Source organism: Notamacropus eugenii, chromosome 7 (assembly GCF_028372415.1).
Source record: "Notamacropus eugenii isolate mMacEug1 chromosome 7, mMacEug1.pri_v2, whole genome shotgun sequence".
Lineage (NCBI taxonomy): Eukaryota > Metazoa > Chordata > Mammalia > Diprotodontia > Macropodidae > Notamacropus > Notamacropus eugenii.
In genome coordinates this window covers 142,052,401-142,116,463 of record NC_092878.1, presented here as the reverse complement: position 1 = coordinate 142,116,463, position 64,063 = coordinate 142,052,401, and the positions used below count along the sequence as shown (strand labels likewise).

Sequence of the window (64,063 nt, the reverse complement as noted above, 5' to 3'; positions counted from 1 at the left end):
CCAAACTTCACAAGACAAATACCCTTAAAAGGATTTTTTTCTGTAAAACTTGGACTTAGTCAAAAGGTCACACCCAAGATTTTTATTGATATATTTTGTTTTCATATAAGTAACATTTCCCTCTATGCTTTTTCCTCTCCATTTCCTAGCCAATTTTTATAACTTTTTTTTTTACGAAGAAGAGGGGGAAAACAGTGAAAAATCAATGCATCAAAATATATTAAAATGCACAAAAATACATTAAAAATCTGTTATAAACAATATTTCACTGTCATGGACTCGGTATAAAGGAACAGGAGTGGGGTTGGGAAGGGAGGTATCCTATTCTCTTCCTAGCAGTCAAGCTTAGTCTTTGGATTGTTTTGTGGTGGCTGTTCTTTTCCTTTATGTTGTAATCATTTTCCTGGTTCTGTTTACTTTATATCTGTTCATGGAAGTCTTCCCAGATTTTTCTGCATTACTATGTTCATCATTACAAGTACAGAAATATTCCATTACGTTTCTATAGAATTTGTTTTGTCATTCATAACCATTCCCCAATTGATGGACATCTTCTTTGTTTCTAGTTCTTTAATTGACAATGCTATCCCATTCCTCATTGCTGCTGTACTTATCCATCCTATTTCTTTTGAATAAGGTATTTCCATCCAGATCGAGAATAATTATGAATTTTGCTTCCACAAGCTGACTTGGTTCAGGATCTCCCACTTAGGGATATACGTAGTCATTTTCTCCCTTTCCAATACTTTTTAGTTTCAAGTTCTTTTGATCAGACTTGCAGGATGCCTGGCAAATACATTCTTATCAGCCTTTATTAGATGGATTACGTCACTGGCCAGGAATCAGCCTGACCTGTATTTTAAGTTATGATCCAGAAATCCAAACCCAGTTCCCAGACCATACCTTTTTAGCCATCTCTTCATTTCCCTAATTAATTATCTTTTACCTCCTGCTCAAATGGAGAGGAAAATAAAATTTGTTCCTCCATGGCCTTTAATTTCTTGGCCAAGGATCCTTCTGGCAAGTAATGCCACAGTCTTTGCCTTCAAGGAGTTTATATCCTCCTGAGAGACAGTTTTTTTCTAAATTACATCCCTTTTGAAAGGTTCATAACAACCCTGTAAAACATATGCTCCATTTATTACCTCTATTTTACAGATGAGGAAACTTGAGACTGATGGAGGTTAAGTGACTTGCTCAAGATGATACAACTTGGGTCAGAGATAGTATTTACATCCATCTTCAGGTCCTTTCTGATGCATACCATACTGCTTTTCATGTTGTTTTCCCCAGTAGGTTATATACTTCTTGCTTTTCATCCCAGGGAGGAGTTCTTTTTTTTCCCCTTATACCTAACACATAAAAATAAATTCTTGTTAATTATTGATAGACAAGCCACTAATGCTAAGGTGCTCTAAATAATCCAAATCATGTATCTAAAAACTCAAGAAACCTTTATTTGTTGACACAAGTATTGTCATATCAGATAGTATGAATTTCTGATCAAATGGAGGCTGGGCATTCATTTTCCATGCTCCTTTTCTCAGAACCCTTTTCTCTGGTCAGTTGCTCCATGCTGAAGTCTGCGTCCTAGCATGACCTCAGGTGATTACAATGTGTGCTTTGTGGTTGCCTTTCAGGAAATTACTCAAGTTCCACTTTCCCTAGCTTCGTCTGACATGCATGAACTTGGGACAACTAGAAACAAACTCCTAAAGACATCTGGCTATAGTCCCTGTTCCTCTGAGACCAAGAAGCTACTTTACAAACATAGCTGTCAACAAATGTGTGGAGTACTAATATTCCAACCAATCTGGTCTTTTTTTGTATTTTCCTGATCTGAACTTTTGGTTGCTGCCTCTCATCAACTTTTTGCTTTTGTGACCTTGGGCAAGTCACTTAACCTTTGTGGGTCTCATTTTCCTTACCTGAAGAATGGCTCTTTTGGCAGCTAAATCCTTTGTGATTTTGTGTGTGTGTGTATGTGTTTGTGTGTGTGTGTGTGTGTGTGTGTGTGTGTGTGTGTGTATAATTCAACTGGAGATAGTTCTGAACATTTTTTTCTTGGCATTTTCATCACCACTTTACTGCTAAACATTTGAGAAAATTCTCCAAAAACTTCTTTGATTCACAGTCTACTTAGGGGAAAAAGGAAACTGGAGGTAGTTTTGTTAATATGTAATTAAATACAGAGAAAGAAAAATACTATTTTCCCAGATGAAAATTTTTTAAGTTTAGCTCCTTTTCTGACTTGTTATACATAGATACACAATGTTCATGTGGAGGAAGAGGAATGGAAGGTTGCTATTGAAAATGAAATAAGAGAAGGCTGGAGAGAGAAAAAAAAACGCTTGAGTACCTTTGCCATCTGGTGCTGTTGAAAGGAAAATTCTTCATTTGGGCTTTGACCTTCATTAAATGAGGCAAACTCAGGATAAAGGGAATTAAAAGGAGTTTATTATAAGTACATCAATGCAGTGACACATAATGGACTGATCACTGGAGATCAGAGATGACTTCAAGGTGGGGCTAGCTTTAATAGGTAAATTTTGTAAGAAGGTAAAGACAACAAAAGAGGTTAGGCCCTTCACCTTCCATTTCAGTTCCTCCCAGGGAGGCGAGTATATGACAATTTCCAGGTACAGACAGGTAGGGGGTGATGACTCTGTGACCAATATCAGGGGACTGAGTGCTTCCTCTTACCAATGCTGATAGACAAGCAGGTCTGGGACAAATGGGTCACTGGGTCAACATAACTTTGAAGATTTCCCCCATTTGATGCTAAATCATATATATGGGAATGACTAAACAACAGAACACATGCCATGCAGTAGTCCCCAGAGTGTACTGCCTCCAGGAAGCACATGGCATCCCCTTTGAATAGTGGACTGTTGACCACACAGCAATGCAATCATACTTGAAATCAAACTCAAAATAATATCAGATTACAGTCTCATGAGATTTTTACCTCAACTAGCAAGTTTCACTAAATATACCTTAGGGGTAATTTATTATTTCTCTCATGGTGTTGCAATAATAAAAGTGTGCCAGGCCTTAAAAAATTTTCTCAGTATCCTTTTCTTCCTTTTCTTTGTCTTCTAGAGCCTAAACTCATCTTGGCATAAACATCTACCTTTAGAAATCAAGAATATAATTATGTTCTGGAATCCCACATAGATAATGAATATATAATAGTTGCTCTGACCAATTGCTGCAGATCTTCAGATTAACATATATCCATCTTTTAAGGTATCAAATATTCACCCTTTAAAGGAAAAATAAATCTTTAAGAACTGAAGTCTATTAAGACTAAGTTGGTTCAAGATATAACTTTAATGTATACTATTCCAGGCATAACTTCATAACCTTTACAAGTAATAGGCAAATAAACCTTAGATGAAACTCACTCTATGTTATAAGCAGGCTTGAAAATTTCACCACCATTTTGTGCAAGGAGTGTGTGTGGAAATTCCACAACAGAGCAAGCTCTTGCACAGTTCAAGACCAGATGGTAAGATAAGATTGATAAGAGTTTATGACCAGATGGCCCCCAGAAACCTTGTAAGTTTACAAATAAGGAGATACCTTCTCTGCACAGTAATCAATGATCAATTTCCCCTTTTAAAAATATTTAAAATGTAAAATATATAAATAAATGACATTATGACAATAGCACCAAATAACTTAAGTAACAATCTCATAATTCTCATAAGTGATAGCCAAATATTTTTTAGGTGAAACTTCCACTTATCTACAGGCAAACCTGGAAATTTCTAGTTTCATAAATGACAGTACTTCAGAATATTACAATATGTGGTCAGCAGGGCTGATTAAAATAACAACAGTTTTCAAACATTTTTTCTCTGTCTTTTAACAGGTCAGCTCGTAATCTAACAACATTCAGTTTATTGATTCAAAATGTCTGACAACATTAACAGCATTCAGTCCTGTGATCCTCATAGCAGTCCTTGGAAGTGAGTGCTATTATTTTCTTTTTCCCCTTTAAAGAGAGAAGTCAAACAGCTAATAAATTTCTCAGACTGGATTTTAACTCGGGTTTTTCTGATCTATGCGTTTCCCAGAAGTTTCGTGCTTTAATGCCAAATTGCAAATGCATTTTTGCACTTTTTGCTTTACCACAATTGTCCTAATGGGGAGCACACTTAGATCACATTTTAATTTATTTTGAAATTAATTTGAAATCAGGACAGATTTCAACCAAATAAAATCCAGATTTATAATCACTCATGGTTAACATTTTAAATCAATTTATCTATGGGCCATTTACTATTAGCACATCAAAAAAGGAGAACCTGTTATTATCAATAAACTTTTTTTTAAAAAAAGACACATGGTCCAGCATTGCCAGCTTCCTAGAGCCTTTCCATCATTTTCTTAAAGAAGTGAATAGAGTGTTAGTCCCCAGACTCATTTACGGTCTCCCAAAGCTTTCCAGATAAGGATAAGCAGCAGCTTCTCATTCTCATCTCCCAGCACAGGAGCCCAGGAATTTCAAGTGTTATATCACAAAGAATATCCACATAGTTTTCTCTATCCTCAGCTGAAGGAGATCAAAACCCTTCCTCACTTCTCTCTTTCCAAATCTCCAAAACCCTTTCTTCAGACGATACAACTTTTCCTTAACTTTCTACTCATTTCCTCCTCTCTCTAACACCCTTAAATCTCTCTTGCTTTCTTTTAAACTTAGGTAAGTCCCCTTCCCCCAAAAATAAATATCCATGTCCATCTTGTTTCTTTCATGCCCTTACCAATCACATTTTAGACTATCCCTCACTCCACTGAATTTCTCACACTTCTTAGTTAGCTTCCCTCCTTCCTCATACCCCTATTATCCCCAAAGGGGGCTTAGACCTAGGCAATGGTGGGGGTGAGAGAGGTTGGTTCTTCCTCTTAGTGGACCCCCAGGGAACTTCAAATCTCCATTCTCATTTCTTCTGGATTTTGCTCTGTTCAATACTGGAGAACCTTAGGGGTTGAGGGAGATGTAGCATAACTCACCATCAGGCAAATGGGGTGGGGGAGGGTTTAAGGTAGTCACTCTTACATTTGTATTTCCAGACTTTAGCACAATATATAGCTTGTGGTTGTTATTCAGTCATTTTTGACTTTTCATAACCCCAAGGATAAGAGCAAACTCTTCCTGTTCAAATTCATGCTCATTGCTTCCAGGACATCATCTATCCATCTCATCCTCTGCCATCTCCTTTAATCTTTCTCAGCATCAGGGTCTGTTCCAATAAGTCCTATCTTCTCATGTGGCTAAATTATTTAAGCTTCAGCTTCAATATTTGACCTCTCAGTGAATGGCCTGAATTAACTTCTTTAGGTGGTTTGTCCTTTGTTCTTGAAGAGGGCCAATGATATCAGGAGGGTGATGTCTTGACTGGCAAGTGAATTGGATTTAAGTGAGGCAGAGCTGTTTAAAGTTATCAGCCTCACTGTGTCCTCCAGAGTCATCAGGGTCCAGTGGAAAGACATAAGTCAAGACAACTGGTGATGATCCCAATTTCTTTAAGTATTGACTGATTTGAGCTCTTTGCTGTCCAAGAAACTCTGAAAAGTCTTCTCCAATACAATTCAAAAGCATTGATTCTGCAACACTTAGCTTTCCTTATAACCCAGTTCTCACAGTCATACGTTGCTAATGCAAAAGCCATAGTTTTGATTATATAGACTTTTGATGGCAAAGTGATATCTGCTTTTTAGCAACCACAGATTTCCTTCTGAGGATTAATTTAATTTCATTAAAAGTAAACTGTTGTTCAGTCATGTTCAGCTCTTTGAGACCCAGTGGATCATATTGTCCATGGAATTTTCTTGGCAAAGATAATGGAGGAGTTTGCCATTTCCTTCTCCAGTAGATTAAGGCAAACAGAAATTAAGTGACTTGCTCAGGGTCACACAGTTAGTAAGTATCTGAAGTCTGATTTGAATTTGTCTTCCTCACTCCAGGCCTAGCACTCTGTCCACTGAACCATCTAGCTGCCCCTGCGTACCCCATTAGTAAGAGCTTAATAAACATTTATTGACTTAATAACAATGAAAGACTAAACTGCTAATTTTCTTTTTAAGTTTTTCCTCCATAGCTCTTATTTATTTTCCAATTCTTTCTTTTAGCACTATCATTTAATGTATACTAGCATTTAAACTCTTAAACTACTCCTGGGATTCTAACTTTTGTTATGACTATGTTGGGACTTTGCTTATATGTGTTTTGGAGTTATTCTCTTCTGGGTTTGTGTTTTGGGAATCCCTGGTATTATAATGGAAAGTGTTTTTGTTTATTCATTCTTCAGTCTAACTGGAAGATTGTGATTTTGTGTTAGGGCGAGACTCTGAGCATTTGGTTGAACTCTAAGTGATCTTGTATTGTCCTGGTCTGTCTTAGCTGGTTTCTGGCTTCTGGGGTCAGGGTGATGGTGCCACACAGCTCGTTCCTGCTCCTTGGTTCTGTTTCCAAAATCTCTTCTCCTGGTTTAGAGTGTCCGTTCCTAGTCTCCTATTTTCAGGATCTGGCTCCATAATCTCTGCCACCCTTGCTTCTTTATGCAGAAGAATAAATACAGCAGGGCAAGGTAGGGGTACAAAAACATGGGGAAAGAATCATATCAGTAATGTGAACACTCAGACTGAGGTGAGACTAGAGAAAAAATCCAAGGACCAAAAAAAGGGTTCTTTTTTTCCTCCCCTAAGCTATATTGGGGGGAAAAGGAAGGATCAAAAAGAGAGGGTTAGGGTAGATGGGCTGATAAAAGAGGACAACATAAAGAAGACAGAGAACTGCTTACTTCTTAATTTGCTTTGTATTCTCTGCAAAGAGGAATGACTTTAGGATACGAAAGGACAAAACAAAAATGGCTAATGGTGAATTAATATTGGGATAAGTAAAGAAATAGGAGGGAGAGTGTAGCTGCCCTTTGAGGAATTCAGGTGAATTACATCCTTACTTATTTTACTACAAAAACTGTCACATGAGATTGCTGAAATGCCCGTAATGAAATGTGGAGGGATTGCAGTAGATACATGTATATGTTGTTAGTGGAATTGTGAATTAGTTCAACTATTTTGGAAAACAGCTTGAAATTATGAAAGCCAAATCACTAACCATGTTTTGATCCAAAGATCGAAATGCTGACTTTATACTCTAAGGAAATAATATTCAGAATATATACTAATATATTCATATAAATAATTTTTGGGATAACAAGAACTGTAAAACCAAAGGGTCTTCCATCAATTGGGGAATGACTAAACAAATTTTAGTATGTAAGTGAAATGGAATATTATTGTGCTCTAAGAAATGATAAATATAAAGAATTTAAGGAAACATGGGATGATTCACATGAGCTGATTCAAAGTAAATCAAGACAAGTCAATAAAATAATAAGTAAAATGAATTCAAAAATGCAAATGAAAAATAAAATGAAGCTGAATGCAGTGCGAGTATTTTGACTTTTCTTTCTGGGACCCAGGACTGTATTTCACCTCCTTTGATTAAGTGAACAAATTTGTGACACAGAAGGAGTTTGGGAAGATGTGTTATTTTTCTATTTTTTGCAAGCAATTTACACATTATTGAGTGTTTCTTGTTCTAAGATAGGGTCGTTTATGTATTCTATTTTCTTTTCTGTTAATGTGGGTAGTTTATATTTTTGTAAATATCCATTCTTTTCATTTAGATTGGACTTTAGGTTAATGACACATAATTGGGCAAAACAGCTTCTAATAATTGCTTTAATTTCATCTTCATCATCCATGCATTTACCTTTTTCAGTTTTGATAATGTTACTTTGATTTTCTGTTTTTTAAAAAAAATCAGATTTACTAATAGTTTATTTTACTATTTAAAAAAATAAAACCAGCTCCAAGTTTTATTTATTAGTTTAATGGTTTTTCCCTCTTTCAATTTTATTAATTTCTCCTTTTGTTTTTAGGATTTATATTTTGGTGTTTAATTGGCAACTTTTAATTTGTTCTTGTATTTTTTTGGTTGTATGCCCAATTCCTTGTTCTGCTTTTTCTTCTCTTTTATATATATGAGTTTTTAGAGGTATAAAATTTCCCTTAAGTGCTGCTTAAAAAGTGAGATTGGTGACTTTGCACAACACTCCCTCCTTTAAAAAAGTCTGCAGCCCACAAAATTTGGTATGTTCCCTCATTGTTCTCATTATTTTTAATGAAATTATTGATTGTTTCTATGATTTTTCTTTGATACATTCATTCTTTAGAATTAATTTCCAATTAATTTTGAATCTATGCTTCCAAAATTCTTTATTGAATGCAATTTTTATTGAATTATGATCTGAAAAGATTGTACTTAATATTTTGGCTTTTCTGCATTTGTTTGTGAGGTCTTTATGTCATAATACACACTTAATTTTCAAAAAAGTACCATGCATAGCTGATGGCTCTGGAGAAGAAAGTGAGGCTGGTGATTTTGTACAGCCTCAATTAAATCCAATTCACTTGCAAGTCATGACATCATCTTGATGTCACGGTTCTCTTTGAGAATGAAGGACAAATGACAACAATAAAGTATGTCAGCGGAAAAAGTACTAATTCTGGAATCAGAATTCAAATCTCGTGCTCTGCACTTCCCCAGTCCACTCTTCATTCAGCTGTTACAGCAGTCTTCTGAAAGTGACCATGTAACATCCCTTATTCAGTAAATGCCAGTGGCTTCCTATTACCTCCTAGATCAAAATGGGAGGACAGAATATGGAGAACCTGTGGGATGCTGGGGAATGATGTCAAAGTCCTTAGAGTCAGAAGCAAATCCAGGAGGGGAATGAAACCTGGCCAGCCTGGGTCTGCATCCAAAATGGAGGTTTCCAAAAGAACTTACCAGTGAGAGGAGGGAGTCTATATGGCAGAAGGACATTGCAGGGGCACTGAGGGAAGCTCCAAGGTAATTGAGCATCTGAGTCATGGTGGCAAAGTCCATGGAGTCTGAAGCTCAGCCCAAAGGATAATGAAAGATGGCTGCCCTCCAAAACACTAGATCAAAAAGAAATCCTTGCTTCTGCAGTGGATGACTTTCTAAATAATTATCATTGTCACAATATGAATAGGACTTGGGACCTATCCATTCACTCCTATATATTCAATCCTGTGTTTATAATTTGTTTAATTAAATGATTGCTTTAGTTTTGATGTAATTATAAAATGGTGTCCCATGAACAGTATATAGGATGACCTCTTTAAGGTTAGTCCCTCAGCTGGACAGAGAGATGACTTTTCTATGGATAACAAAGTCCTTCATCCTATTTTGCTTCCTTATTTAATTATTTGACTGCCATTACACATTTTTTTTTTTATATTTTGAAGTTACTTCTGAAGTTCATTCATTTTTATATTCTTGTGAGGACAATCAGCATTGTGATAGTAGGAATGGAATGTTTTGGGAAAGAGGGGCTACCATGTTTGTGTTTCATGCCTTATTGTTCCTTTAGAACAGAAAGGCTTCTCCACCTAACTATTTATAGATCTTCTAAGGTCCCTTAGGGAGAGTCAGTGCCACTGATTGAATTATAGCACTGTAACTTAAACATCCACCTCAGGAATGATAGGGGTCTTAAATAGACAGTCATATTTACTTAGGAAACCTAGAGTTTTCTTAGATTGCCAACCCTAACAGGAAAAGAAATGTCGGGGTGACAGAACTTAAGTAGTGCTCTGGGTACTGAGCCATGCTACTTCTCTATACTTAAGATACTAAACCAGCCTGGCAGGAGCTATTTAATTAAGTAAAAGTTAGTCTAGTCACTTTGCAACCAAGGATTTCAGGGAGCAAACATATAGCAGTATGTGGGAAGTTAATATGAGCTTCATGATCACAACCACACCTCACAACCTCATATCAGGTGGGCTTCCAGATGGTGATTGGTGGACATGATTATCAAATCGAGTTTAAATTTCAGTAGCTACACAACAGTCATACAAAACTACAGTACAACATCTCATTACCACTGTTCTTCAAAGAAAAAGAGCAATTCTGGATTTTCAAAGTTCCTTTGAAAATTGTCAAGGTAAGATCAGTTTCTGATATTGAACTGTAGCATGTCAAAGATAATTTGCATTTCAGTCAAAGGGCAAATTTGAAGTTTAGACATTTTTAAATCTTTGGATTGTTTTTTCCCCCATTATGAAATCAAGAGAAAGTAATGGGGGAAAATCATGACAAACTCTGAGAGAATGAATGCTAAATTAATCTAGATACCTAAAAAACACTGGTATCTTGACTAAGCATAGTCAGAAATGAATCTGGGACAGATCAATAAATATCACAGTTTGTTGCCATGTGATGCTTCTGGAAATCTGAGAAAGAAATCCTTCACTGTTCAGTAGATTGGTGTTCTCATGCAGATGAACCTAGGGTATCAGGTATATGTTGGTATGGCAAATAGATTTTCTAGCATCTTTTATGTGATTAAAATTTGAGTTCAATAAGCTTAAAAATGTATATGATATGAAACAAATGTTTAAAACCCTTTTGGTGCTGATAATAAAAAGATGAGATAAATGCTTAACTATATAATTTACTGATCCTATCACTATTAGATACAAGCAAACTCATAGAGGAGTCGTTACTACAATGTGATTGAATTTTGTTATTTTGGAGGTGGAGTATGAGGAATTCCAGAATCTCCTTTTCCTTCTTCTGTCCATAGTAATATTTGTAGGACCTTGCTCTCTACACATCACATTGGAAATGTGCCATAGGGTTATACAGTACAAAGATACTTTGTATCTTTTTCTCCTTCATTACTTTGTGAGATCCTTGAGGGTAGGCAGGGAATATTTTTTGCATTTTTTTGGCATGTCCAGTGCTTAATAAAGATTATTGATGGACTTACTGACAGACTGGAACTAGATGTCGAAAGAACTGAGTTCAAATACCATCTCAGTCACTTAACTACATGTGTGTCCTTGGGAAAACCATGGTTTCTTTAGCCTTCTTTTCCATATCTTTTAAATGAAAGGGTTAGAATAGATGGTCTTTAATCAACCAACATACATTTAAATACTTACTGTATTTCATAATCACATTAGGGTCTAGACTTCTCTAGAAATCTGTTTGACATATTTCATTAAAGCCACTGTTAATCTGTTAGTAGAAGCAAACAGATGGGTATTTTGGTGCTAAGTTTGGTGCAGAATATGCCACCATTTTCCCTTGACTTTATGACCATATTTAAGATGCAACTAGATTAGTGTGAAGTTGGGTTTGTACCCATTGCCTAGAAACAAGACACATTTTTAAATAAATGAAAACATCAAATTATGACTAATGTTTATTCTGCTTAACAATTAAAATTGTACTATAATCTTTTTTTTTTGTTAAATAGCTTATTACTGCCACCAGAGAAGATGAAGACTTTCTTATTTTTCTTCATATTGGCAACTGCAGACGCCATTCCGGTAAGCATTTTGGTCGCTCTCAAACCCTACCTGTACCAGGAAGCTTCCTTAGAATGTTCTTTACCTTAGAATTTTTGTTAAAAGTTTCATTAAGATGTTCAACTCCTTAAAAAATAAAATAAAGATATTCAACTCCTTTTGCAGGGGAAAAATAATATCTAAACCTTTACAATTTTAAAGCATTTAGCACAGTACTTGGCAAATAGCAAGTGCTACACAAATGTTTGTTCTTATTATGATTGCTAGTCAAGATATCGTGAAATATTTTGAACTACCTTCTGAATATTTGGGGATTCAGAATCATGGAATCTTAGAACTCAGATGCTATGCCTGAAAAAAAGGCCTCTACAAGTGGACTTCCACTTTGTAGGTATTGATTATATCATGTCTCTGTGCCATTCTTGTGATCTGTTTCCTGAACTTCTCATCCATTTTCTCTTTCTGTACAGGTGTTATGTAAAATGTCCAAAAGGTAACATCACATCTGTTTCTGCCTCCACTGAGCTATATCCAAATGCCCAACTACACTATGATCTCCTTGGCATGAATTTATTTTACTATCCTTTCCTTTTCAAATAATAGATACATTTTCATGTTCAGACCTGAGTCCCATCCTATCAAATCTTACAGATTGTCAAATTTACCCTCTTGCGTTAGGACCTCTGGTTCATTTTACTTGTTAGCCTTACTTGAGTGATTTGTGTATGGACATTTAGGGTACGGATTTTAGTAAGGATTCTCTTCTTATAGTTTATCTTCTGCAAACTTATGTGAATCTCTCCTACATAATGTGTCTCTTTTCTGTGATATACAGCTTAGAATTTATGCATGTAGTTTGTACTTTAAGACATGATCCAGAAATCTCATTTTCAGGCACCATCTTCTTAACCTATTGTTCACTATCCAAATCTGCTTTTTTTGTTCTGAATCTCTTATTTTTGATTGACAGGGGTGATGAAAATAACACAGATACTCTCAAGATCCTTGGTTTCTTTCTCAAGACTTAACAATTGTTGGGAGTGATTTCTTTAAAAAATTATACTCAAATTGTAACATTCATTTTTAAATTTAATATTTCCCCCATTACATGTAAAAACAGTTTTTCTTTTTTTAAATTTAAATTTTCACATTCTCTCCCTTCTTCCTTTCCCCTTACATGGAGAAAGCAAGCAAATTGACATAGATTGTACACATAAAGTCATGCAAAACATTGACATGTAAGACATGCTGTGAAACAAAACACAGACCAAAAAACATGAGAAAAATAAAGAAAGTTTTTAAAAAAGCATCTTTGATCTGCATTTAGATTCCACCAGTTCTTTCTCTGGGGATGGACAGCATTTTTTATTATAAGTCCTTCAGAATTGTCTTGAATCACTCTATTGCTGAGAATAGCTAAGATATTCACAATAGATCAGTTATACAATATTGCTATCACTGTGTATACTTTCTGGTTCTGCTCATTTCACTTTGCCTCAGTTAATGGAAGGCTTTCCAGGTTTTTCTGAGAGCATCCTGCTCATCATTTCTTATAGCACAGTAGTGTTTCATCACAGTCAAATACAGCAACTTGTTCAGCCACTCCCTAGTTGATGGAGATCCCCATAATTTCTAATTCTTTGTCACCACTAGAACAGTTGCTACAAATATTTTTGTACATGTAAGTCCTTCTCTTTTTTGTTTTTGTCTCTCTGGGATATAGATCTAATAATGGTATTGCTTGGCCAAAGGGTGTGCATTTTGGTCATACTGTATCATTCACTTTTTAAAAATTTAAACTTCTGATCCTTGCCTTGCTCCACCCATTAAGAAGGCAAGAAGCATGCTATCAATTACATATGTGAAGTTATTGGAAATGATTTCTAAGTTTTCTCTGGAAGCAACATTTATGCCTATGTGAATTAAAGAAAGTGAGTAATAGTTATTCGTTTTAATAAGTCCTGGATAGTTTTCTGTCACACTTTAGATAAATGCTCTGAGAAGAGACAAATTGCCCTTTACTGTGATCAGTGAACAAAAGAATGTCTTAAAATTTCTCATCTGGGAGTCACCAACATTAGTATTTGTTTCTGCTTCCTCTGACTTTTGCTGGATGGCTTCTCACCTGGAGTCCCCTGTGCAATTACTTCATCTTTTATTTGGAGTTCCAAAAGATATTTCTTTAGTGTTGTGTGTCCTTTTCTTTGGAAAGAACTTCTTATCCTTCTTATTCCCTTTTTCCACCTTGTGATATCATCCTACCCTCCAGCCTCTTGACACAGGTCATGATTCTCCTTTCTCTCAACAGATCCAGTGCACGTGTGTGTGTGTGTGTGTGTGTGTGTGTGTGTGTGTGTGTGAAGGAATATTTCATCATCAGTTTTCCTTGAGAAGCCTCTTCTCTTTCAGCAGGGAAACCAGCCTGCTTTTTTGAGCCAACTGACATTTAATTGTGACAAAAACATAAATACTACACATTCTAATGAAGAGATAATGGTAAACATCTTTTAGTTGCTCCCCTAAATTTAAACTAGGTCCTTTCTTTCCTACCTTTGCTTGCATTTGTAGCTTTCTGCATTCTTAGAAGTTCTGTCAAAATGATTCATTCCTATTCATTTGTTTGCCACTCAAGAACTATGTTCAGTTCTTGTGCCTATTCCTTATTTTATGCTCTATAATCCTGATTTTAAAATTAATTAAAATACTTACACTTGTAGCAAGCATGGGAGGTGGTAATAGTGACAACTGCATTTTTCCCATCATCTCTTATGAAAGAAAAACAATTGTTCTAGCTATTGAAAAGGAAAAATTCCAGAGAAACTTGAAGTGGTTGACTCACAAGATTATGGAATATAGGTTTAGAGTTGGAAAAGGGGGTAGAGGTCAACTTCCACATTTTATAGATGACAAAAACCAAAGCAAGGTGACAAGTTCAAGGTCCCGCAGGGGCTAAGTGGCAGAGACTTTGGACTTATTTTCAGATATTTGAATATTTTAACACAGGTCCTAGGACTCCATAGTATTCTAAGATGTCTTGGATTCATGTCTTACTCTGTCCCTGGCTATACCTTTTTGAGTCAGTATGCTTTGTCTCTGTGCTATGTCATGAGGCTCCGCTGGCAACCAAAGCCTTCCTTCATCTCTTTATAATAGCTTATTTGCCACTCAACCATTCTGTCCCAATTAGGATGTTTGTGTAACCTCTAAGTGTTTTTTGGGGAAGGGACTTTTTGTTTCTTGTGGATGTGCTAAATTTGCATCATATGCCTAAGGCCGTGAAATGAGGGCCATTTTGTGTGGTCTGGTTTGTCTGGTCCCTGACAAAATATAGGGACATATGTGGGTCCCAGTGTAGACATTGTATAAACCATGAAGCTGGCTAATCCTTCTCTTAACTGTGTTGGTCTGTCCATCTGAAAGTGATCAAATACTCTTGGGGGCACCAGGATATGCTCAGGACCCCTCAAAAACTCTAAACTAGAAAACAGGTAATAAGAGGCTACAAGTGGCTTGGTAGATAGAACCTTGGTTTGTATCAGGAAGACCTGATCTGACTCAGACACTTACTAAGGGACCTTGGGCAAATCACTTAACCTCTGTTTGCTTCGATTTCCTCAACTGTACAATGGGGATAATAAAAGCACCTAACTCCCAGGGTTGTCATGAGGCTCACATGAGATAATATTTATAAAGCACTTAGCACAATGCCTAGTATGTAGTAAGTGTTATATAAATGCTAGTTACTATTATTTTTACCTCTTACTAAGACTGGAGAAAATTCTAAAAGCAATGAAGAGGATAGCAAAGGGGGCAGTAACATTAGAGAGCACAGATAATCTCTTTCCCCAACTACCCATTTGCTCCTTCCCACCCTTGATTACCATCAGGATAAGGGTATGATCTACAGCAGTGGTGTCTAACTCAAATAGAAACAGGGGCCACTAATCCCTACTTTGGGATCCCTGGGAGACTTGATTTTAAAATCTATGTTTTATTACTGATTTTGTTAAATATTTCCCAATTATGTTTTAATTTAGTTTGGGCAGCACTCTGGAGTGTTAGGAACCACATGGCCAAATATCACATATCTGACATTTCTGCTCTAGAGAATAGCTTTGGAGGAGATGATGGGTGCATTTTTTTAAAAAATTATTTTAGACTCAAACATCAGAACACAAATATGAGAAAAAAAGATATTATACACTTAAATATTGGAACTTAAATAAAAGAAAAAAAAGCATATCACGTGCATGCCAGAATAAAAGAAAGGATTCAAAAGATGTAATGATAAGTTTTCATTTCAAGAAAGCCTGTATATAAATACTGCCAGTTGTGTTGGGAGCTGTACATCTTTTCTTTCCTTGTAAGTTTTCTTTTGTTCTCTCCTGTACGCTTTTTACTTTGTTCTTTTTTCATCTTTTCTCTCTGCCTCCCCGAAGGCTACAATTAAGTGCAAATGTATTTCTATATAGATATGTAATACACATACACATATATAGATATATACTTTCCCTAACACATTCTCCTCTTGATGAGATCCTCGTGATCTCATCCTTTATGTTTGTACATATGTTCGTACATATCTTGTTTCCTATACCTCCTGATTCCTCTACTTTACTTCTACCTGCTCCCTTGTCCTCCTATTCCTTAGCCTACCCCTTTCCAAGGATCCCACCCCTACCCTCCCATTCCCAGAAATATAAACACCCTTCTACAATCCCCTATAATCTAGTCCTTCACTCTCCCTCCCTTATCCTCCCATTCCTGTTGATCTAAAAAACCTTCTATAACCTACTTTAACCTATTGCTTCACCCTCCCCTCTAGAAATCCCTCCCTTGTCCTCTCCCCCTCCCTATCTTGTTACAGTTTTATTTTTTTAATTTAGAAGACTTTTATGTTCATATATATATATTTATGCACATACATATATGTATATATACATATGTATGTGTGTACGTATGCATTGTTCCCTCTTAAACCTTAAAATTTTTTACAAATTCTAAAAAATTATTTTATTTGTTTCAATTTTCTATAATCACTTCCATATATCTTAGATTTTCCCCCCTCCCTCTCCTTCCTTCCCTCTTCCCTTCCCATTCCCTCCCCGAGATGGCATGCAGTCTTATATAGTTAAACACATTTCTGATGAAAGTAGGTTACTAGAATTACCAGCCCTCCTCCCCCACTTAATTCCTTTGTATCAATTATTCATCTTGCACCTCATTTGTATAAAATAACTACTTTTTAGCTATTCTCAAATGGTTTTACTTTTTAAAGTCATGTCATATTCAGATCTATACCAATCTTTCTTATGAACCACCCAATTACTAATTACAGTCTTAGACATACATTTTACATATATGAAAGATAAACAGTCTGTCCTTATTGAATCCCTTGTAATCAGTCCTTGGTATATACTTAATGTTTCTCTTGGCTCTTGTATGTCAAGTCTTCCATCAAGTTCATGTTTGTTGTTGTTTTTTTTTTAACAAAGTCTGACAGTTGATCAAATGCCCATTTTTTTTCCATTCAGAATTATGTTTAACTTTGCAGGGTTTATATTTGCATAATATAAAATATTATGTTTAATATTTTCAGCCAGAGCCCCAGTTCTTTTGCTCTTCAATATATATATAGTGTTCCAAGACCTGTGGTCCTTTAGTGTCTCTGCTGCTAGGTCTTGTGTGATTCTAATTGTGGCACCATCGTATTTAAATTGTTTTTTTTCTTGTTGCTTTTAATATCTTATCCTTGATCTGAGGTTTCAGAGTTTGACTGTAATATTCCTATGAATTTTCCTCATAGGATCTCTTTCAAGTAGTGATTAATGGATTTTTTTTCCTATTTTTACATTACTCCCTTGTTCTAATGCTTCAGGACAATTTTCTTTAATTATTTCTTGTATTATTGTATCAAGATTCTATTTTTTATTATAGCTTTCAAGTAGTCCAATTATTCTTATATTTTCTCTTCTTGATCTGTTCTCCACATCATTTATTTTTCTTGTAAGATGTTTGATTTTCTCTTCTATATTCTCTTTTCTTTTATTCTGCTTTCTCCTCTATATTTCATTCTTCATATTTTAATTATTTCTTTATCTCTTATTACTTCACTGGCTTCGCCTTGTCCAATTCTAATTTTCAAGGTGTCATTTTTTTCCTTAAGATTCTGGATCTCCTTTTCAAATTATTGACTTTGTAATCTTGTTTTTCTTGAATTATTCTTCCCCCCCCCCCCCAATCTCTCTCATTTGATTTTTAAAGGTTTGTTTTTTTTTTAAGTTCTATGAATTCTTTTGGGGCAGGTGACCATTTGACATTACTCTTTGGGGTAGAAGAGGGTTTCGTTGCTTCAATATTCTTTTCTGAAGATGAACCCTGGTCTTCTCTATTCCCATAATAACTTTCTCTAGTTGGATTCTTTCTCCTTTGCCTGTGCATTTTTTTTATAGTAACAGATTAATTTTTGTAACAACCTCTAGCCCTGGGGTATGGGGGATGGTGCCTCTTGCCCCTGATCTTCAGTTCTCTCCTCTAACCCAGAACCAAAGCCAAATCTGCAGCCTCCTGTAAGTGTCCACAGCCAGGTCCATTCTGCCCACTGCTTCTGCATTCACTGGGTGTGTGCTGGTTCTTTCTTGCCCCAGCTGCTCTCTGCAGCACAGCTGGGTCTGGCGTTCCTTGTCAGCAGAGGTTCGTTCCTTCAATCCTTCCAGGTTCAGATGATCAACTCCCCTCACTATCAGGGTTAAAAGTTCCTGTGGCTGGTGCCAAGGCAGCCTCCTAACCCAGCTAGCTCCAGGGTTTCCTGCTTATTGTTAAAGCAGACCCTAGCCTGGAGGTGTTTACTCTTCACCCAGACCAAATCTCATCCTGGAATTTTTCTTCTGATCTCGAATTATCCCAGGAAGACCCCTCTTATGCCCCTATTCTTACTTAGTTTTACCCTTCACTTTTTTTGCTCTAAGGTGCTGTTTTGTCTCATTTGTGGGGAAAAACCTTAAAATTTTCTGACCTATCCATCCTCCCAGAATCCTCCTGGTGGTTGCAGTTTTTAAGGAAGATATCATAGGGCTTCTCCTGTCTGTAGCCTTCTGCATTTCTATGGTGTGTGAGTCTGAAAATAGCAAATCATAATAAGAAGACAACGAGTAATAACATGCAGAAGATTAGGGAGAGAGAAAAATGCACAGGCAACTTGGGTAATGAACATCACTTTACCTGAGAACATCAGAGATGTCCCAGAGACATCTATGGGATATGATAAAGTATTATGTTAGAGGGGAAATAGGTCATTGGGAAGGTGTTCAGAAAACAGAGAGAGATACTTCTAATAGTAGATTCCTAGGTCTGAGTGACCTTAGCGGAATGGCTATGACAAATAAGGCCACCAACTGTGTTTTAGGATATTGAATGACTACGCTTATCCCTAGAGATGAGTGCTGAAAATGATTTCTTCTTTGTGGATGCAGGGAACTATGAGTATGGGGTATAACATGGACATGATTAATAAGTTATTTGGTCTTGGTGAAATGCTTTAAAAAATTCTTTGTAATAAAGGATGACTCAGTTGATAGGGAAAGGGGGAGGGAGATATTCAGAAATGAAGTTACATGAAAATATATCAATAAAATATTTTTAAACTCTTTATTAAAATATTTGTTAAATTTGGATAACCAGAAGATATTTCCCACTGAGTATGTGTGTGTGCGTGCGTGCATGCGTGTGTGTGCGTGTGTGTGTGTGTTTGGGGGTGGCGGTAGAAGCACTTTCCAAGAAAAGGTAAATCCCCAGAAAACAACTCAGGCCCTTTTTGTCATGCCCAACACAAAGATTTCACTTAGTCTGATCCATATATCAACATAATTTAGAGCTGTATAAAATTGTTTAAAACTTTTATAGCTACTTCAAACTTTTTATGTTTTCTAATCTAAGATAAAAAATAGTTTGCTTGTCTTCTACGAGTTGACTGTTTTTCTAATGTTTTTCACAAAATCATTGTGAGATTAAAAATATTTCAAACATAATTTCTTTAATATTATTTTCATTTTGATAGGTTTCTCAGATCAAACTCCAAGAGAGATATGATTTTGATAAATCAAAGGATTTAAATTGTCCAGGAAAACCAGAAGTGACCAAACAGGTATCATATGTTTAGAATGTGTTTTCTTTTTATTCTTTAGTTCTATGTATATTCCATTTGAAAATTATTATTTCACTTGAAAATTCCTCTTAAAAAACCTCTCCAATCCTTTTGCTACTCTCTATTCCCACCACACCGCCACAGTATGGACCAGAGCTATAACTAGCAATTGTTTTCCCTGGGGCAAGTGGTACCATAGAAGCTGTGTGTCTCCACATTAAAGGACAGGATCATGTGGGCTGTGCCTGTTTGGGAGAAGAAGTACACCTTGGGAAACTGTTAGGTTTCTAAATGGCTGAAAAGAACATGCTATGAGGTGGGAAAAGAAAGGGAAGGAATGAATCCTGGGACAGGGCTGTTGACATCCTTTAAATTTTCCACCTTGTTGCAAAGCCCTGTTGGACCTGCTTCCCAAGTGAAATGTTAATGCTTTTTTATCTCATCTTCAAGGCTCTCTGCAACCTGGCATCAACCAATGGTATCTGTATTTCATTATCTCTTTGTCTTTGCTCATACTATTCACTGTGCCTGGAATGTTCTCTTTTCTCTTGAAATCCTACTCATCTTTTAAAACCCAGCTCCCAGGCTGCTCGCTCCAGGAAGACTTGCTGATTCTTTGTATTGGAAGCAATCCTCCATCTTAGACTTCACATAACCTTTTATTGTATATTTCTTTTGGGTTCCCATGGGTTATTGTTCATTGCATTTGTCCTTCATTTTCAAAGAGGACCATCACATCAGGGAAGTGATGACATAACTTGCAGTTGACTTTGATTTGAGTGAGGGAGGGCTGACACAACCAGTGAGTAGACTGAGCTGCCTGAATAGGGACCCAGCTCATTGGGTAACTCAACTCCTCCTTTCCCTCTCCAAAGGAAGGTAAATTTTGTGTTTACTGGTGGAGCTTTCTTTCTTTCTTTCTTTCTTTCTTTCTTTCTTTCTTTCTTTCTTTCTTTCTTTCTTTCTTTCTTTCTTTCTTTCTTTCTTTCTTCCTTCCTTCCTTCCTTCCTTCCTTCCTTCCTTCCTTCCTTCCTTCCTTCCTTCCTTCTTTTCTTTCCCTCCTGGCTTACAGTGAATCTCTATGGTAACTGTTTCTCTTTGGAGCAGCAACCCTGAGGGTCTTCCCCTCACAGGGTAATTTTTTTTCTATTTAAAGGGGCCACCCCTTGACTCATTTCTTAAAGAGATCTATTCACTGAATGGGTGTTACCACTCTAAGTGAGTACCTGAGAAGACCTGAACCTAAAAGGACCAGGGTCTCCCATTGCATCCTGGGCAATCTCCAGTCATCCTGATGAATATCTGGTCACTGGATCCAGATGACTCTGGAGGAGAAAGTGAGGCTGGTGACCTTACACAGCCCTCCTTCACTCAAATCAAAGTCAACTGCAAGTCATGTCATCTCTTCCCTGATGCCATGGTCCTCTTAGAAAATGAAGGGCAAACACAATTATTGTTCATTATAATTTTTATTTGTGACATTGTCTTACCTCCAGAGCTGAGTGCAATGCTTTTTATCCAATAAGTTATTAATAAAAGTTGAATTAATTGAATTATGGTCAAATTGTTATCTGTATCTTGAGCTTATGCTAGTAGGTATTTGACATAACTGTTCTACAGTGAGGTATTTTCCTGCCTTGCTATCTAAACATGAGTAGAAGAAAGGAAATAGGGTTTAGTTGACATCCTTGACATTTCCCATAAACTAGGTCTGCTTGCAAATGAATGTAATCAACCATATCTAATCTGCTTCCATTGGGGTATGTTGTTTTAGATAGTCATATTCTGCTTCTTAGCCCAATATAGTGCTTAATATAATAGATGTATAATATATCTTTTGCAACTGGTTGGTTGAGCTTTGAAGCATGTCTTTGCTTAATGAACAATGAGTCAGTCGGTGGCAGTCAAGAACAAATTTTTATTCATAAAAATTTTAAAAGCTAATAGAAAAGTTGTATAAAATCTTAAAAGACATTTTGAAGTGAGAACAGTTTATTTGCTCAATTATCAAAAATCCGCAAGATTGTTAGGGTTATTCTACATGAGGGAATCAGAGGACTCTTAGTTTGAATCTAGACTCTGCTTCTAACTACCTGTATGACCCTGGGCTTCACTTCTCTGGCCCTTACTTTCATCAACCATAAAATGAGGAGGTTGGACTTGATGATCTATAAGGTGTCTTCCTGAGCTACAATCCTATGACCTTGGTCAAATCATTCCTTCTCTCTGGATCTCATTTTCCTCATCTACAAAATTAGGAATATGGCTGAAACTCGTATTCTAAATAACCAGAAACATGGCATGAGCACACTGCTCAAAGGAGCATTCAAAGCACTTGCCTTCTACAAAGGTAAAGGTAATATCTCATAAGTATATATACACATACACATGTATATATGTGTGTATATATATATATATATGATATATATTCTAAGTATATTTGCCGTAAGGAATTTGTATCCATAAAGCATTCTTTAGATGTTATTATGTAGTCTGTAGATAATATATTTATATTATTTTGTTATCATAAAGAAGTCTATAAATGTTATTATTATTTGTAGTAATTCAGTAAAAAAATAATTTATTTTCTGAATAGAGCACTGACCCTGGAGTCAGGAGGACCTGAGTTTGAATCCAGCCTCAGATGCTTGACACCTACTAGCTGTGGGGTCTTGGGCAAATCACTTAACCCTGATTGCCTAGCCTCCCCCCTTCAAAAAAGAAATTATTTCTGATTGGCACATTTAAATTATCTTTTAAAAGTAATTTTTTATTCCTTTGAGAAATATGCCCTTTAAATTTTTTTCAATAGCTGATTTGCCTACTTCAAAAACTATTTTAAGATTCTCTGTAACTTTAGTGTTGGCTTTTGATTTTAAATGAAATTGATAAAAACAACAAAAAATTATAAATGTGTATATATGAGTGTATATACACATATATGTATATAAATGTGTATGTGTGTACACCTACTCACACACAAGGATGATAACCTCCTTTCCTCATGCTACCTCTATTATATTAGAAGATAAGTGCTTTGAGAGTGCTTCTTTGAGAAGTGTATTCACATTACATATTTCTGATGATTTTGAATAATAGAAATTTAATGTAGACTAAAATCTTAGAGATAATTTCAACCAGATTTCAAATTTTACAGATGAAGAAAATGAAGTCCAGGGAGAAGAAGGAATTTGACCAAGGTTTTAGGATTATAGAATGTAGAGCTAGGAGGGACCTTAGAAATCATTTAGTCCAAACCTTTCATTTTACGGCTCTTATAGCCTTCAAGGTTAAACACAAATTCCTCTGTTTGGCCTTCAAGGACCATCATAGCTGAGCTCCCTCCTTTCCAGTATTCTCATACTTTATTCCCCAACATATACTCTTTTACCCAGTGACACTGGCTTCCTGGCTGTGCCATGAGCAAGACTCTCACTTTTTTTTTTGGCACCAGGCATTTTATCTTGTTATCCCCCATGCTTGGAATACTCTCTCTCCTCACCTCTGCCCATTGGCTTCTCTGATTTCCTTTAAGTCCCAGATAAAATCCAGTTCTCTTCAGGAGGCTTTTCTCAGCACCTCTTAATTGGAGTGCCTTCCCTCTTTTAATTTTTTCCAATTTGTCCTGCATGTAGTTGGTATATATATTAGTTTGATTATTTTCTCTCCTATTAAATTTTGAATTTCTGGATGGCAGGGACTGTCTTTTACCTCCTTTTGTATCTTCACTGTTTAGCACAGTGCCTGACACAAAATAGGTGCTTTAAAATTTTTATTGACTGACTTAAAAATGGTGAAACTGAGGCCAGAGAATTAAGTAACTTGCCAATGTTACACAGGTAGGAAGTGGTAGAGCCAGCATTAGAACGAAGATGCTTCTGACTTTGAAGTCAGTCCTCTTTCCAATGCCCTACACTGCCCCCTTCATTTAAATGAATCACTGAACAAAAAATATTTTTTATTAGATTTAGGATTATTACTTACTACCTAGGCAGGATGGCATAGCTTTTATTCAAATATCTGTTGTTTATGACCAAGATTTAAAATTATTTGTCTTATTTATTTTGCCCCCTTTTAGGATCAGATAATTATCGATGGCACTGTCAAAGAATATAATGAAACAAATAAAAACTTCACATATCAAGATGAGAAGGGTGCACAACTACATAAAAATGGTAGTAGCAAAGGAGAAGGGGATGCTGTTGAGAATGCAAAGACAGGAGAACAGGGGTCTTATTCTATTCCTATGTTAGCCAAAGGAGAGAGAGATGCTGGCGATGGGCATGGGGAAATAATGTATCCAGAAACATTAGTCAGAGATAGAAATGGAGAAAATGACACAGCAAATGGTTTTGAAGATGTCATTTACAAGGAAGGAAATGTAATGGATAATAATAATGAAACCACCAGTGGAAATGTTGAAGAAGAGAATGTTACCAACACAAATCAAACTGAAATGACAAACATTCAGCAAGAGAACGTAAATGGAAATAGAAGCCATGAATATGAAGGAAATGGAAACACTGATAAAAATAGGGGTGGTCTAAATGAAGAAACTCCTTACAGAGGAGATGAAAATGGGAGTACTCAAACTGAGGCTCCAACAGAAAAAAGTGGAGTTACCAATGGCAATGGAGAAGATGAAAGCTGGAATGACATTGATGGTGGTGCTAGTGGCAATGGAGCTGATACCTTTGAAGGCAATGGTTCTGGTGATGATGAGGGAGAAAAAGCAGAGGAGAGAAATGAAAGCACTGTTGATCATGGGGGTTCAAGCATTCCTAGTAATGAGGTTGAGGAAAATGGAGATGAAGATGACAGTGATAATAACTTAAGCAAAAATTCAAGTAATGCCAATGAAGATGACACTGAAGATAGAGATGATTTCCTCAATGGAGAAAATGCTTCAAAGAGTGATGAAGATCATGGTAATACAGTGGAAGCTACTGTGGAGCTGACTTTACCTGTTAAAGGTGGTAAAAATGGATTAAATGAAGAATCAGGTCCCAATGACACTGGCAGAGACCAAGAAAAGGTAAGTTTTAGAATCTTTTGTTGTCTAGTCAGCTTTAACAGAAATAATTCTTTCTCCAAATTTTTTCCTTCAAACAAATTTTAAAACTGCATTCTTCTACATTAGCTTTCTATACTACTTGAATAAAAAGATATAGAATTCTTACTGCATTGGCATGGCACAACTTTGAGAATTAAGATTTCTACAAGTTTGTTGAAAATCTTTTTAAAACTGTGCATTGATCAATGAATTTATAAGTCATTGCTTGCAGAATTGCATAGAATTCAGAACACAGAATAATTTAGTCCAGTGGCATCAGATTTTACAAATGAAGAAATGCAGGGAGATGGATAGCAAGGGAGCTTAGGTAGCTTGTCCACGATTACCAAGGTAGGAGTCATGGGCCTAGAATTCACATCTGACTACATAATAATCTGGCTCTCTTCCTACTCTGCCAAAGCCCCCAGAGTTCCTCCAGGTCAGAGAATTTGAGGGGACTGTTGAAAAGTCCCAAGAGTGAAGATCTTGCAAGATCAAAGTAAAAATGCCACAAAAATATAAATATAATAGATGAAATATAAATATAATATTTTAAAATGTAAGTTCATATTGTATCAAATTAATTGATACAGTCCAGTTTTCACAATTTTATGGTGGTATTTTATTTATACTCTTTTCCCTCTGCCATTTCATAGCAGGTAGAAAACAATGTGACCGACAATGGCAATGGTATGGAAACTACTAAAGAAGCTGAGAAAGTAAATGATGCTCTTAAGAGTAAAGGAGATGACATTATTTCTGATAAAGGAGCCCGTGATGTGGCAGGGAAGGTCGACAATGAACCTATTGGAAACAACCCGAAAACAAAAGTTGGTGGCAAAGCTGGACACAGCAACACCGGCAGTGAAAGCAATAGTGACGGATATGATGAGAGCTATGATTTTGACAATGAATCTATGCAAGGAGATGAACCTAATAGCAGCAACGGTGATGCCAAGTCTGAAAGTGAGGCTATCAGTAATAGTGAGGGCAATGGTTCTGATGAGCCTGATGAATCACATGGTGATAGCAATGGTAGTGACTCACCAGAAGGAGAGGATGAGGATAGTGAGAACGTATCAGACTCTAATGAGGATGATGGTGACAGCTCTCAGAATGGCAGTGATAGTGGCAACAACAGTGATGGAAGCATAGAGAATGGCAGTAGTGACAGCAATGACAGTGACAATAAATCTGATAATGATGGTGGTGATAGTGACAGCAAATCTGACAGCAGTGACAGCAGTGATAGTGATGACAAATCTGATGAGAGCAGTGACAGCAGTGACAGCAGTGACAGCAGTGACAGCAGTGATAGCAGTGACAGCAGTGACAGCAGTGACAGCAGTGATAGCAGTGATAGTAGTGACAGTGATAGCAAATCTGATGACAGCAGTGACAGCAGTGATAGTGACAAATCTGATGATAGCAGTGACAGCAGTGATAGTGAGGACAAATCTGACAGCAGTGACAGTGATGACAAACCTGATGAGAGCAGTGACAGCAGTGATAGTGATGACAAATCTGACAGCAGTGATAGCAGTGACAGCAGTGACAGCAGTGACAGCAGTGATAGCAGTGACAGCAGTGATAGTGATGACAAATCTGATAGCAGTGACAGCAGTGACAGCAGTGATAGTGACAAATCTGATGATAGCAGTGACAGCAGTGATAGTGATGACAAATCTGACAGCAGTGACAGTGATGACAAATCTGATGAGAGCAGTGACAGCAGTGATAGTGATGACAAATCTGACAGCAGTGATAGCAGTGACAGCAGTGACAGCAGTGACAGCAGTGATAGCAGTGACAGCAGTGATAGTGATGACAAATCTGATAGCAGTGACAGCAGTGACAGTAGTGATAGTGACAAATCTGATGAGAGTAGTGACAGCAGTGACAGTGATGACAAATCTGATGAGAGCAGTGACAGCAGTGACAGTGATGACAAATCTGATGACAGCAGTGACAGTGATGACAAATCTGATGAGAGCAGTGACAGCAGTGACAGTGATGACAAATCTGATGAGAGCAGTGACAGCAGTGACAGTGATGACAAATCTGATGAGAGCAGTGACAGCAGTGACAGTGATGACAAATCTGATGACAGCAGTGACAGTGATGACAAATCTGATGAGAGCAGTGACAGTGATGACAAATCTGATGAGAGCAGTGACAGCAGTGACAGTGATGACAAATCTGATGAGAGCAGTGACAGCAGTGACAGTGATGACAAATCTGATGAGAGCAGTGACAGCAGTGATAGCAGTGACAGTGATGACAAATCTGATGAGAGCAGTGACAGCAGTGATAGTGATGACAAATCTGATGAGAGCAGTGACAGCAGTGATAGCAGTGACAGTGACAGTAATGGAAACAACCATCAAGAAAAGACTAAAACCAAAACTAACAATGGAAGTGACAGTGACAGTGACAGTGACAGTGAAGGCAGTGATAGTAACCATGTAACAAGCGATGATTAGAACAAAGACCGACAAGTAGAAAGTTCCTCCTGTGAAAAGTCCCAGTAATTTCTAAGAAGTAAAAGTATCTATAACAGTGTAACCAGCGAGAGAGAATGAAATGAAAGTCAGCTGTCTCCTCAGACACAACGGTAAAAACTGTCAAGCTGTCAGATTTGGAGCCAAAGAAAAACTAACTCAGATATATTTTGAATGGTTGATTTGTATGTGTTCTAAGTTAGTAGGTGAAAATGTTACATAAATATAGATGTGCTTCAATGTATTGAAATTTCTTTGTGCTTTAACTTAAGTTCAAATGCAAAGTGAAATGTGAAACAACAGTGGGAAAATACTAGTTAGGCTGACCATGCCTAAAAGTTTGAATCTTGTCTGGCTCGCCAAACAGCATTTTAAATTTCATGAATTAAATGATCCAAAGAGTTCTATAGAATGCTTCCCATAAGCAATAACAGATAGTTACAAACAAGTATGTGGCATTGTCATGTTCCAGAAAGTAGGACTTCTGGGAGGCTGCACTCAGAGTGAAGGAAGAGGGATTGTTTGATGATATCTGGCTCCGCTATTGACATCATTATTTGACATAAGACAGAAATTTGACATAAATCATAAGGCATAAATTTGATATATTTGACAGAAATCAAAGTGGAGGAATGATTAATTTCTGTAAAGGATATATTCACTGTTGCCTAAAGAGAATTCATTTAACAGGTACGTCTGATTCTAAATACTGACAAAAACTAAACAACAATAACATTTTGGTGATGGTTTTAAAGTCTTCTGAAAGATAAAAGTGTATCTGCAAGCTACCAGGAATTTAGCATAATGTTCCTGAAGCAGACTTGATCAAGTACATTCTAGGATGCCTTGCTCATGGAGCTCAGTACTGGGTTGGACTCAGGGACACTCACATTCTAAATCTAGTGCTGTGATCTCATGTATAACTTTTTAAATTAGCCACACTATATTATGGACTTGATTGTCGTAATGATAAAACCAGCTGTGTGTGTAAACATGGGCTGATTTAGGATAAATTTATCTTTTTAAGCACTAAACCTCACTCAAAAATTGCATCAACTTTTTAGAAGTTTCCTTAGTTTCGACATAGTCTTTAAACCAGTAGCAGCTTAATAATTACCTGGAGATTTTCCTTTTTTCCTTCTTGGGCCCTGTTTGCAACCAAAGGTCTCAGAAGATCCTTTAACTGGTTTTATATGAATACCAGTAATTTTCAGAGGCAAAGATGTATCCCCAAACCCATCCAATCAGAGAAACATTGCAGCCTAAATAGTATTTTAGAGGAGATATAAACTGGCAGATATATTAAAAGATTTAATTATGTTCTACAAAATGAAATATAGGGAGAATTCCTTTCTTTCTCCTTTATTTTATTTTAGATTTGGACTTGAGATTTCATCTGGGTAGAGAACTTTCAATGTAGAAAATCCCTTCACTATTGCTGATCATCAACTTATTACAGACTTAGAGAGTTGCCAAATTAGACTTGCTGATGATCACCTAACTGTGTCAGAGGTGAGACATGAATCCAGGCCTTCCTGACTTCAAGTGTAGTAGTCCACCAACTCTACCACGCTGCCTCCCTTGTACAATAGTTGATCTCTTTAATTTATTGTTCTAATGCAGGTATCTAGGAATCGTCCATAACTTCTTTGTACCTGGGCTTGGTTGTTTCTATAAATGAGAAAGGTAGTCTTAAGGCATAGAGCATCTTATCAGTTGCATTCATTGAAGCTTTGGAGTGTGGAGCCAATATTCTTAGCTCCATCTTACAGATGAAGGAATTGAGGCTTAGGGGAAATTCTTCAATGGTGTCATGAGTACTACACTTCACATTTGAATTAGACTGGTGAAATTCATTGCCCTTGTCAGTAAGCCAGGCTACCGTAGAGATGCATTTTGTTTTGTTTGTTGCATTAATTTCATTTGTGTTTTAAATCTAACAAAATCTTACTCTGATGCCTTCAAGGGGTGTGGAGGTAGTCCCAATTTTTCAAAGGCTATGCCAGTGAACATAAGTCCTTGCTGGTTTGACGAAGCTGGAAAAGTTACAAATATAGACTAGTATTTGAGTGTGAAACACTGTTGGGATACTCAGTGGACAATATGGCCTCTTCTTTGAGGGAAGGGCTCAATATGAGACAAGAAATTAGTTTTGACTAGAGGGAGTGGGTGCTTCTTGAGACCTTGTTCTTTAAAGAAGAATAATATTTCTTGGAACTGCTTCCTACCCAAGCAGAGGTAGGTAGTATCAGGGTCCTAGGGAAAGAAGTATTATAGTCCTTAGGCAGTCAATCTGAGACAATGAGAGATAGGATATTAATTAAATTAAATTCAAGGAATAAGGGACTAGGCAGGGCAGCCTGAGTAGGGGAAAATGGGATAGAGACTGTGAGAGTAGGATACAACCATCAGATTATTGCAAGTAATATAAATTACAGGGACTGTGTTGATTTAATTGAAAAAAGCATAAACTTAACAGTTATATACCTAAATGATCATGGATTAATTCCCTTATAAAAAAAAAAGAGAATGAATTAATGGGGAAAAAACTCATCCCCCCAATATACTGTTGTATACAAGAAACACTTGTAAAACACATAGACAGGCATTTATATATATTTTGTCTCATCATTATCATTGTCTTTTACGTAGTTATTGTTTCCTTGATTTGTTTTTGGTCATCCATAAATCTCCATTTAGATTTGTATCTTTTGCTTATGCTCCCTATATTAATTAAGAATTTTATTGCATTATGGTCTTTAAAGGATATGGCTAATATTTTTGCTTTTTAGCATAAATTTATAATTTCTCTATGCTCCACTTTGTGCCATATAATTTCTATGTGCCTTGTTTTCTGTTTCTATTTTTTAAAGTGTCATGTGGTGCTGAGAAATATATATATGTAATATATATGCACATATATACATATATGTTCTTTAATATTCCCATTCAGAAAATTCTGTCTTTCAGTCTGTACAGTTTCCCAACTGTGTGTTATCTTCTATTTCTATATTTTACTTTTTGTTGATCTTTCTGGTATATTTATTCTTGTCTGGGAGAGGAAGATTAAAGTCTCTTGCTATTATGCTTCTCTTTTTTTGAATGTACACATTTTCATTGATTAGGGTGAGTTTTGTAGGGTATGCATCTGGAGTATCAGTTAGAGTTCCTTTGGGCTTTTATTTTTTGTAATATACCATCCCATTTCCTTTTGAGATTTTTCTTGGCTGTGGAAAAAGTCTCTTGTTATTCAAGTATCTTGTCCTTTATATTTGAAAATCTTTTCCCTAGTCATTTAAAAATTTGTTGCTTAATATTGAAATTGTGAAATTTACCCACTATGCATTTTGAATGCAGTTGAAGTCTTCCTCAGAGGAAAAAATGTATACCTCAATGACATAAACCAACAAATTAAATAATTATGCAATTATAATTTAGAAAATGAACAAATAAATCCAGAGTAAAAACAAAAGAAATCTTGAAAATTAGAGGAAAGTAAGGTGGAAAATAAGAGACCTATAGAAATGATTTAAAAAAAAATAAAAGTTGGTTCTTTGAAAAGATTTGCAAATGAAACAAACCTTTAGTCAACCTGATTTAAAAGAACAGGGAGTATAATTGTTAGTAAAAAATTTAAAAACAATACAGTGAAAAAAAGATAAAAATGAAAAGAATTAATCAGAACCTAATCTGAACTTAGAACACACCTACAATATGCCAGCAAAATTGGGGATTCAAAAGGAACAGAAGATTATCTACAAAAATATAAAATTCTCAAATTAACAAAGCATCAAGTGTAGATCTTAAATAATTTCAGAAATGCAATTGAACTACTTGTAAATGAACTATCATAGAACCCCCAAAACAACCCTACTGCAGGCTCCAGATGGATTTACAGGACAACTGTATAAAATTTTTTAAAAAGAATAATTAATATCTATCCCTCACAAATCGTTCTCTAAATTTGAGAAAGAAAACTCAAACTCTACCAAACTCTTTTCAAGAGACAAATAGAATAGTAAGACCTGATCCACACAAGGCTAAAGCACAAATAGAGAATTTTAGACCACTTGTCATTAATTTATAGAGATTCCTCCTTCCCTCCAAAAAAAATCCTGGTCAAAAAGACTACAGCGATTTATGCCAAATTTTTTTTTCTCCTCTAATTATGGTAAAGTTAGATTTATGCCAGATAGTCAACAATGGTTGAATATTAGGAAAACAATTATGATAATTAATCATTGAAAACAAGAACACCTTAAACAAAGATTATATACAAATGAATATATTATTATATAAGCATATATAATGAATTATATAATATGATATATATTATATATAGATAGGTACAGAGAAAAGCCTTGGACAAACTATAGCACTTTGAGAAAGTGTAACACTAGCTTTTGGACAAAGTACAGCACTCATTTATGCTAAAATCCTTAGAAAACAAATTTAGAAAAGATTTTCTTAATATAATGAAACTATCTATCTAAAACACAAGCTCCTATTCCATGCAATGAGGAAACACCAAAAGTTTTCTCAGTATATTCTGGAGTAAAGCAAGAATGTCGCTTCTCCTCTCCTTTCTCCCCGTATTTGCCACAGTTCTAGAAATGCTGGCAATAGCAATGACAGAAATAAATTTAAAGCAAAGATGAGACAAAACATGATAGCTTACTTAGAAAACCCTAAAGAATCAACAAAGAAACCAGTTGAAACATAGCTTCAGTAAAATAGAAGGAAACAGAATAAACCAATAAAAAATAAACAGCAATTCTATGTGTAATTAACAAAATATAAGAGAACATAATATCAGAGGGAGTGCCATTCAAAATAACTATAATATAATCAAATACACAAATCAATCTACCAGAGTATACTCAAGATCTTCATATATACAATTACAAAATGTTCCTTAAATAAAGTTACTTACATGTCTGGAAAGTTTTTCATTGTTCATGGATGGGTCATGCCAATATAATAAAAATGTCATTGCTAACTAAATGAATTTAGAGTTTCTATTCTATGACAATAAAACTCAACTAGATTGTAGAACAAGTGGAGAAAGATGAAATCCAACTATTTGGATTCAGAACTGGTAGAATAAATGAAGTCAAAGGGTATATATTCTAATAATAATAGCTAACACTGTGTTGTTTAACATTTTTTATCTACGATTTCGATAATGGTGCAGATATAATACTCATCAAATTTTCAGACACTACAAAACAGGGAGGGATATCTAACACTCTGAATAACAGATAGGGGGCCCAAAAAGATCTTGGTAGGTCAAGACATTGGATTGGATCAAATAAAATGAAAGTCAATAGGGATAAATGTAAAGTCTTAACATTGACCAAAAAACTCCAACAATCTCAAGTATGGTTGTTCTGAAAAAGATTTGAGGAAGAATGAAGAAGCACCTGATAAAATCATTAGTATCCACACATTGTCAAGAGCTCTAGAGGTAGGCCTTGAGCATGTGAAGTAGATAGATCCTCTGTGATATACTTACAGGAGGTCAACCAGAATCCAAACACGATAAGGAGACATGTATTGACTGGGATCTGCATCACTGGAGAGAGCATCTATATCAGAGTATTGAAGTCTAAGATTAGAATGATCCTAAGTATACCAATCAGTCAGTAGATTAATCAATTTGTATGAATTTAATCTTTATATATAATCATATTTTGGTGTATACATACATACATACATACATATATATATATATATACATATAGTTCAGATTTCACATTGATTCTTGAGACTGGTTAAGCAAAATGACTAGATTTTATAGATGCTATAACATTCCAATATTTCCTCTTCCTCTTCCTGGGTGCCTCATAGCTGTAATGTACATGATATATGTCAGTGCCAGTAAGATACAAGTTGCTCCCATGACATGCAGTTTCCTAAAGAATGTGGCTACTACCAATGGCCTGGATGCTATCAGACTTTTATAATAATCTCTTGCTCATTATACCCTTTTTTTAGAGCTCTGGGGGAAATCTTTTTAAAACTAGTTTGAAAATCTTTTTTAACAACACTACTTTTATTCTGAACTTAAACACTACAAAAAGATCACTGCCATGTGCATAACAGATCACAAAAGAGAACTCCGTATGAAACCATGAAACTCCATTTCATGTCACTTGCTTTTATTTTCAAAAGTATACATAAATTCTACACATCACTTTGAAAATTATACTACTGATTTGTGTTTCCATCTGAATTTCCTTCTATGTGTCTAAAAAATGTTTTAATAGCACCCTTTTATGAGGAATATTATTATTAATTCCCCTTCCACTAACACTGATTCCTCCACTTCTTCATTAAAAACCTAAAGAAAAGTGGCGGGGGGGGCAGTGGGAGGAATCCCTTGTAATAATTAAGCAAAATCAAGAAAAGAAATCCACACCAACTCCAAAAATGTGTCTCTTTTCCTTATAACTATCTCGAGAGGTAAGATGCTTCATTGTATGTTCTTTGGAAGCATTATGCTTCACTTGAATTGGTCAGAGTTGTCTTTCAAAACTGATTTTTTAAAAAGTTGTCCTTGAATAAATTATTCTCTTGGTTTCACTCTCTTTCCTCTGCATCATTTCATACTATCCCTGATCTCTGAAATAATCTCTTTCATCATTTCCTTTCCAGGACTTTTTTTTTCTCTCCAGGAATGTGCTTTTGCATTTGTACTTCAAAGTCCCTGCTCAGCTCTGCTCATTTAATCAGAAATCCCTGAAAGTCCTCTATTCCATTAACAATCCTTTTCCCTCCCATCCCCAATAGGATTATATTCAGCTTTTCAGGATAAGTTATTTCTGATTGTAAGCATATAATGTCTTTTAAAATGCACGTATTCCAAGATCTATTGTAGGAACTGACAAATGTGTCCATGACTGGTTGTTATGTGCTTGAAATAATTTCTTTTGAGACCGATGCATTATTTTTCTTGATGTCAGAAATTTGGATTTTGAAGTTTTGCATTGATCTTCATATTCCAGGAAAGGGAAGTATATGTTTTCTGCAACTCTCATAATCTATTGAGGAGGTGACTCCTTCTGGCTCAGCTGCCAAGCATTTTCAACAAACTCCCAGTCAGAGGATATATCCAGGTCAATCAGGAGCCTGTGGGTCATATGTATTTTTTAGTAAGGAGTCAGAGCACAGACCTAATTCCATGCATGCTCCATGGGATGCTTCCTGGGTCCTGGGATTGTTCACGACAGATATGAGTAACTCTTGAATTTCTTAGGTGATTTTCTTTTAAGCTCTCCGTGTGTATTAGAAACTTCAGTAGAAGTCCCAGAACCTCATTGTTCCAGACCAACTTGATTCCAAATAGATTTTCCCCTCCTCCTTTCATTTCCTTTTCCCATTGCTTTCTTGTATCAGCCTCAAGTAATTCTTGTAGTCTCCCTTGGCTTGACCCCCAGTTCATGTCACTGTCTCCATAATGAAGTTAAGCATTCCAGAAGTCCCTATTGGACAGGTCTTTGGAGTGTGATATTTTATTATCCATTAGGTTGAATTGGTATCTTTTGTTTTTACATTTCCTAGATTTTCCTCATTATCTTTCTCTCTCCAAAAAGAGTTATTTCTTATAACAGATTTTTTTTTTTAAAAAAGCAAAAGAACACAAAAAAAATCTAGCAAAACTGATCAATACCTTGGGGGAAAAAATCTAATATTATATGAAGTGTTCCACATCTATCAACCCTTTCTCTCCACAATGAGTGGGAGGGAAGTTTTCTTGGGGGCTAATTCTTTATGATTTTGCAATATTTATCTTCCCTTGTTTTGTGGTGGTTGTCATTTCCATTTCCATTCTTATAATAATTGTGTATTTTTTTTCTTGCTATGCCAACCATTCTGTTCAAGTAAAACCAATTTATTTTCCTAAAAGTCCTTTGGGGCCATAGGGAGGCAACACAGAGGCAGAGACAAGAACTTTCAGCTTAATGTTGAGTCCTGTTACATGGGTTTGAGTATGTGATCTTGGGCAAGATATTTAACCTTTTGGAGCCTCAGTTCCTATATCTATAAAACTGGAATAATAATATTCTTCTATCTCATAGCATTGTGAAGATTAAATGTTATTAAGCAGATAAAACTTATAACTGTAATGTGTTATTAGACCTCTGATCTATTATTATTCTGTGGCCATAACCCTAGTTTTGGGAATGATGCCATGTCAGACAAATTCTTTCTGATAGTACCTAAAGTGAGTGGATGGTCAGTAGGAGACCATCAGGAGTGAATTATCCATGAAATCTCCAGTTACTTCCAAATGCTCGACATAAGGAAGAATCAATAAAGGCTAGGCATTCTCAGCACTGATAGTTGAAAAAATGCCTACTATTTTCAAAGCCCAAACATAGAGCTTCCTTCATGTACAACCTGGAAATGTACATTAACAGGAAACCTACCCTCCTACCCTCCCTCATGTCTGACAGGATCTGTCAGTGTGTGGGTGACACTGCCACTGCTCATAATGCTCCCAAGCCTTCTTGGATGTGAATGACATATATTTAGAAATCAAAACAAAGCTTGGGGAAGATATTCAATTTAATGGAAACTAGTCTAGTCATTTGGGAACCACAAGAGCTTTTTAGGGAAAATCTGCCCCTGCAGGATGAAGGAAGTGTGGGTGTACTGGAGTCCCGGTGACACTTTGTGACATCAGATATCCCAAAGGGAAGGTTGATTGGCTACCAAAGAGCTAGAGCAGGGTTTAAATTCTTGTGCTATCAGCGTCATTTTCAAAAATCAGCTAAAACACATCTTCATTGGCCCCACCTTTCTCCAGTGAGATCTGCAACCCAGTATTTGGTGAATTTTCTGGAGAAAGAATTTTTGAGCTGAAGAAGGGACAAAGGTAGGGGGTTCATATGTTCTTTTAACATTTATTTCATATTTGCTAAAATAATAAAATGAATGTACTTGTGCACTGAAACTTTAATTTGTGCTTTGTGACAAATGACAGACAGGAGGAAGGAAAGAAAACGTAAAGATGTAATGACTGATGGAGTTACTTTGCTGTGAAAACATGTCCATACGTCATCTCTGTGGCTCTTATTCTGGATATATCAATTTAACAAGAGCATATTTGGGGATAGATGCACATGTTTCTTTCTCTGATACATTTATCTAATCTCAACAGAATACTTGAATGTGGAGTCCAACATCTTCAAGGAGTCAGGGCCTTCTAACTAAGTTCTTTGGTATTTAGAAGGAAGGCCTACTGAAAATGAGGCCAGAGGGAGTAAGATTGTGATTTGGTTTGAATTAACTCAAGCAAAGGAAACTTCAAATTCAGGTTTTACATTCTCGGATAATGGACATTCGTTGTCAGATATTGAAAATCTTGTACTAGAATGATTAAGGATGACTTGACCTTCAAAGAACGTTCTTTAATTAGAAGTTATGCATCCAAAGGACATTCAATAACTATTCATTATAGAATGAGTAATACCCTAGGACCCTAGGAAAAAAGAGAAAAACTAATAAAATTGTTGTTGCTGTTTAGTTGAATATTAGAAGAAAAAAAGACTTGTCTATTGACAAAAATAGAAATGCTCTGTTTTCCACTTATGTTTTGGTTTAAAATTATTTGTTCCTGTCTTTCAGAACCAGGAGAAAGGGAGCTAAGAGGGAAAAGGCAGTGTGCTATAGGGATAGAAAGGAGATATTGTTTCAAATCTCATCTTTGACACACACTAAGTGATCATGAGCAGAACCCTTGACCTCTCAGTGTATGAGGCAGATTTCTAAGGCCTTAAATTATAAATGAATTGCCAATATGTATCAGTGAAGTTCCCTACAATTGATGTAATCACAGGTCCAGAATATCCACCATTCCGTTTTTCTTCTGAATGTCATGTAACAATTCCTAACCTTAGAGATAAGCTAGATGAGGTAATAGAGGCCCAGAGAGGTTGAGACTCATCCAGGTACATCTATGTTAGAATTATAGGCACAATGAAGAAAAGCCTGAATTTTCATGGAGTTTTATGTTCTGATTAACTGGATTTTCTTGTTAACTGAGGGATAATTAGAAACCCCTTTCTTCAACTTTTATCAGTTTTTAAAAGTTTAGTATAAATGTTCAGCATACTTCCTGACAAATACTGAACACAATTGAATCTACAGACCCTCAGAGATCATCAGTCCAAAAATAGCAAACATTCAGAGGTAGAAAGAACAGGAGACTGGGTTGATTTAGAGTAAATGCCTGATGTGACTCTGTACGACTGTAACTTATTGCCTTCAAGTAGAGAACAGAAACCTGTTCCAAGAACCTTAGAGTCTACCAGTTGCTTGTGTCCTTCCAAATGTAGATTTTATTTTTATCTTTTTTAAAAAAAAAAATCAAAGATCCATGATTACATGAGTGTAAGTTCTTGCCCTAGGGATGCAGAGTCAAACTCCTCTATGGCTTAGTACATGGCCTTTTAAATTCAATTCAGCAAACATTTATTAAGTGTCTACTATGTGCTGGTCCTCGAGAATTGGATGTGGTAAAACAATTCATCATCTGATCTGATGAAAAGTCTCTCTGAATATGGCTAGGCTGCTTCCTGAACAATGTACCAGAGACCATCTGCTCAGGACCCAGACCTTTCAGCCTAGGAGCATCTGCTAGAGTTTGTACTCCCCTAACATAGTCTTTGACAGCCCAGGCTCATGGCTTAGCACTTGAGTAGAGATTGGAGGATGACATTAAAAAAACATTTCTGTTCAAGTGTGCTTCCAGATACTAAATTTGCATATAAGATTACAAATTGAATTCATATCAACCTTTTTTTAAAAAATGAAAAGAACTTAACTTCTTCTTTCCTTTTATTTTCTCTTTTTGGGTTATTTCTTCCCTTATAAATAAACATGGGAGGAACATTGTATAGTAGATATGTAACGAGAGACAGGAAGACCTTGGTTTGACTCTTGCCACAAACAGTTCTCTGAGCCGTTCTTAACTTCTCTGAGCCGGTTTCCTTATCTGTCACAAGGAATGATAATTATCTTCATTATGAAGATCAAATGAGACGAGAGTAAGTCTTATATGTAAAACCATATAAATGCCACATGTTCTCTTCTTGCAAGTGAATCTGGATTTTGCAGTTTCTGGCACAAATTTGGACACCTAAGTATCAGAGGTGGGATAGCAGGGCAAAGTGGATAGAGAAAAAACCTTGGAATCAGGAAGACCTGAGTTCAAGTTGCACCCCTGACGTACTGGGCAAGTCACTTAACCTTTCAGTGCCCCATGCAAACCTCTAAAGCAGAGCAGATGGCAATCTGGATTATGAGAAAGTTTCTTTAGGGAATTTCTCCATAACAACTAAATCACATATCTAGTCCAAAATAGAATCTAATGATATTTTACCATTTGAAATGCTTTTCTTGCCCAGAACCTCTTAAAGTTTTTTTTTTTTTAGTTCTGTAAAATATTTCCAAATTGCAATCTTAACTATTATATATCACTTTACGTATGTCTATCTAGCATAGTGCTTTCAAGAAACATTTGTTTCTTTGACAACACTATAAAATGGAACTATCTGCTGATGGCAAAGATCTGGCAGACAGGTCTCCCCTTTGTGCCTTAGTGACTTTACCAGTGTCCATGACTTACTCTGCCCAGGGACAGAATAAAGGTCTTTGCCTGTTTTGATTCTATTTCATTAAGATTGTTAATGTTTACTCTTATTTTTCATTTAGAAATCTGTAACTCTAGAAAAGTGAAATTCTTCCATAAAAAACACTGATGTTAAAACATAACTTAAGATGGTCCTGCCAGTGCTTGCCAAGGTTACCACAGTCTTAGCAAAGTATTGCTTTAGTATATTAAATATCCCTAGTGGTTGAAGGGAGTAAATGAATAGTCTTGAAATGACCAAGTAGTAGCTTATAAAGGAGTAAGATTTAACTTTGGGAGACCATGTCATTTCCCACCCACCCCCTCCCCCACTTCAAATTTATTCAACCATGTCCCCTTTTCTTTATGGATAAGGAAGTGGAGGAGGGCAAGCTGAAACCCACATTTTTGGTGACCGTTAGCTTGTACTATAACAGTTACTGGTTTCCAGTTTCACTAACATAATTTCACCAATGATCTCTCTCTTCTTTTAGAGTCACCAGAGCCCTATTTAAACTCTGGGGTGGAAACCATTTGCATTTGAAATTTTGAGAAATTTTCCCCTAAATTTTATCATTGTTTTTGTTCTCCAGACATTGCTAAACCATAAGGCGGTATTGGGAATACTTGAATTTCCATGTGCATATGTGAATGCTGGGCATTTGACTTTCCTGGGTCTTGATTTCCTCACATTTAAAAAAGAAAGGATTAGACTAGATGACCTCTAAAGTTGCCGCCAGCTGTTAGTTAATGATCCTACTATACAACATGGAGGAGTTTCTGGGGGAAACCCCAGGGCCCGCAATTCCACTCATTCCCTCTCCCTAAATGGCACTTCTACTCTGGAGTCAGGCTGCTTTCTGGAAGGGCACTATCAGTACTAAAGAAGCCTGAGCTCTAAGGAGATGAGGCTAGGTTTGTTTTTGTCATGTAATTTGGCTTGTTAAATCTCCAAGACAAATTGCTTAAGGCTTAGCTTTAGGCTTAAGACTAGGTTTTCCTCGAAAGGGAAACACCAACAACTCTCCTAAGTGAAAGGGAAGGCTTAAAACAGGACTCAACATCTTAACTTATAATTACAGTTATACTTTCAGAAGAATGATTCTTAACCCTTATCAGAACAAGAAGCAGTATGCAGGACCACTCATTTGGCATGTTACATTTCATCTTGGTCCTGAACATCTAAACCACTCCGCAAACCAGGCTTGGTCCTACCTTTTTGTTGCAGAAACTTTTCCCCACAAGAGCCAGATCCATTCACTGGACCTAGGATCTATGGACCTCTTGAACTTCACCTCCAAGCCTGGACTCTTTCACCTTAAGGTTACTGTTTGGTCATCTGGAGTCTAGGCACAAGCTCACCAAGTTGAATCTATCCTCCATGTGGTAATACTGGTCTGATGTGAACAGAGAGCACAGATGATCCCTTCACCTTTGTCATGGGCATAGCTGAGACATAAAATCGCCATATGAAACAAAGCAAGATACTAAATTATAAGTTATCTTTCCTTCTAAAGGTCCACTGACTCATCATCATCTTCCTCCCCTCTGTCTTCTCCCCTTCTCCTTCCCCTCCCCTCCTTTCCTTTTTCTTTCTTCATCCCCTCCCTTTTCCTCCTCTTTCCCCTTTTCCCTCCCCTTCTCTTTCGTTCCCTTCTCTTCCCTTCCTTTCCCATAATTCAACTCCCATGAACTGAATGAACATACCAACGTAGATGGCTTCCAAATTTCTATTTACATTGTTTTAATATTTTTATCTTAATTTATTTTGAACAAGCAAATTTTAGGCCATGAATTTATTTTTCATGTCCTTTAATATCTTGAATTGTTAGTGAAGTCATCTTGAAGGAGAAAAAAATGTCATATCTGACTATATTTCTGATGTGTATTTCCAATACATGGGAAACCAATAATGATTCTCAGATTTTTCAGTAATCTGGAAGATATTTACAAGTAATTAGTATAGTGTGATTTCCACACTAAACCAGACATTAAAACTTGCTAGATCTGGAATACTTTATATAAGTCAACTTAGCAGACATATAAATTTGTAACAACATATAGTTTATAATAACAAAGTACACGGAGCATCCGCTTCCAAATTAAAATAGAAACCTACCCACTTTTGTCTGTAAATTATCTCTGTGGTTCTAAAATTGGAGTCTGGAGTACTAGTGGCTTTTATGTGAAGAATAACGTTCATGAGCATATGCTTAGATTACATTAATGGGGCTAGAATGAATTTGTTAAGAACTTCAAATAGTTTTCCTATATTGCATAATCCTTATGCAAGTGAAGAGTCTTCAATTTCTCCTTTCCCATTTATTTATCTGGAAGAAAATGACAACAGTAAGTGGTGGCTCCTATTTCAAAGCATTCAGACTTTGAAACATAGAATTTGTCACAAATGAGACTTAAAGAAGAAATGTTCCGAATGTTAATGACTTTTTCAGGATGACTTATCTTATTATCCTAGAGAGTGTATTTGACATACATTCTTCCTTATAGGTTGAAAGTGTCTTAATTATCAACTATGAAGACCACTCTCCTGCTAATTTTCTTCTGGGGGTTCTCCTGTGCTCTTCCTGTAAGTAGATGTTTTCTGACAATTTCTGAATTAAACCTTCCAAACACACAACCCTCAAATTTTCATCAGTCTGGACACAGACCATCAAACTTGCTCCATTTAGATAAAATCAAAGATGCTTAATGAAAAGCTTCCATGTGTGATGCATTCTGATTTTTAGGAGCCAGTGTGATATATAGCATCTGTGGTTTAGGAAAATGAGAGCTGGCCTCAGAATCACAAAAAAGTAGGTTCAGTCCTGCCTCTGATAGATTCTGGCTGTCTAATTCTGGGTAAATCTCCAAGAGAAGTCACAGACCTAATTTACATTGGTAGAAGTTCCCTCACTGAGTGCTTCCATTCCAATAAAATCATGGATCCAGTAACTATACGTATGAAGTATGACATTAAATGTATGCATCACATATATAATGATAAGTAATGTATTCAAAGTACCATGAATTTACATATATGTGTATATATGTATACTTATATACATATATGTGTATATACACATGCATGTGTGCGTGAGCATATAGCATTGTCTACCCAGGCTCTACTGCTTGAAGGCCAAATATATTACATTTCACCCTTTTCTCCAGGGTTTTTCAATCTCCTTAAAGGCATTTAGGCTCTCTGCCTTTGACTCCAGCTTCTACCCATGGTGTTCTCTCAATTGTAGGGGGATGAATCCCCTGTACACCAATTCCACTTACCCATTAACAGTCAAATAGCTTTCTTTGTAACTTTTACAAAGAAATATTTACTTCAAAGTTATGGTCACAAAGATATAGAATCACTCCCAGGTACATGGGGCTTAATTCCTTTTCTATATCACCTACTTATCTGGGGAAGGGGGAGGGATTAGGTTCTTAGCTTAGTTCACTTCTTATAGAGCACAGTCCTAAATTCCAAGTTCAAACCCCTTCTTGGGTTGAAGTCTTAGGCACACTGGCTTCTCTGCTGGCTTGACTGTAACTTCGCAACTGAATTCCTGGCCCCAAAGTCACTCACCATGGCTCAAACTCAGTTCTTGTGGGTATAACTACTTGCACCTGAAAATGAGACGGATAAATGAAACAGCAGAAACAGAAACACCCCAGGTTCATTTCTCTGAGCCATGAAGTAAAAGTAAAGAAGGGAAGAAGGTTTGCCTCCTTCCCAGTTCATTACTCCCATGCTACAGGTGAACTCTGTGTGATCATTATCTTTTGGACACATTAGGAAAGAGTACACAGGAAGTAAGCAAGACTGTCCCAGTCTGGCAGTTTTAAAGAAGTAACATCTTCCAACTACACAACCAATGGAAAGAGGCTTACTCTTCCCCATTTGGTAGGAAAACGCAGGGAAGTAGTGTGCCTTCATGTTGGGTGGTATGAGCATGCTGTATGTAAGTAGCTGCCTCCTTGAAAGCTGTTCTGAATGTTTAACTGTGTGGTTTCCATTGATCTAGGTAGCCAAATATCTAAATACAGATTCTGAGAGTTCTGAAGAATTGAAGGTGAGTTGAGCAGGGTATGTTTCTAAATAATGACAGTTGTAATAATGATAATTAGCATATCTATGGTACCTACTATGTGCCAGGCATAGTGCTAAGTGCTTTACAAATATTTCATTTGATCCTTACAACAACTCTGAGGGTAAGTACTATTATTATTTCTATTTTTACAGAAGAGAAAACTGAGGAAAATAGGTTGAGACTTTCCCAAGGTCACACAATTAGGAAGTCATTGAGACATTTGAATGTTATAACTGGTATGAAAACTATTCTTTAGATGGTGACCAAATTGATGGTTCAGTGACCATAAAGTATAGTAAGAGAAGCAAAATGGTTTGGTACATCAAGAGTCAGTCTTGAAGTCAGGAAGATCTGGGTTCTAGTAATGCCTTTGACATATAATGACTATATGACCTTGAGCAAGTCAACCTCTCAGCACCAGTGAAGGTGCTGATATTTACTTTTAGAGTAAGTTTTCTTAAAAATTATTCATACCTGTGGGCTTCAAAATAGAGTCCAGGAACCCCTGAGGGGTCATGACTTGACCCTCACAAGGGAAATGATTTAACCCCAAGGACTGTGTAATCACCCAATCAAAGAAAAGAATGATGAATCTCATCTCACCTTCTCAGTGATAGACAATCCTGGGATGCATCTCCAAAGAAATTCACCTTCCTAGCTTCCCAAAGACCCCACTACCTGCTCTGCTCTTCTACTATACAAGCTCCCTTCTCCCCCTTTCTGAATTGTGTGTAGCCCCTTTGAGGACATTATACCCTAACCAGGAACTCACAGCAGTAACTGGGCAAGTGCTATTGGGGAACATCTCTCCCCTTTCCCCAGCACACCCATCATCTTCTCCCCAGATCACCTGGTAGCTTTTGCAGGTACCCTTTGGAGACAAAGTCTATGATTGGAGCCCCAGTGGCCAGTGAGTGAGAATTCCATTCCTCATTTTCATCTGGGATGGTACCTCTCACTGGAGTCTCATAGGATAAATAGGCATAGATGGGTTCATCTCAGATTTAATTATATTATCTTTCTCTCCCAAGCCCACCCTTCTTTCAAACTTTATTTCTGTTGACACCATCATCCATCTGGTTTATAAGACTGATGTCATTTTCAGCTCCTTATTCTCACTCACCCCACATATCCAGTCAGTTGATAAATTCCTTTGTTTCCACCTCCAAAGCATACCTTGAATCTCTCCCCTAGTCTCTACTCACATAGCCACAGTCCTGTTTCAGGCTCTCATCCCCTTTAGCTTGAACAACTGCAATATCCTCCTGATTCGTCTCTCAACCTCTACACATGTCAAAATGATTTTTCCTAAAGGGCAGGTCTGACCACTTTACTTTGCTCCCCTATTCAGCAAAATCTAGTGTCTCCCTATGGAATATAGGGTCAAATATTATTTTTTCTTTTATCTCATCTTTTAAACATTATCTTTTGTGTAAATATTATAATGCTTATAGTTATTCATACAGGTACTAATTTAATAATTTATCATTATATTTTTAAAGATCATTTATGTATTTATTGTAAAACATTTTTTCCTCACCCCCCAATTTCATGTTAAAACAATTTAAAAAACTTTTTTTGGCAGTTGGGGTTAAGTGACTTGCCTAGGGTCACACAGCTAGTAAATGTCGAGTGTCTGGTCTGAGACCGAATTTGAACTCAGGTTCTTCTGACTTCAGGGCCTATCAGGGCTCTATCCACTGTATTGCCTAACTGCCTCCAAAATTTTTTATCTATCTTTCTTTCCCTCTCTTTGTCTCTCCCCAAGACAGTAAGCAATCCAATATAGTTTATACAGTATCTATAATCTCTAGGAGAGCCAAGTGAAGCAGGTATGACAGAAATATATAAAAAATAAATCCATGGTGATTCTTTGTGGGAAAGCTTTTGTGGAGAAGGTGGTGCTTTAGCTGAATTTTGAAAGAACTAGGGAGAAAGCATTCTAGATGTGGAGAAGAGCTAGTGCAAAGACCTGGACATGGATGAGAAAGTGCTTTGTGGGAAAAAATAGCAAAAAAACCCCAGAGTGCATGAAGGGCAGTAGCATATAATAAGGTTGGAAAAGTAGGTTGGAGTGGGTTGTGAAAAAAGATTTAAATGTCAAACAGAGTCTATATTTCATCCTAGAGGTAATAGGACGCCAAAAGAATTTTCTGAGTTAGATAGGTGATATGCTCACACCTTAATGTAAAACAGTTCCATATTAGTCGTTTTGTACACGATTCAAAAAAGAAAAAGGAAAGACAGAAGACTGATAGACAGAAAGAAAGAAAAAGAAAGGAAGAAAGAAAAAAGAACAAAAAATAGCATGTTTCAGTCCGTATTCAGATAGTATCAGTCCTTTCTCTGGAGGTGGATGTCATGCTTCATCACGAGTCCTTTCAGACCGTCTTGGATCGTTGTAGAGCTGAGAATAGCGGTCATTCACAGTTCATCATACAATATTGCTGTTACTGTGTACAACGTTTTTCTGGTTCTGTTCACTTCACTCAGCACCAGCTCATGCAAGTCCAGCTTTTTCAGAAATCATTCTGCTTGTCATTTTTTATAGCACAATAATATTCCATCACAATCATATACCACAGCTCGTTTTGACATTCCCAATTAATGGGCATCCTCTCTGCAGCCAATTCTTAGCAACCAAAAAAAGAGTTGCTATAAATATTTTTGTACTAATAGGTCCTTTTCCCTATAAAGATAATTTATCAGAAAAAATAACCACATTGGAACAACATAAGCAAAATAATTTAAAATATAAGTGTGTAACCAACATAGTTTGGAGATATCTTCCCTACACCAATGAAATCAATGATCCAGACCTTCAGCTCCCAAAGTACTATGTGCTAGTTATCAAGGACACAAAGATGAGGCAAGGAAATAATTTCCACTCTCAAAGAGGCTGCATTCTATTGGGAGATACAACATATGGCACCAGGGAAAGAGTGCTGAATTTGGAGTTAGAGGACCCTGGTTCACATTCCATTTCTTTCATTTACTATTTGTATGACCTTAGGCAATCACTTAACCCCTCTGGGTCTCAGTTTCTTCATATACAAAATGAAAGGTTGGCACTAGATGACCTTAAAGTTCTTTAAATCTGTGGTTCTATGGTCAAATAAAAATAAACACAAAGGACAAAGAATCAATCAACCATCAAGTATTTATTAACGTCTCTAGTATGTGCCCAGCACTGTGGCAAAAGTGAAATAGTTCTTAGCCTCAAGGGGTTTATATTTTATCAAGGAAGATAATCTACAAAGTTTTTTTGTTCAGTTGAGTCCAGCTCTTCATAACCCCACTTGGAGTTTTCTTGTCAACGATACTGGAGTGGTTTGCTGTTTCCTTCTCCAGCTCTTTTATAGATGAGGAAACCTAGGCAACCAGGGTTGAGTGACTTGCCTAGGGTCACTTAGCTAGTAAGTGTCTGAGGCCAGATTTGAACTCAGAAAGATGAGTCTTCCTGATTCCAGGCCTGGCACTCTATCCACTGTGCCACCTAGCTATCAAAACCTACAAAATAACAGTATCTATAATCTCTGGGAGAGCCAAGTGAAGCAGGTATGACAGAAATATATAAAAAATAAATCCATGGTGATTCTTTGTAGGAAAGCTTTTACGGAGAAGGTGGTGCTTTAGCTGAATTTTGAAAGAGCTAGGGAGAAAGCATTCTAGATATGGAGAAGAGCTAGTGCAAATGTCTGGAGATAGATGAGAAAGTGCTTTGTGGGAAAAAATAGCAAAAAAGCCAGAGTGCATGAAGGGCAGTAGCATATAATAAGGTTGGAAAAGTAGGTTGGGGTGGGTTGTGAAAAAAGATTTAAATGTCAAACAGAGTTTATATTTCATCCTAAAGGTAATAGGACGCCAAAAGAATTTTCTGAGTTAGATAGGTGATATGCTCACACCTTCCCTCTAGGAAAATAACTTTGGCTGCTGTATGGAGGATTGATTGGAAAGGAGAGAGATGAGGCAGGGAGATCAATGAGGAGGTTATTGTCCAAATGAGAGATGAGGCAGACCGAGATTCATCTGGAGATGTATGTTTACATATATGCAGATATTGCTGAATCCTTCCTGTCATTGCCATTCGAAAATCAGTAAGTGCAGAATAACCCTAGTCATAAATAAATATGTGATTCTTTATTCTTCCTTTGACATCTGCCCTCTCAAGCCCTACTGTCTTCCTATCAATTCCATACTACAATTGGCTAGAATCACGTTTTGCCAGATGGATCATACTCTCAGAGAAACAAGGCATAGCTCACGCTGGTCATTACCTTTCCCTCAGATGTGTTGTGTTGTTATGTGGTTTGTCCTTCATTCTCAAACAGGACCATGATGTCAGGAAGCTGATGCCATGACTTGCAATTGAATTTGAGTTGAGTAAGGGAGGGATGTATAAAGTCACCAGCCCCACTTTTTCCTCTGGAGCTATCTTGGTCCAGTGGCCAGATATAGATCAGGACAACTGGAGATGGCCAAGATGTAGGAGACCTTGGTCTTTTTAAGATAAGGTCTTCCAAATTGTGCAGTCTTGGGAGTGTCATCCAAGGAAGTGGGCTACATTCAGAGTGGTTGCTCCTGTCATACTGTAACAAATGTCTGGAACACAATCTCTTTTTTGCTGTCACACAACATCAGAAAGTGGCATGTTTAACATGTCTTGTACATGGGAGGTGCTTGCTAATAAACTGTTGAATTTAATATGTGACTAAGAGGATCCTTAAGAATCCTCATTGGATTCCTCAGGAGTTCATTTTTCTGCCAGAGACTCAAACAAATTTGGTGATGCTCTGAATTCGAGAGTGCACTATTAGATTTCATATTGAAAATGGTTACTTTTAAGATTACATTACTTAGATGGAATTATCCTTGACTCTTATCCTCCACTATTTATTCAGTCCCTTAGGGAGCTTTGTTTTTAAAACCATGCCATCACAATATTTCCAGATTATTCATATAATATGTAAATTATACATCAAGGAAGTGACAAGTCATCTAAAATTATTCTAAATCTTTATAGCAACATAACATCTTTATATAACAGTGACTTGCTTTTTTCTTCCTCTTTTTTTCAGGATCATTTGGCACCGACAGCAGTTCTTTCCTTGGTAATTATCTTCTTCCTGTTACATTGACTCATGTTTCCCCCAAGCAATCCTTAGAACACCTTGAACTATCTTATGGGACAGGGAAATATAATACACCTGAACTTCAAGCAATGGAGATGAGACCCTTTTTCTACTTCCTATGACTGCTAAAGGGAAAAAAAAAAAGTAACTTAGAATTGTATTTCCCTTCTTTCAGGAGAGTAGTGAGTCATCAGAAGAAAGTAAAGATAGCTCAAAGGAACAGGTAATTAAATCTTTCCTAACATTTAAGTTATTTATGCATTGAGGGAAATGGTGATGACTTAAATTATATGGAAACAGCTCTAAATATATATTTTTAAACCATGAAAAGTCAATAATTCTGAGTACCAAAAAGGGAAAAACAAGCCATTTCTGTCATTCTAACACATTTTGGTATTTTATTTTGAATGTTGGGTTGAGGATGGGGGATGCAACCTATAGACTTCAAATGCCGGAAGTTTCTTCTAATTAAAAATATTTTTAAACAAATGGTTACTCGTCTAGCCATGGCAACATGATAGAGGAGCTCAGAAACATGATGGAACATTGGATCATTCTAAAATCGTTTACTTTATAATTGGGATTAGCATGGATCAAGTAAGGAAAGCCTTCCTAGTCAAAGTGGAATGGCTTCTGAGAGAGGAGACAATGGCAAATATATGAGGAGTAAGAAGGGAATAGGGGAAAAAAAAGAAAGCAATTAGCATTGAGCAATTGGTGAGGTTGTAAAGGAAATCACCTGAGAGTAGGGAGTGGTACAAGGTTTCAACTTTCCTCCAGGACAGGCAGTCAGTCATCAGGACAGTGGGGCACCACCAAGGTAGACTTTTCTGGAGAAAAAACCTGCCAGAGAATGGTCTCTGGTGTGGGCATCAAGGTGGTGAATTTTCTGGTAGTGGGAGTTCCACACACTGTATAAAAAGGCAAAAACAAAATACTACCTGCTATCAGGGACTTATGCTTTATTTCTTATCAGGAGAAATAGATTTAATTATATACAAAATAATTTTCTTTGGATCAGACGTGTCATTTCACTGGTGTTATACAGAGAATACCCAATGGGTCAACTCTCTCTACCAATATATATTTGCACCTGCTATAACTTAAAGTCTTAATGAGTTTTGCACAGTACTAACAAGTCAAGTAGCTTGGAAGAAATCTCAGAGACCCCTTAGTTTTGGAGGTGAGGAGCTTAAGTTGCTTACTGAGGGACACAAAGTCAAGATGAATCCAATTTTCTATCCACTGTGCTAGGCTGGCTCTCATACAAAATATAAATACAAAATCAATATATGAAGTAACTTCCCGGGTGAGATACTTGCAGCCTGGGGGTTTAGGAAAGGCTTCATGGTGACACTTGGGCTGAGCTTTAAAAGAAGTTTTGGATTCTAAGAGGTGGAGGGATGAAAGGGACATCTATGGTGACAGCCCACACAAGGGCACTGTGGTTATTGTTTAGTTGTTCAGTCATGTCTGAATCTTTGTGACCCTGTGGACCACACTGTCCCTGAGGTTTTCTTGGTAAAGACACTGGAGAGGTTTGCCATTTCCTTCTCCAGTGCATCACTTTTTGTCAGAACTCTCCATTAAGACCTGTCCATCTTGGGTAACCCCACGTGGTATAGCTCATAGCTTCATTGCCACAATAAGGCAGTGAACCAGGAGGGGATGCAAAGGCATAGAAATGGGAACTATGTGTGTGAAGAACAGCAAAGTGACAAGTGTGGCTAAACTTTAGAGTTGACAAAGGGGGAACCTAGAAAAGTAGTACATTCCCCTTCATGACTCTCAGGTTCCTAATATGGAGATTAGACTAGATTTTCTGTGTCAGTATTCTATAAGTTCCCCTACTACTTATCCACTAATGCTACAGAATTATTGTCTATTGCTCTATTATGAGATAACTAAAACTTTAGAACTATTTCAAAAATATTTCAGAAAGCACAAATGGAAGGATATCTTCACTTCCTGATTTATCAAAGACTTTTTAATTCATTATTTGAGGGTCATGGTTAAAGGAGAGACATATTTGTTAATTGAACAGCATTATTGAAGCCTTGTAGAGTTTGGAGTCCTAGGACTCAACTTCAAATCCTACCTCTGGCTCCCATTGACTTTAAGCAAGTCACAGAGCCTCCCAACTCATCAGTTTTCTCATGTGTGAGGTGAACGAGGAGGGATGAATTAGCAGGTCTCTAAACTCCCTTCTGATTTTAGATCTACAACCCTAAGATATGAGACCAATGAATACAGCCTTGGTACGAAGGATGCTGGAAACCAGGGCTGTAACAAACAAGGAGGAGATATTCCTCTACACAGGAGCCTCAGCAGTTGACTGATCAGTGAAGAAGGCAGGAAAAGGCTTTCAGAGCCCAATGAGTTCTGAGTGGTCCGCCTTGCCTCAGTTTCTTGGAATGCTTATTTGACCCCTAGATGGCCAGTTTTGTGACAAACTTGGCATAAAAATGGCACCTGACATTTCCTGTTTAATGATACGAGAGATCTCAGTCCCACACTGCTGAAGCTTATTTCTACAAGCAGTAGCTGTCAATACCAGGGACCAGATGACAGGCAGTGTGGTATAATGCAAAGAGTAATTGCCTTTGGCCTGGATCCTGGAGATCTGGGTTCAAAACCTGACTTTGGCACTTATTAGTTGTTTGATTATGTCAAACACACATACACACATGTGTGTATGTGTGTCTATGTGTACTCATTAAATCAAGGGACATACATGTTTATTCACACACATATGCCAAATATAAACATATATGCCATATATAAGCATATATATGTCATTTAATTTCCTGAGTTCCAATTTCCTTTTTTTTTTTTTGGTAAATCTGGGATAATAATAATTAAACACCTTTACTTTGTAATGTACTGTTTGAAAGAGCTATTTTATGAGAACACTAATGATGCTTTTATTTAATAAACGGTAGTTTCAGCCTCCTCCTGCACCAAAGTTTTCTGGTTACTTCCAAGTCCAAGCGTGTCCACTATACGTCAGGCCTTATGCTGGGTGATGGGAATGTAAAGACAAAAATGAAGAATCCCTGCCCTCAAGGAACTTGAATTCTATTGAGAGAGACAACAGGCACATATACATATATATGTATATGTATACACACACACATATATATGCATATCGACACACAAACACACACATATATATGTATATATATATATATGTATACATATATATATATATATATATATGAAATGTTTATGCCAAATAAACAGGTAATGAGGTATTGGCACTAGCACGGGGGCATCAGGAGAAGCCTCAGAGGAGGTTACACTTGAGGGGAGCTTTTGAAGGGAGCTTTAGCCATGTCTCCAGATGGGGAGACGAAGCACAGTTGACATAAAAATACAGAGATGGAATACTTTTCCCTTACAAAAGTTTTTCTTTTTGCTTCACAAAATGATTAACTGAAAATTTTCTCTAACAAATATGTTTCCCCAATGTAGCTACAGTGTAATGTGTGAAAAAAAATGCAACCTGCATTCAAATCCTGACTCTGTCTGTTACTTGTCGTAGACGTGTCTCTGGGCCAGTCACCCCAACTTTTCTATGCTTCAGTTTCTTCATCTGTGAAATAAGAGAGTTGCATGAATGTCCTTTAAGGTCCCTTCCAATTCTAAATCTATGAAAATAGGATAGAAATCATAGACATTTAATTTTTACACAGCTTTTGAAAAGGGCTTGTATATTATAAAAAGTGACAAAATGGAGGTAGAACTGAGTTTCTCCTATTCTCTCATAAGCATCTGGTGGAAATGCCAAGGGATAAGAAAGAGGAGTAGTGGTTCTAGGAAACACACCAGTTAAATGGTTGGCCTTTATTGTAAGCTAACTGTATCTCTTAATTTCTACACGTAGATAAATGAGGACAAGATGGATTACAGTGACCGCACTGAATCAGAGGAAGACTTGGGTCTTAATGATCAAGAGACTGTTTATAGACTATCTGACAGCTCCTTTAAGAGTGGAATAAAAGACAGTGATAAGAACGATGATGAAGATGACAGTGGAGACGACACTTTTGTTGATATAGACAATAGCCAGGGGTCCATGGAAAGGCATCAACAAGAAGGTAAAAAGAGTGCTGCAGATGGGGAAGGTGTCAGTCACCATGCTGTCCATGACAAAAGCAGTCAGAGTGAGAGCAGAAGCCAAGAAGAACCGAATGAAAGTCATAAGGTCCATGACAGAGACAGTGATGAGTACACTGTGGGAGGAGGAAGTAAACAGAGCTACAGCAACTCCAGAGATGATTCTTCATTTGATGACGAAGAAATGCAAGGTGATGATGCAGACGCCATTGGGAGCAGGACCAGCAATTCTAGAATGATTCGTTACAGCGTCTACTCAAAGAAAAAGATTCACAACACAAGAGGCCAGGATGGAAACAGACAAGATTCATCTGATGGAGATCAGTTGGTGGGGCAGGCTGGCAGGAAATCCTTCCAAAAGGCACACATCTCAAAGGAGGCTCTCTGGGATGACAACAATGAGAGCAACACCATGGAAGAGGCCATGAGTGACTCCAAAGAAAACAGTCAATCCCATGAAAACAGTCAATCCCATGAAAACAGCCAAAGCAAATCTCAAGAAGACAGCAACAGTCAGTCTCAGGAATCCAGCCAAAATCTCAGTCGGGAGTCCAGACCACACAACGATGATGATTCTCGTGAAAAACAAAGTAAATCCCAGGAAGAGAATGAAAATGTTTCACGGGGTGATAACCCTGCCTCTAATAGGAAGAGCGTTGGCCTCTCTGAAGTTAATAAGGAAGATACTAGCAGTAATTCCTCTGAGGAGAGCAATCTAACCACATCCTCCAAATCAAATAGTGAATCTAGAGAGGATCAAAGTGACAGTAAATCTCATGAGAGTGTGAACACCTCAGAGGAAAGCAAAGAGTCAATTGAGGATGAAGACAGTTCCAGCCAGGAAGGCTTCCAGTCTCAGAGCTCATCCAGAGTGAGCCAAAGTGTCTCCAGGGAGGACAGTGGGGAAAGTAGTTCTGAACAACTACAAGAAGAGGGAAATAGTCAATCTGAAGATGATGCCAGAGCATTTCAGGAAAACAGTAACCTTAAAGAAGATGTGAATTCCAATGAAAGTCCATCAGTTAGCAATGAAGAAAGCCTGTCCAGAAGCATTGAGGTAGAAAGTAGAAAGCTGGTGCTTGACAGTTATCATAATCGACCCACAGGAGACCGTGATGACAATGACTGCCAAGATGGCTATTAGCATTAACTCAAAAGTATATTTTTGTAAAAAAAGGAGGGGGAGGGAGAAGGAAATGGGGGTGCTTTGATTTATTTATCCTACCAAACTTAAGATGACCTGGATTTATTTCTTTTGGAAGATAATTAATGGGACACCATAGTCATTTGTAGGGGATTGCCCTTCCATAGAAGTTCACAGAATGTGAATCAGCTCAAGGATACACTATCCATGATAGTGGAAACAAGAAACGATTTTGTGTTATAGCTTTATAACTTGGTTTTTGAAGAAATGCCATGAGATGAGGATTCTTTCATAAGTGAGTTTTAAGTGATTAAATATTTGGTTGGAGAAAACATTAACAAATTATAGGATAGCTGTGTTTTGGTTTAATGAACAAGACTTCTTTCTGTCAACCATCTTATCCTTTTCAATGGGTTCTCTGTAAACCATTAATGTTAAAAGGAGTTATTCCGGACCACTGGTGTGTGGGAATGGGTTCTGACAGTTCCTGAGATTCCCTTTTATTTGTCAAATTATGTGTTTGACATAATTTGAGCTTCTGTTCCTTAATTTGGATTATGTGCAATGCCAGAACTGAAACTCTGTGACCAGCTGTAACTTTTGCTCATAGCAAATAAAAGCTGTGTATATAGACTCCGACTGAACTTGTTATGTACACTTTGGAATGTTACCTCAACACAGGATATATTTAATGTTTTGTAATAAAGGTAATAATATCCAGAAAAGTGTATTATATTTAATGTTTTGTAATAAAGGTAATATCCAGAAAAGTGTATTCTGTACCTTTTTTTAAAACACTGATGATTATCCACATATTTTTAGTTTAATGAAATGCTTTGTTTTATTCCATTTTCAAACAATAGTTACTAACTGTTAATAATAACATAGTTTCTAACTGTTCTCACAAAAATTTTACCTTAAATCAGGTAATAATTTATTGTATTGTTTCACCAACAGTTGTGCTTTTCCAACAAATTTTAAATAACTTCCATTCTATTGTTGTCATTGAATAGAAGGATAAAATAAAATGTTAACTTATTTTATACCAGAGAATACAGATTGACATAGGAATAGATCAACCCACAGTTCCTGACATTTTCTTCCAGGACTTCATCTGTATTGAACCTCTAAACTATGCCCTTTATATTTTATCTCTTTGGAGGTAACCATTTCAGCTTAAAAAAAAAATACCCAAAACTTATTTTTATCAGCACCATCATTATCATTATAGCCCATGACTCAGAATCTAAAATTCAGGGAAGCTTAGTACTTTATCACATCACCCTTACTACCTTCTCTTAAAAGGAAGGATTACTTCCCCAAAGTATTATCAGAATTAAAGGTTTAAAATAATTTAAATTAAATAGAGGAAAAGAGCTACTTTAGAAACAAAACATCACGACATTACAAAGTCTAATTTTTTCTACCATTCCCTAAAACCAAAAGGTTACAGTGAACAAAATCACCTCAGAGTGTATAAGAAAGGAGAAAAATTTCTCTCTTTTTGCTTTCTCCCCACCACCTGTTAAATGTGACTCGTCTCTTAGGGCTCTGTCCCTCCATATTTTTTTCTCTGCACTCTCTCTGTTAGGCACAGTTAGATAGTGGATAGTGTTGGACTTGAAATAAGAAAGGCGTCTGTTCCAGTTCCACCTTGCATACTTACTAGCTAAGTGATTACAAGAGAGCCAGTCAAGTTTGAGGTTGAACTGGCTCATCTGTAAAATGGGGAGAAGCATGCCTGTAATATGGATACTACAGAGTTGTTGTGAAACTACGATTATGTAAAGTGTTTCACACATTTTAAAGCACTATATGAATACCAATGATTATTACTGATAATCTCATCTACACCCACAAGTATTTGAGAGTATCCATTCCCTTGAGTATCTTAGACCATCTGACCCAAGGCAACAATGATCCTCCCATTTTTGGTCCGGTGCTGTGTGTATGTGTGTGTGTGTGTGTGTGTGTGTGTGTGTGTGTGTGTGTGTGTGTGTGTCCATAGCACAGCAGTTAATACTTTCTTGACTTTCTCTGATGATAACATTATTCAATAAACATGGGAATTATTTAGCATTTTATATGCATTTTTTATGCTGACTTAAAGATGCACAAGGAATTTCTCTGTAACACACTGTTATTAATACAAGAATTTTAATAGCAATTATGTACTTGGGGAGAAGGGTCAAGATCTGAGATTTTGTTGGTACAGGGATGCTTGCGAAGGAAACCAGAAACTGTTCTAAAATTTCTACCTTAGAGAGTTCCTGAGCATTCATCCCAAGAGGTTCAGTAGCTTGTTCACGGTCACACATCCAGTGGATTACAGAGGCAGGATTCAAATTCAGGTCTTTGAAGTTAACTTGCTAGCTACTGCCTCTTATCACCTCCATGTAGCTCTTAAATATACATGTGTGTATTAATATTGGAATATAACGATATATAATACATTTATATAGGCATACATATAGATGTGTGTAATGTATTATACACATTACATGTACAGCTATAGAATGCATGCACATTATAGATGCATATAGATGTATATAGGTATATTTAATGAATATGTATACATATATGTGTAGATATACATATACATGCACATGAACATATATGTATCCATGTATTATGTGTATACATCCATACACATATCTAGCACTCCATACCAGAGTCCCAGTTCCCTATCTCCAAATAAAAGCTGCATTCCTGACACTCTAAACTCAATATGCCCCAAACTGAATTCTTTATCTACCCTTTCCCCTGAAAAGTGTTGTTCTGTCTCTCTTTTTGTCTTTTTCTCTAAACGAGTACCTGAAAAGGCCAGCCTAAAAAGACCAAGCCATCTCCAGTCATCCTGATGCATCAATGAATATCTGGTCACTGGACCCAGATGGCTCAGGAGGGGAAAGTGAGGCTGGCAACCTGCACAGCCCTCCCTCACTCAAAGCAAAGTCAAGTGCAAGTCATGTCATCATTTCCCTGATGTCACAGTCTTCTTTGAAAATGAAGGATGAACACAGATTGATGGAACAATGATACTATGTTCCCAGCTATCTAGGCTTGAAATCTTGGAGGCCATATTTCTCGCTCCATTCCTTTCCACATCTCCTTCATTTGCCAGGTCCTTTAGATGCTGTCCCTGTATTATTTCTTCCCTACCCTCACAGTGTATCGGTTCGAGGCCTCATCTTTTTTTATCTCAACTGTTATATTAACGTCTGACTTGGTCTTCTTGCTCTCAATCTTCCCTCTGATCAAGCCACAGACTTTAATAAGACATAATTGTTGCCCTCTTGGATGATAGTTCACATTTAGATAGTGCATTAAAATTCACAATGCACTTTCCTCACAACAACCTTTGAAAGAGCAAGTATTACGTTACACATTTTTACAGAGGAGGAAACTGAAGTTTAGAAGGTTCACACAGCTACGAAGTGTTATAGCTCAGTGTCAGATCCGGATGCAGCTTCCTTTCCTTCCTCCCTCCCTTCCTTTATTCCTTCTTCCTTTCCCTTCCTTCCTTCTTCCTTCATTTCCTTTCCTGCCTTCTTTATTTTCCTTCTTCTTTCATTTTATTTCGTTTTCTTTCTTCCTTTCCATTCCTTCCTTTTCTCACTCCCTTCCTTTATTCCTTCATTTTTCTCTTCCTTCCTTCCTTTCTTTTCCTTCCTTCCTCCTTCATTCCCTTTCCTTTTCCTTCCTTCCTCCTTCATTTCCTTTCCTTCCTTCTTTTCTTTCCTCCTTCATTTCCTTCCTTTCCTTCCTTTTTTCCTTCCTCCTTCATTTCCTTTCCTTTCCTTCCTTTCTTTTCCTTCCTCCTTCATTTCCTTTCCTTCCTTTTCTTTCCTCTTTCATTTCCTTCCTTTCCTTTCCTTCCTTTCTTTTCCTTCCTTCCTCCTTCATTTCCTTTCCTTCCTTCTTTTCTTTCCTCTTTCATTTCCTTCCTTTCCTTTCCTTCCTTTTTTTCCTTCCTCATTTCCTTTCCTTCCTTCCTTTCCTTCCTCCTTCATTCCCTTTCCTTTCCTTCCTTCTTCCTTCATTTCCTTCCCTTCCCTTTCTTTTTCCTTTCCTTACTCTTTCCCCCTTCCCTTCCTTTCTCCGCAGCCCCTCAGTCACTGGGTCATCTCAGCCTTTAGCCCCTAAGTCTCGCACACGGTTCCTTTAAGACAAAGAACCTGTGAGGGAGGGGGAGGAGGAGGGGCGGGGCTGCGCGTCATTTTTACTTCTAAATGAAGTCTGCGCATGTCTAAGATAGCCCCGGCTCCTGGTCCAGCCTCCTGGAGGCCCGAGCCCTCCCCAAGCCCTCCCCTCCTCCTCCCCTCCTCCCCAGCCCCGCCCCCCAAGCCCCGCCTCCCCGGCCCGTCTGCAGCAGCCGCCGACCGCCGCCAGGGGGCGCTGGTGCTCCTTCCTCATGCTGCTACCAGACGCTGCAAACGTTTCCTTGGCGTCTCTACCTCCTTTCAGTCAACACCCCCTCCCCGCCTCCCCTCATTTGCAATTAAATCTCGATTTAACCTTTCTTTTTCACCGTATATTAGTGAAATTAATTAATTATTTAAAAACACGCAGCTATAAGGCCTTGCCTCTTACTTTCACTGGGCTCAGCCTGATGAGGTCGAGCGTCAAGACCTCTGACCGCCCCTCCCCCCTCCCGCTGGGCGGGAGCACTTGCGGACAGAGCCGCGGAAAAACACGTGGTCCTTCCCGGCGCGGTGCACGTGTGTGGGGCGAGTCACTGCGCATGCGCTCCGAGGATCTCGACGTATTCCCGCCTGTTACCCAGAAGCTGTCATCACGGAGCTCCGAATCCGTGCAGTCCTGCTAGCGGGCACCTCCCCAGACGTTCCCCCAGATAGCGCGGGCAGCGTGGTCCTTATATCGACGGGGGTGCAGCCGTCTAGCCGCCTGTTTGGGGTGTGAGAACTGGAAATGGCATTCCTTGGCATCCCTAGTCTGGTGCAGCTGGTTCTCGAGGAGGATGTCCTGGCTTTTTATCAGCCCTGCTGCCTTCTTTTGGCTCTTAAATTTGTGAAGCCAAGTGAAACATGCACATATGGAGAATAAAAGAGGATTGTAGAAGAAACTATGAAGAGTACCCATCGCTTGTTTTCACGTTAAAAATATATACACGTATATGCATAGGTATACAACCAGTATTGAGTTCAGTATATACGTATGTTGTACGTATGCATGTGTATGTACGTGTAATATATGTGTATGTGTAAATTCAGTGTATATATAAAATTCAATATTCAAGTAAATTCAACGCTTAGCTGACTGAGTGGATGGGGCGCTGGACTTCAAATCAGAAAGACTGGAGTTCAAACCCTGCCCCACTCCACTTACCGCCTGTATGACCCTGGCCAAGTCATTTAACCTGTTTCATCCTCATTTTTCTCATGTGTAAGGTGAGGTGAGGGAGGATCATAAAACCACTTACGGCAAAGAGCTGGTATCAGCATCACATGAGGTAGCAGGGAAAGGGCTTCGCAGACCTTCAAGTGCTGCATAAAGGTGTCCTGCTGCTGTGATTTTTGCAGGCATTTTTTGTCTATACATTTAAAAAATGATTCAATGACCTTCTTTTCTCCTTCTTTCCTTCCCTCCCTTCCTTCTTTTCCTTTCTCCCTTCCCTCTTTTCTCTAAGCATAAGTCTAATCATATCAATTGCCCTACTCGGTTCCCTATCACATGCCGATTCAAATATAAAATCCTCTATTTTGCTCTTAAGGGCCTTCACAACTTGGGCCTTTCCTACCAGTCCATACTAGTTTCCAGTTTGCTTATTTTTTGCATCCCTCAGGTACTCTTCAATCTAGTGACAACGTCATCTTGGATGGTAATGTTCCCTGCACATGACACCCTCTCTGCTAACACTGTTCATGTTCACTTTGTCCCGTGTATTCAATGCTCAGACTAACCTGAAACATTTGTAATAGTCCAAATGTTGAGGTGAGGACAGCCTGTATCAGAGTGGTATCTGTGTGAACAGGGTATGCATATGAAAGATACTGCAAAATTAGGAATAGTATGATTTCGCAACAGATAGGCTGCAAATATTTTCCGCCAGTTATAAAGTTGTTTGTCTTTATAATATTATTATTACACAAATTGCAATGCTGGCCCTGCCTACTTTTCATCAATTCACACAAGTATATTTTTTCCTCAGTTATAAAGCTGTTCGTCTTGACAATATTGTTGTTACTACATAAATTATATTACTGGCTCTGTTCACTTTGCATCAGTTCATGTGAGTCTCCCCAGTTTTCTCTGAAATCATTCCCTTCATCATCTCTCATGGCACGGTAATAATTCACTACATTTACATGCCATAATTTGTTCAACCATTCCCCAATTTGTATGGAATTTCTCCACTTCTTTGTTTGCTTTCTCCACATATATTTGTAAATATGCATCATTTCCCCTCTGTGATTTTTTTTTTTTGAAGTATAGGCTCTTGGAAGTATTATAGGGTCAAAAAGCATGCATAACTTAGCAAATTCTTAGTATAATTCCAAATTGCTTTCCAGACTAACTGGAACAATAAATATGTTGATAGAAAAATTCTTTATTTTGGCATCTACCCCGATAATTGAGGCAAAACACAGGACAAAGAGAATTAAAAGGAATTTATAGAAGTAAACAAGGTAGCAACATGTTAATGGGTTGATGACTTAGAGGATCAGTGAAGGCTTCCAGGTGGGGCCAGCTTTTATTGGTAACTTTCATAATGAAATAAAAACAATTCAAATAGGTCAGCATCAGTGAAAGATTTTTTTAGTTCCTCCCCAAGGTGGCAAGTACATGACAATTTTCAGGTAGAAGTAACAAGGCATGGGTAGGGGTGTATAACAAAGAGCACGTACTACAAAACCTGCATATTGAGTGTCAGCTTCTCCAAACAGAGCCTTCCCCAACACTGACCGACAAGCAGGGCTGGGGAACAGTGGGTCATTGAGTCAACATAACTTTCCATATTTAACACCATCATCAGAGTGCCTATTTTATTACTTTTTAACCTTTAGATTTATTTATTTTTTAATTAACAGAAATCTTTCCTCATTTTTCACCTGGCTATACTACTCTGGGACATCCCTGACTTCTCTACTATGTCCCAGGAAGCTAATTATTGGAAGAACCTCATCATTCTGCAAGATGCCATTATCCTTGGTATTCTACCCCATCAAACCTTAAACCCAGTACACTCTGAAGCCCATGGGTGGGACAACAATAGGTCCCTGGCCAATCTTCACTTAATGGCTGGCTTAGAGTGATTATCAATAGTAACAGTTTCTCTTTCCCTCCCAGTTTGATTGTTATTTTTTTCTTTTCTTTTGCTCATTAAAAGAGCCATTCCCTATTTCTTAAAGAGATCTATTTACTCAATGGGCGTTACCTCCTTCTAAGTGAGTATGTCAAAAATCCTAGCTTAAAAAGGTCAAGGTCTCGTATTGCTTCCTGGGCCATCTCCAGTCATCCTGAGTGGGATAGACTTAGTGAAGACTCCTCAGATTGTAATTTTTCTCCCAGGGGTGAGGTAAGGCCTAAAGGCTCAAGGTTACAATATTTTTAGAATAGAATAGTTCCATATAAGGATATAAAACTGTGTGGTGTATTAGGGTCTCAATGATTGGACAAAACTTACATAATTCCTCAATGTCTTCATTTCAAAGGGGATTGGTTAGATTTCGTGTCTAGAATGTAAGACTATATTCTCAGCTAATGAGGATAATGGTCAGTGGGGGGAGGAGGGACCTGCGTTAGGGTCTATATAAATCACTGTCCTGTTCTTTGTCTTCGGCTTTCCTACTCCTACAGGTGAGCCCCGCTTCTCGAGAATCAAATAAATCACTTTTCTGTCATCACTTTGAGAGACCTCTGAGTAATTGATTTATGTAGGGACCTGAGCCATCCCACACAATCCTGATGAATATCTGGTCACTGGATTCAGATGGGTCTGGAAGAGAAGTGAGGCTGGTGACCTGCACAGCCCTCCCTCACTCAAAACAAAGTCAAGTGTAAGTCATGTCATCATTTCTCTGATGTCATGGTCTTCTTCAAAAGAGAATGATGAACATGACACAAGCCTCTTCATCTCTGATTGAAAGGTGGAGCCATGAACTAGGAATGCTTTCATTTAATGGTTGGGTACCTACCCCTCCCTTGCCACCTTTTCACCTTCCTTTTGTGTGTCCTGTTCCCTTATTAAACTCAAAGCTCCTTGTGGGCAAGGACTGTCTTTTTTGTTGTGTTGCATTTTTATCCCCAATTGTACAGCATAGTACCTAGTACACAGTAGGTACTTAATGCTTACTTGTTATTTTCTTCACCCATCTCACCTATGGTCGGGGAGGGGGAAATCCTTGTAGCAAATATACATAGTCAAGTAAAATAAATTATTGGCTATGTTCTCTCTCTCTCTCTCTCTCTGTATGTCTCATTTTGTACTTTGAGTTCTTTGACTCTTATGAGGAGGTAGGTAGCATGTATTATGTTCAGTATCTATCTTGCCCTACAAGAAAGTAAGGGGAAAGAGGCTAAGCGTGGGGGGGGGGGGGGGTGATAGGAGGGAGGGCAGAGTGGGGGAAGGCGTAATCAGAATGCATGCCATATTGGGATGGGGGCATGGGAGAGATGGGAAGAAATTTTGGAACTCAAAATCTTGTGGAAATGAATGTTGAAAACTAAATGAATGTTGAAAACTAAAAATTAATTGATTGATTAATAAAATTAATTAAGAAAGAAAAATAATTAGTTAATAAAAATTAATTAATAAAAAGAAAGGAAGAAGAAAAGAGGTCAGAAGCAGCATCCTGTCACCCTGTCAGCCTTATGGATCCCAGAGTTCTCCCCAAAACCGGAGAGTTGTTGTTTGTTTGTTTTGTTTTTAACAGTATCAAGTCAACAGAAAGTTTCTGAGAAGAAATCCATAAGTGCTTAGCATAGCTGGCTCCCTGGTGCCTGGTGGCAAGGAGAAGTAAAATCTTGGTCTGCAATTTGAGATTTGAGATTTGAGAATAGACTTCCCTTCCTTGTTCACAGACATTGGGGACTATGACTGTGAAACTCTTACTAGAACGCTAGGCTTTGTTGCTAAATTGATTAGTTTTTTTCCCAAACTGTTTTTTTCTCTCTTTTTAATTCTTTATTATAAATGTAACCCCACTTTTGCCCAAGCCTGGGGCACTATGTCTGAGGGACAGCTTCATGAAACTAGGTCTTACATTTGGCAGAGGGTTCAAAGAGGGGAGGCATCAAATTTTAGGGGAAGGAAATTTCTAATAATTTTTGTACATATGATAAACTTTTATACCAAATAGTTAAATAGTACACATTTATATTTATGAGAAGTGTTTTTTTATTTGACTAAAATTAAAACCCAAGCAAAGACAAAAAAAAGGAATTTTATTCAGGGATTATATTGATCAGGGTTTCTAATTCTTACGAAGTTGTTTGTCTTTGCCACATGTTTTTGTCACTGGTTCTGGTTGCTCCACTCCGCTTTTTTATTTTATATGAATCTTCCCAGATTTCTCTGAAACCATCTTCTTCATCATTTCTTGTAGCATAATAGTATTCTTTTCCATTTATATACCATAACTTGTTCAGTCATTCCACAACTTATGGGTAGCCACTCACAATTCTATCCTTTGCTATCTCAGAAATATTTTTGCATATCCTTAAAGTTTGTTTTGCTTAGGACTAATCTATCCTTTTTTGCTGTTTAGTCATTTAGTCTCTGACTTTTCATGATCCATGGACCATAGCACATCAAGCCCTTCTATCCTCCACTATCTTTCAAAGTCTGTCCAAGTTCATATTTGTGGTTTCCTTGACACTATCAATACAACTCATCCTCTACAGTTTTCTTTTGCCTTCAATCTTTCCCAACATCAGGGTCTTTTCTAATGAATCCTGTCTTCTCATTATGTGTCCAAAGAATTTAAGCTTCAGCTTCAGTATTTGACCTTCCAGAGAATAGTCTGAATTAATTTCTTTAAGTACTGACTAATTTGATCTCCTTGCTGTGCAAGGGACTCTCAAAAGTCTTCTCTAGTATCACAATTCAAAAGCATTGATTTTGTAGCACTCAGATTTCCTTATAGTCCAGCTCTTACAGCCATACATTGCTATCTAAAAAAACCCGCAGTCTTGACTATACAGACCTTTGTCAGCAAGGTGATTGCTCTGATTTTTGCATTCTGTCCAGATGTCTCATAGCTTTTCTTTCAAGGAGCAAGTATCTTTTAATTTCATGACTACAGTCACCATCTGCAATGATCTTTGAGCCCATAAATATAAAATCTGACACTGGTTCTTTTTCTTCTCCTTCTATTTGCCAGAAATTGATGGGATCAGTTGCCAAGATCTTAGGTTTTTTGATGTTAAGCTTCCAGTCATCTTTTACACTCTCCTCTTTCACCTTCATCAAGAGGCTTCTTCATTTCCTTTCACTTTCTGACATCAGAGTGGTGTCATCTGCGTATCTGAGATAATTATATTTTTATGTTTTTATGTTTATTTTTAGTTTTCAATATTCATTTCCACAAAATTTTGAGTTCCAAATTTTCTCTCTGTCTCTCCCCTCCTCCCACCCCATAATGCGTTTCATTCTGATTATCTCTTCCCTCAATCTGCCCTCCCTTCTATCACACCCTTCCCTTCCTTTATCCCCTTCTTCTCTCTTTTCTTGTAGGGCAAGATAGGTTTCTATACCCCATTGCCTGTATTTCTTATTTCCCAGTTGCATGCAAAAAACAATTCTCAACAATCATTCCTAATACTTTGAATTCCAACTTCTCTTCCTCACTCCCTCCCCACCCA

At 37.3% G+C, this 64,063-nt stretch overlaps 2 protein-coding genes across 2 annotated transcripts; both read left to right on the top strand.

Annotated features, from left to right (window-relative positions):
• Positions 1–8,558: 8,558 nt before the first annotated feature.
• DSPP (dentin sialophosphoprotein) lies at positions 8,559–29,838 on the top strand. The gene is made up of 5 exons (XM_072625163.1): positions 8,559–8,686; positions 11,370–11,442; positions 19,478–19,564; positions 23,643–24,599; positions 25,274–29,838. The coding sequence occupies exons 1-5, from the start codon at positions 8,559–8,561 to the stop codon at positions 27,098–27,100; spliced, it is 3,072 nt and encodes a 1,023-aa protein (XP_072481264.1). The 3' UTR covers positions 27,101–29,838.
• Positions 29,839–51,870: 22,032 nt separating this feature from the next.
• On the top strand, positions 51,871–53,892 carry DMP1 (dentin matrix acidic phosphoprotein 1). Its single transcript, XM_072623195.1, has one exon. It carries the CDS (start codon positions 51,875–51,877, stop codon positions 53,234–53,236), a length of 1,362 nt encoding a protein of 453 aa, XP_072479296.1. The 5' UTR covers positions 51,871–51,874; the 3' UTR covers positions 53,237–53,892.
• The last annotated feature ends 10,171 nt before the right edge of the window (positions 53,893–64,063 follow it).

Bases quoted from the DNA above. Each gene is read 5' to 3' on its own strand.
- DSPP (XM_072625163.1), top strand. From the start codon at position 8,559: ATGTCAGCGGAAAAAGTACTAATTCTGGAATCAGAATTCAAATCTCGT. The intron at 8,687-11,369 runs GTAAATGCCAGT...TTTGTTAAATAG, and splicing joins CATGTAACATCCCTTATTCA to CTTATTACTGCCACCAGAGA. The intron at 11,443-19,477 runs GTAAGCATTTTG...TCATTTTGATAG, and splicing joins CAACTGCAGACGCCATTCCG to GTTTCTCAGATCAAACTCCA.
- DMP1 (XM_072623195.1), top strand. From the start codon at position 51,875: ATGGATTACAGTGACCGCACTGAATCAGAGGAAGACTTGGGTCTTAAT.